The following is a 72,089-nucleotide window of genomic DNA, read 5'->3' as shown; positions in this document are numbered from 1 at the left end:
AAATTTTCTGAGGCAACTACGACCAAGAAATAGTCCAACCAGGATATTGATTCAACCAATATTTGGAAGCTCTCTCTCCTTTCTCTCAATCTCTCTCTTTCTCTCAATCTCTCTCTTTCTCTCTCTCTTTCTCTTCTCTCTCCTTTCTCACCACCTATCTCTCTTTCTATCCTCTCTCCTTTCTCTCATCTCTCTCTTTCTCTCCACCTCTCTCTTTCTCTCCGCTCCCTCTCCCCCTCTCTCTTTCTCTCCATCTCTCTCTTCTCTTCTATCTCTCTCCTTTCTCTCCATCTCTCTTTTCCCTCTCTCTCTTCTTCCATCTCTCTCTCTTGCATCCCTTTCTCTTTCTCTCCTCTCTCTCTCTTTCTGTTCTCTCTGTCACCTCTGTCACTCTTTCTCTACTCTCCCTCCATCTCTCTCTTCCATCCCTCTCTCTCTTTCTCTCCTCTCTCCTTTCTCTCTGTCACTCTTTCTCTCTCTCTCTGTTTTTTGTTGTCTTTTATGTGTAGCACTGTGGTCAGCTGAGGTTGTGTTAAATGTGCTAAAGAAATAAACTGATTTGAATTGAGCACAAACTTTCGACAGGAGGCGTCACTCTGAAGCAAAAAACAGCGATTTGACAAGAAGCCACAACTCGGGACTAAACCAGGACTAAACCAGGACTAAACCAAGACTAAACCAGGACTAAACCAGGACTAAACCAGGACTAAACCAGGACTAAACCAGGACTAAACCAAGACTAAACCAGGACTAAACCAGGACTAAACCAGGACTAAACCAGATCTAAAGCAGAACTCATTGTGGATCTAACCAAAACAGTGAACCTAGAGCACAGCGCTTCATACCAAGAGTTAAGTCTTGTTTGCTGTAGCTGATGGACCAAACTTGTGTATTCTCAAAATCAACTTTTTATTTTTTCAACCCTCTCAGTCCGAGTGTGTTTGTGGCTCTGCTCCAGCTCTGTTTTGATCGTAGCTCTACTGCTAATGTGTGAAAGAGCGTCTCAGAGGAGGACTAATGCCACAGCTTCACCGTCACTATCTCACACAAATGGAGACTCTGGCATCACCACGACGACAGGAGGGCTCACTCTGACAGAACAACAACAACAACAAGAGGCTCACTCTGCAACATATTTACTCTTCTTCATATGTTAAAGGGCCCATATTACGCTATTCTGTGTTATCATGTTGTTTCCTCATCACAAACAGACCTGGGGTTGTGTTTTGTTTCTTTCAAACACAAATCCTGCATATTTGGGCTGTTTTCTTCTCTCAAACAGAAAACACTCACCTGTTCCACCTTGTGATGTCATCTGGTGATACAGGAAGTGCTCCACTGTGTTTTTAAACTAAATACATCTTCACTAGAATCATTTGGATCATTTCAGCTTCCACTTCATGACATCACAAGGTGGAACAGAGCGTTTTGAGCTTTCGAGATGTACATTTTCCGTAATCATTCTACTCTTTGATAATTATAAATCACAATATTGATCCAGAACAGTTAAGTTATAGAAGCAGGTTCACTGACTTCCTCTTTAACATAAGCCCCCGTCCTTTCATATTGACATACTGAAACAGTAACAATGCCAGATTTTGATGTTTTTATTGTTGAAAATTGGCTATGAGACGAGTTTTAAACACAACATCTTTGATCAGGAAATGGAATTTAAAAAATACGAAGAACAGAGCTGTGGGTGGGGATAGGGGGCAGGTGAAAACAGACATTCTCTGAGCACTCAAGCCTCAGATGCAGGACAAAAGGAAGCAATTAAAATACAACTAAACTAATAGTGAGGGAAGAGGGTTTAATATAATGCCCCCTTTAAAATAGTCTAGTCTTGGTTCAGTCCTGGTTTAATCCTTGTTTGGTCTTGGTTTAATCTTGGTTTAAACTTGCTTTAGTCCTGCTTCAGACCTGCCCTAATCTTTGTTTAGTCCTGGTTTACCTACTTTAGGCCTGGTTTAGACTTAGTTTGGTATAAACCTGGTATAAACCTGGTTTAGTCCTGATATACTCCTGGTGTAGTCCTGGTATAATCCTAGTTCAGTCCTGGTTCAGTCCTTATATACTCCTGGTGTAGTCCTGGTTTAATCCTGGTTTAGTCCTGGTTCAGTCCTGATTTACTCCTGGTTTAGTCCTGATTTACTCCTGGTTTAGTCCTGGTTTGGTCCTGATTTTCTCCTGGTTTAGTCCTGGTTTGGTCCTGATTTACTCCTGGTTTAGTCCTGGTTTGGTCCTGGTTTAATCCTGGTTTAGTCATGGTTTAATCCTGGTTTAGTCCTGGTTTAGTCCTGATTCAGTCCTGGTTTAGTCCTTGTTCAGTCCCGATTTACTCCTGGTTGGGTCCTGATTCAGTTCTGGTTTAATCTCGTTTCAGTCCTGGTTCAGATCTGCTTTAGTCCTGGTTTAGTCCTTCAGCGCCTTAGTCTAAATTGAAATATGAATGCATGGCTGCTCTCCATATGTGCCGTCCTCTTGAGCAGCGCCGCAGCAGTGCATCGTGGGAGTTGTAGTCCCGTCCTGGTAATGTGTGTAGTCCCCGGCCTCCTAGCCAGCTTGAGTTTGATTAAAAAGGCTTTAATAACACGCTCTGCTCCGACAAATGGAGACGAATGGACCCTCAGTCGACCAATCAGAGCCCTGCCTGCCACGTGCGCGTCCCTCGTGCACGCTCCCCAAAGCAAATCAATTAAAACAATCACCGGCGTGCACTGTCAGGGGCGTGCACGAGAGGCAGCAGGGAAATAAAAGAGATGAATGAACCGCTATAAAAGGATTTAACTAGGAACAAAGAGAGTCCTCCTTTAGTCCTGGTTTAGTCCTGGTTTAGTCCTGAGTTTTGACTAGTCCTGGTTTAGTTTTAAGTTTAATTCTGAGTTTCATCTTAGTTCTAGTTTAGTCCTGGTTTAGTTCTACATTTCATCTCAGTACTGATTTAGTTCTGAGTTTTGACTTAGTCTTGGTTTAGTCGTGGTTTAGTTTTGAGTTTCATCTTAGCCGTAGTTTAGTCCTGGTTTAATTTTGAGTTCCGTTTTAGTCCTGGCGTAGTTCTAGGTTTCATCTCAGTCCTGGTTTAGTCCTGGTTTAGTTCAGGGTTTAGTCTTAGTTCTGGTTTGGTTTAGTTCTGAATTTCTTTTTAGCCCTATAGTTGAGTCCTGGTTCAGTCCTGGACTAGTTTGGGTTTCGGACTGACATAGAACTATAGACTTAACTTGATGAGGTTTAGATCTGTCACTCACTTGGTTTAAACCTGACTTGTTTGTAGTTTAGTCCTGGTTCAGTCCTGGTTTAGTCCTGGTTTGGTCCTGGTTTAGTCCTGGTTCAGTCCTGGTTTCTGACCCTTAAGTCCAAGTCCAGGATTTGGTCCACAGTTTTATGTTTGAGCCTAATGGACCTCAGTGTGGACATAAACTGAACCAAGTCACCTTCACACTCTCTCCTCTCCTTCTTATTCTCCCATCCCCTCATCCTCTCTCTCCTGTCTCCCCCTATACTTCTCCTCTCTATCTCTATTCCTCTCTTCTATCTCCCTCCTCACCTCTTCTCCTCTTCTTCCTCCTATTTTTCTCTTCCTGCTCTCTCTCCTCCTCTTCCCCACCTCTCTTCTCCTCTCCTACTCTTCCTCCTCTTTGTTTGCTTCTTCCCCTCTCTCCTCTTCTTCCCTCTCTCTCCTCTCCTCCTCTTCCCCCTCTCTCCTCTTCCTCGTCTCTCCTCCTCTCGTCCTAAACTCTCGTGTCCACCTGTGTTCTTTACATTAGCGTGTCTTTACTCAGAGAAGCTTATGAGGACTCTAATGGACTCTAATGGAGCGGATTTGGATTAATCCTGAGAGACCAGACCGGAACCAGTCCATGAAGAACAGGACCGGTTTAAGACCAGGACTAAATGTAAATGTGCGGCCTGTCAGGTGTTCATAAACATGTACAATACAGTACAGAGCTCATACCAGGACTCAAACCAGCTCTAAACCAGGACTAAACCAGGACTTAGTCAGGTCTAAACCAAAAACTAAACCAGGTCTAAATCAAGGACTAAACCAGGTCTAAACCAAGGACTAAACCAGGTCTAAACCAAGGACTAAACCAGGTCTAAACCAAGGACTAAACCAGGTCTAAACCAAGGACTAAAACCTAAACCAGGACTTAGCCAGGTCTAAACCAAGGACTAAACCAGGTCTAAACCAAGGACTTACCCAGGTCTAAACCAAGGACTAAACCAGGTCTAAACCAAGGACTTACCCAGGTCTAAACCAGGACTTAGCCAGGTCTAAACCAAGGACTAAACCAGTTCTAAACCAAGGACTAAACCAAATCTAAACTAAGGACTAAACCAGGTCTAAACTAAGTACTATTTCTATTAGTAGTAGTAATACTAGTAATAGTAGTAGCAGCATTAGTAGTGAGTACCCCCTCCTCCATGTTGTGTACTCCCGGTGCAGTAGTGCAGTATTTATGAGTACTTGTGTGGTATTCATTAGACAGCTGCAGTGACAGATGTGCAGGAGAACAGGGACCAAGAGGAGCGCTCCATCTGTGACTGAAGACTTGGAATATCACTGGGAATATCACACGCAATACACGAGAATGTACACACAAATATACATGGGGATGTACCCACAAATACACATCAGTACTGGGAAGAGTGACTGGAGCAGACAGGACAGGCAGCAGCTATAGCAGTAGTAGTTTGCGGTATTACGCCTAGTAGTAGTAGTAATAGCTGCAGTGTTAGCATGAAGCATTCAGTGTAGTGGTAGGTGGCATTTGTAGTAGTAGCAGGTCTAGTAGTAGAGGTAGTACTAGTTGTAGGCATAGTAGTAGCAGGCCTAATAGTAGTAGTAGTAGCAGTAGCTGCAGTATTAGTATTTAGTCTGAAATGTAGTATTAAAAGTTGTAATTGTAGTAGCGCTAGCAGCAGTAACAGCTGCAGTGGTAGCATCTATTAATAGTAGTAGTTGTAGGCATAGTAGTAGCAGGCCTAGTAGTACAAGTAGTTGAAGTATTAGTATTTAGTATGCAATGTAATGGTAGTAGTAACAATAGTAGTAGTGGTAGTAGATCTAGTACTGATAGTAGCTGCAGTATTAGCATGTAGCATTCATTATATTAGTTGTAGTAGTGGTGGTAGTTGTAGGCATAGAAGTAGTGCCAATAGCAGTTGTAGTTGTAGTAGTAATACTGTGTATTATATTGACCTGTTTTTTTTTCTTTGTTTTTTTTTTTCTTTTTCTTTTTTAGAAAAGTCAGTATTATCACACTTCTGTTTCAGGGTTTGTTTAAAGTAATAGGTGCTTAGAGTCCGGTGAAGGTGTGTAGACTTTAAAAACATGGAGGAGTTTTCAGGAGTCTTCAGCACATGACCTCAGTATATAAACTGAAACTACTGAATGATCCCGGTTTGGTCCAGGCCAAGTTTAGTACAAACCTTTCGCTGAAGTGGACAGAGTTCCTTGTCCACCATCACATTGTTCCCTGGCTGTTAGAGTTGAGATACCAGACTTTTATTTTCTTGTTAAAATGGGACCAAACACTTAAGCTCTGCCTACGACCACATTTCAAATAGAACTGATAAACTGGGCAGTACATGGAAGAGTAAAGGGGGGAGTGAGGGGAGGAGGAGGGGCGGGGTCTGGAGGTATAAGTGTGATTGGTCTAACAGGTATCCACACTTCAATCTCAGCCTCCTGGAACCAGGTGTTTGTAATCAGAAAGGCCTGGCTGTAATCAGGACTGTGCTGCGTGATGTCACATAGTACTTGAAATTGCTAGCGTGAAGCCAGGACACATGAGAAAGCTGCAAATGTCCCTAGTTTGCAATGAAATTGCCAAAAATGATGCTATTCAAACACAATGTACACTGCTTAGTTGGAAAATAAATAAATACAATAAAGTAAATACAAAATAATAATAAGAAAAAACAAGAAAAGTGGAGTAGCCGATATTAGATAGAATTTTCAACCTTCGACAATGTTAGAAACCCCCCACCACAACTCTTCTACAACAGCACTTTTACTCCAGATGTAGGGGGCGCTCCACTGAGTAACATGTGTCAAAAATATCGACAACAGGAAGTGAGTTGGAGCAGGATCATTGTTCATGTCTCCTTGTTTACATCCAAATCTGTCTGAACTGCTCCCGTCAACATCTCTGCGACTTCTCCACGGATTGTCCTTCTACTGGATCCTTCAACGCTTATCTGTGTCCTCCCCATGTCTGTCGTCTGTCTCCTCTCATCTCTCATCTCTCATCCCTACATCACTCCCTCCATCACACACACTTTAAAGTTTGATGTGATTGTGTTAGCCCGCAGTGTCCACTGGGAGGCGCCGTCTGCTGCTCCCTTGCTGCTGTGGATTATTCATGTTAGCGTAGCATTAGCTTCGCATGTGACAGGCTCCACTCACACGGGAGCACTGCTTTGAAGTACTTTGAGATTCTGAAAGTTAGGAGCAGGAAGTAAAGAGGTGGAGTAGTAAGAAGGTCTGCAATAATAGTAGTTGTAGTAGTTGTAGTAGTAGCCTAGAATTTGTGGTAGTAATGACTAAAGTACTCTTCATTCATTGAGCGGCGATGATAATTGTAGCTACAGATGTCCTGGGGCAGACTGACAGAAGTGAGGCTGCCGATCTGCGCCATAAACCTCTCCGACCACCACCAACACTCACACACACACACGTACAGCACATTCATATACAGAAGCTAGGGGAAGTGTACAAAAGTAGTGTACACAGCTCGACCAATATTTATAGTGTTGGTATAGTTGTAGTAGTAGAGGCAGTCAGTAATTATTAGGTTGTGTTTAGGTAGACCTAGTTCAGTCCTGCTTTTTTTTTTTTTTTTTTTTTTTTTTTGGGTTGGTTTGTGTAATTGTGAAGGAAGTGATTTCAGACCAGGTAGAGAGTTGAAAGAAGTTTATCTCATGAGATGAATGAGTGAGTGTGTGGTGTGTGAGTGTGTGTGTGTGTAAGAGAGTGAGGCGTGGGAAAGTGGGGTTGTGTCCCTGTTGAGTGTGTGTGTTTACAAAGGAGCCATCCAGTACTTATACTCCAAGAAAGGTACTATCAATAGAAGACTGGTGCTGTAAGGACTTAAACTAATTTTACATACTGTCCATACAAGTTCATAAATGGATATCTTGTTTACAAAGAGGTAGAATATGTCGCTAACAGACGCTTGCAGTCACTGAAAAGATGTATTACAAGGCCTCTAGTCAATAAAGAGAAAAAGATCAATACTTGTATCATGTAACCGAAGTAGCAGGTTCCAGTGTTAACATCTTAAAATAAGTATGTGTCTAATTCTTACAGAGAAACAAGTTCACCTCAATGTTGTAACACACAGTATTCAACACAAGGTATAAGAGTAAAACAAATAAAACAATAAAAATCATGCTTTCAGTTTGGGCCTTTTTTAGACTGCAGTTCGCATGTTCTCCCTGTGTCTGTGCAAAGTTTACATATTCTCCCTGTGTCTGTGTAGAGTTTGCACGTTCTCCCTGTTTCTGTGTAGAGTTTGCATGTATTTTCCCCCTGTGTCTAGGTGGAGTTTGCATGTTCTCCCTGTTTCTGTGTGGGGTTTGCATGTTCTCCCTGTGTCTGTGTAGAGTTTGCATGTTCTCCCTGTGTCTAGGTGGAGTTTGCATGTTCTCCCTGTTTCTGTGTAGAGTTTGCATGTTCTCCCTGTTTCTATGTGGAGTTTACATGTTCTCTTTTTGTCTGGGTGGAGTTTGCATGTTCTCTTTTTGTCTGGGTGGAATTTGCATGTTCTCTCTGTGTCTGGGTGGGTTCAGCCAGACATAGGGAGGGTTCCTCCATAACCCAAAACATGCACAACAGCTAAGGTCGTCCTGACCAAGACTAGCTCAAGATCTGGAGATGGTCCTGACACGTTTAACCCAGAGATACTTAAGGATGGGTCAAATGCAGAGGACTAAAGTGCACCTTAACTTGCATTTAATCCTCCTCAGATGTGGTTTTGAAGCTTTAGACCTGGTTTAATCCTGCTTTTGTCCTAATTGATGTTGTACTTCTTAACAGTGTCTGTTCCTAATGAAGAGTCTCCTTCAGACTCCACTGCTCTCTCTCCTCAGGTTTTATTTTCACTGTATTCATCATGTGAAGAATCCATTACTCTTTATCTGTGTGATCATTAAAACCAAGACAAGACTCTATGATCCAGATGAACATTACACACAGCACAGAGCGACACACACACACACGCCCACCCACACACACACACACACACACCCAGAGCTCATACAGCACACAAAGCACACACTGCACACACTCACTCACACAGAGCACACACACGCACCCACAGCTCATACAGCACACACACAGCTCCAATCTGCCATCCAACACACACATATATGACTTAAAAGTATGTTGACTGATTTAAGAGATATCATTACCTTGAACTGAACCCACACAAACAAAAACATTACTCAAAAAAAGAGTAAAACAAAGAGAAAATGCTGTAGTGCCAAGTCCACTGCTCCTGACAGTGGCCCCTGTCAGTACATAACAGGCCTCATGTGAAAGAACCTCCAAACTTCACTCACTGCAGAGGCTGCACTAGCACTGATTCCTGCAGGTGCTGGGGTTTAGGCAGTGACCATCGGATCAGAAAGTGGCATTTTAGGTTTAAACCAACTGGATTTCACGAGTGAAACTGGCAACACAAATGAGAGACTCATGTGAGGCTCATTCTGCTTTGTGATTGGACAATCATTACACATTAAAGCTTTACAATTTTAGCAAAAGTTATATTTGATTTAAACATCTTATCAGCAGGACACACTTTGGTCATGTTTATGGAATTTAAAATCTTAATGTTTCTGTAAGTGTCTGTTCATCTGATACACATTATTAGATCCTAAACTAAGTCTGAACCAGGTCTGAACCAGGTCTGAACCAGGTCTGAACCAGGTCTGAACCTAAATTTGTGTTTTATTATCTTCTAAGTTTAAACTATCTCTTTGTTCCTAAAGTTTTACATGTTCTGTGAAAAGTGACGTGTGAACAGACTTATGTGAAACCACATGTCATGTTCCTAATAGATTCAACACAGAAACACACCTCACCTCTGCTGATAATGAACAAGAGAGGAGGAGAGGAGGAGGAGAGGAGGAGAGGAGGAGGAGAGGAGAGGAGGAGGAGAGAAGGAGAGGAGGAGAGAAGGAGAGGAGGAGGGGGAGAGAGGAGGAGGAGGGGGAGAGAAGGAGAGGAGGAGGGGGAGAGAGGAGGAGGAGTGGAGAGGAGGAGGAGTGGAGAGGAAGAGAGGAGGAGGAGTGGAGAGGAAGAGGAGTGGAGAGGAAGAGGAGTGGAGAGGAGGAGGAGGAGAGCAGGAGAGGAGGAGAGGAGGAGAGGAGGAGGAGGAGAGAAGAGGAAAGGAGGAGGAGGAGAGAGGAGGAGGAGTGGAGGGAAAGGGAGGAGGAGGAGGAGAGAGGAGGAGGAGGAGAGAGGAGGAGGAGGAGAAGGGGGAGAGGAGGAGAGGAGGAGGAGAGAGGAGGAGAGAAGGAGTGGAGGGAAAGGGAGGAGGAGTGGAGGAGAGGGTGAGGAGATGACTAGAGGAGGAGAAGAGGGAGGAGAGGAGGACAGAGAGAAGGAGAGGAGGAAGAGAGAGGGGAGGAGAGGAGGAGATAGGAGAAGGAAGAGGAGAGGAGGAGGAGAGGAGAGAGAGATCAGGAGAGGAGGAGTGGAGGGGAGAGAGAGGGAGAAGGGGAGAGAGAAGTGTAAGAGGAGATGAGGAGGAGCGGGGGAGGAGCAGGAGAGGAGGAAAAGGGTCTGAGGACACGTCCCCCACAGGCCAATTACAGAAGACATTAAACTAACAAATCCATCATTATCTTTTACTTTTTATTCACTGTAAACCACAACATTGAGCTAAAATGTCTCCAGGACAGAAACAGGTCCAGTGACTTTTAGATCAAAACGCCACAACTGACAGACGTCTTCATGCTGCTGCTACATGAACATGACATTTTAAAACCCTGTGTGTGACTGTTATTGGTTCATTGTGAGTAAGTGGGCGGGGATAGGTGTCAGGTGAAAACAAAGTCTCCTATGGGGAGTGATATTGTTTAAATTTTTCTCCAAATCCAATTTTTTTTTACAGAAATGATCAAATTTGGTGCTAGAAAAGTTGAGTAAAACCAAATAGTTCAGTGTTGGCAAACTGGAATAGCTGTAATGTCCCTGATGTCCCATGTGTGGACAGAGACAGAGGACGTCCAAATGTCCCTGTGTCCTTCACTCTGCACTAATCACATTTAACACCAGGATTCCCATGGTCCTCTGCCACGGGGACGGTGGCCTAGAGGGACATTCTGTGTCCTCTGCACGTGTCTCCTTCACTCGTGTCCTTCTCTCCTCTGTCCTAAGTCCTCGCGTCCTCGCACAAATGTGTCTCTTTGGGGAAATCATACAGTCCCTTTGTCCAAATGTCCACAAACATCTGTGTCCTCCTCCTATTCCGTGTCCCCCTCCTCCTCCCCCTCCTCTGTGTCCTCCCCGTCCTCTCCCTCCTCTGAGTAATCTCCCTCTTCTGTGTCCTCCCCTTGCTCTGTGTCCTCCTCCCCCTTCTCCTCAACTGGCCCCTCCTTTCCGTGCCTCCCCATCTGTGCCCCCCCCTCCTCCGCGTCCTCCCCCTCCTCTGTATCCCCCCTCTCCCCCATCTCCTCCTAATCCATGTCCCCCTTCTCCTCCCCCTCCTCTGTGTCCTCTTCCTCCCCCTCCTCTGCATCCTCCCCCTCCTCTGTATCCCCCCTCTCCTCCTAATTCATGTCCCCCTTCTCCTCTCCCTCCTCTGTGTCCTCCTCCTCCTCCCCCTTCTCTGTATCTTCCTTCTCCTGTGTGTTCTCCCCTTCCTCCTCCGCCCCCTCCTCTTTGTCCTCCCTGTCCTCAGTGTTGTCCCCCACCTGAGTGTCCTCATCATCCTGTGTCCTCCCCCCCTACCCCTCTCCCTCCTATATTTTCTTAATCTATGAGACGTACAGGAGAGTCCTGTAGTAATTATTGTTCATATTTTTAAAGTTCCTTGTACTTGCTGGTTTGATGTGCTGCTCTCCATAGGGGGCGCCGACAGCACGCGACGCTTTGTTGTGATGACGTTTACGGCGTCGACAGCTCCCATTGGGCACCTCAATTTTCTAAATCAGTGGACTTGTTTCTTTTATTAAGTCATTTTAAATGAAAATTATAACAAAAATTATAACATAATGATCCACGGCTGTCACAGATTATAACCATATAACAAACACATGCACAATATGTCTGCTTTAAATAGCTCCATTGCTTTGCCTAGAAAGTTACACAATATGACATTATTCTCCACAAACAGGTTCTGCCATCAGGCCAAAACACATGGATCACTTTAGAGGTCCCATATTAACATATTTTCTGATCTCTGTTCTAATGTTGTTTTCTCATCACAAACCTGGAGTTGTGTTTTGTTTCATTCACACATGTTCAACACACAGATCCTGCAGGTTTAGGAGTTCTTCTCTCAAATTGAAAACTCTGTTCCACCTTGTGATGTCATGTGGTAATGGAGAAGGTGCAGACTAAAGCGTTTGTTTATCAGACCTGCCCTGTATACCTCATGTCAGGGTCATGTTGAAATCAGTTCATATTTCTTGAAATAAAAATAAAGCGCAAACAAAAAATTTACTTTATTTTTTTAAAGTGGAAGAGAGTGGTAGAATTTGAGTCAACAAAAAACATGACTGAGAAACTACAGTGTACCATTTATAATTATGACACTTTTTTTTTTTCTTCCCCCAAATAATAATTAGCTTGAGACTAAAATGAGTGGGCTACATTTGAACTGTGCGGCGTCACTACGCCCAGAAGAGGGCGCTCTAACATTAACACTCACTGAGCGCACACTTACACGTTTAATCTATTCGATCTGTGTAAGAATCATGAATATCAGCTCAGATTCACGTGGAGCAGATGTGATTTCAGCAGAGGTGGTAGAGGAGCCTAAAACAGAAGAACAAGTACAAGTACAAAGTAGTGGTCCAACGAATTACTCAAGTCAAAGTTAAAAAGTATTTGGGAAAAATACTGCTCAAGTAAGAGAGTATTTGTCGGGACCTAACATCTGATTTATATATTTATTTGTAATTTGAAAACATGAAATACTGCACAGAAGCTGTTATTTTAAAACAGACACAAAAATGAGCCAAACTAAATCACATGTGAAGGAGCTGCAAGAAACACAAATGTTCAAATCATTTAATTTTGTCAACATAAAGCTCAAGTCACTTTAGAGTTACTCACAGTGAGAAGAGGAAACACAACTTTTACTCAAATATGAGAACTGTTACACTGCACGATATATTACTCAAGTAAGAGTACTGTTACTTCAATAAAAATATTAAAACTTACTCTGAAAAGTACACTTTCTTTATTACTCAAGTAAATGTAAATGAGTAAATGTAACTGAAGTACTACCCACCTCTGTAATTTTGGTGTGATTTTAAATATGATTTTAAATATGATTTCAGATGTGATTTCAGGTGTGAAGGTGAAATCTGAACGATAAGAATAAGAGATAGACCGATATGTCATTTTGCCCTTTTTAGTGTATCGACTTAAATCTCCAGCACAGGCTGACCTGTTGTTTTGGCCGACCTGCTGCCTAAAGAATACACATAAAGCTTTATTTGAACTCTTAAGTGTGAAGAGATAACTGCAAAACTCTCTTATAGGCTCATGGTAAAACAAGGCTGTGGGGGAGTTTGTAGTGAATTTAAATTACAGAATTGGGGGAAAATAATTAAAGTCGGCCCAACACATTGTCCCAAAAATATTGGCAGAACTTAACGGCCATTGGTTTCTTTGGATGCAAAAAAAATCGGTATTGGCATTGGTCATGAAAGAAATAAAAAATAAACAAAATCTGTCGATGTCGACTGAGAATGGAGCATAAACCAGAGGAGCAGCTGTGTCAAATATCAAATGTCTCAGAAACATTTGTCAAATCTATAGAAATATGAGCGAGATGGAGATCGAGGTGTGGTTCTCAGTTTGGACATAAAACAAAAAAACAACAAAACAAAACATTTTTAGCAGTTATTTCAAATTAAAGAGGGAGTATATATCAGTGGTCCCCAACCTTTTTATCACCGCGGACCGGCCAACGCTTGAACATTTTACCGTGGACGGGGGGGGGGGTTTACTAATTTTGCTAATTTGTGGGTTAAAAACCCCTTAGCATTGCGGGTCATTTTGGTGAAATTGTCTTTGTTCTGACCTCTCCAAATTAAAACAATCACCACTATTGAACCCTCAGTAGTAAATGCACAGGTTTGGGGTCTTTGTAAAGGGAACACCCTATAGTTTTACCCACAGGTGTCAGAATCACTGTAAGTTTGTCTGCTGAGCATTTATACACTTTGGGGCGCAGATTGGCATTAGCTAATGATTACACATGATACACATTTGACCCACAATAGCAGAATAAACCACGCTTACCGATCAGGAACAGCATCCAGTCCATCAAAACATAAGGTCCCTCTGCTCCTGAGTCCACCGTGAGATCTTCACTCGGTTCCACGAACCGCTCCGGGTCCGAGATGCCTCTAGTTTAACTTGTACAAACATCCACAGTGTCCTCGGTCGCGTACTTCCTTTGTTTTGGCCGTTTCGTCATGTTTAAAACGCAAAAGTGCTGCAAAACAGTGCGTAAAATTACGCAATTACGCGCGCGGGCCGTCGGAACGCTAAGTGGTTAAGTTGTCGGCGCTCAAGTGACGGAAATGTAACCGAGAGAATCCGGTCATTTTTCAAAATAATTTTTTTTCTTCAAAATAAACGTTCAGACTCAGATAATAAATACACCGGAAATAATTAATTATTTCTTGGACGGCCAGTGGCCCGGTACCAATTGATCCACGGACCGGTACCGGTCCACGGCCCGGTGGTTGGGGACCACTGGTATATAGTACTGCTAAGACATAACACGTTTACATCACCATGTTATCTTTTATTGTTTTGAAAATTTTATATTTGCCAAAATAACGTATTAACATTAACATCAATTTTGCTCTGTGTCTCCCCTCCCTTTGCTCTCTGTGCTAAGTCACTCCCCCTTCAGAGCACTATCACAACACAATCAGCTGCATCCCAGAAATGAAACTACTGCACATCACATCAGGTTTGTGAAGTTGCTGCGTACAGTTTTGTATCATGTTTTTGCATTTATGGAGAATTGTCGTGTGGAACATGGGTGATGTAGGGCTGTGGACAGATCGTTGGACAGAATATTACAGGTAACCATAAGGAGAGTTTGAATAGGACCTGGGAGATCACTAGATTACTCAAACATGCATGAATGACATCTAAAACCTCATGTTTTTGATGAAGGAACAATGTTATAGAAAGCAATAAATAAATAAATAAATATATAATACCTTCTATTTAAAGAGTTTTACAATTTATTATTATTTTATTTGAGTGATTTGGCAAAAAATAACTAAAAGCACAGAATATAGAACACTGGATTTTTCAGGGAATCTCCAGAGTACAGCTTATATATGATATACTTAGAAATGCATCATCATCATCATCCTCCTCACCATTATCATCATCATCCTCCTCACCATTATCATCATCATCATCATCATCATCATCATCATCACCATCATCATCATCATCATCATCATCATCATCATAATCAACATCATTGTCATCATCTTCCTCCTCCTCCTCCTCCTCATCATCATCATTGTAGTTTTATTTTATTCTCAAAAATTCCACATTTCACACAATCTGGACAGATTTGATTTACACTTCCTGGTTCATTTGGTAAATTTTCTTTCAAGGTGTCACAAAAAACACACACACAAAAAAAGATCTGTACAAATTTGAACATGTACAAATGTCACAAGTTTAGTCAACGACAGGGTATCTCTTTCTTACTATCGCTCTCTTTTCTTCTCTCTCTCTCCTCTTCTCTCTTTATCTTTCTCTTATCTCTTTTCTCTCTTCTCTCCTCTCTTCTCTCACTGCTTTCTCTCTCTCTTCTCTCTCTCTTCTCCCTTTTCTCTCTTTCCTCTCTTCTCTCTTCACTCTCTTCTTTCTTCCTTCAGAAAATCCCCTGTAAAATGAATGGGTGATATTTGACAGTGTTTAGCTTCTTTAGAGTTTTTATCTTGACAAGAATACTTTCAATCAGATACAGCCCCTGTTTTGCAGAAAATAAAAAGATCACAATACTAAAAAAAAATAAAACAGTACAGAATAAAACCCTTTCAGTCACATGCACAGATAAACAGAACCGTCTGAGCCTGGATTTAAACATTGTCAAAGTAGAGGCCTGTCTCACATCTTCAGGAAGACTGTTCCAGGTTTTAGCTGCATAAAACTGAAATGCTGATTCTCCATGTTTAGTCCTGACTCTGGGACCAGCAGGAGGTCTGGACTAAAGCAGGACTAAATCAGAACTGAACCAGGACTGAAGCAGCAGGCTGGTCCCTCTATAGTCCTGACTCAAATACAATACAATACAGTACATGCAATGCAATACAATACAGTTACTTGGTTTAGTCAATTTAACTGACCTTGGCCAACAGTCTTGAGTTAAAGATACCATCTGTAAAGATACCATCTGTAAAGGCCAGTACACACCAATCCACCCTCCACCACCTTTTAAGGACACAAGCCCTGTGTCTCGTCTCAGTGGAACCACAAGCCAAAGTCTGATCCACTACACTCCAAACACACCCGAGTGTGAACAATCACAATCCAAACACACCTGAGTGTGATGGACACTCCAAACACGCCTGAGTGTGTTTGGAGTGTGGTGGAGAGTGGTGGCTCACACTCAAGTGTGTTTGGAGTGTGGTGGATCACACTCCAAACACACTTAAGTGTGATCCGCTACACTCCAAACACGTCTGAATGAGATCCACCACACTCCAAACATGCCCAAGTGTGAGCCACCACACGCCTTTAAAAAGTGTCCATATCTTACACTGGCTTCATACGGGCGACGAGCAACTTCGTTGTACACTTCCTTGCCCTCCCTTGCCTCCCCCATCTGCTCACCTGACCCCTCCCCTCACCTTCTCTCTGGTTTTCTTCTGTCAGACCAAAGCTGCTACATGATCAGACAGTAGTAATATGGATAGCATCTAGAGGTGATATATGAGAATACAACAGGAGTGAGAGGGCCAGTCTAATTACAGAGGTTCTTCTGACATAGAATTGGACTTGTTTCTGAGTTAATGAAACAATATAGTGTAACACGTTGAATCTTTGTTGTTTTGCTGTGGGGACATTAGTCTGGTCTGATCCCACAGGAGGAGGAGCCAGAGACACAGAGTGGGCGTGTCCTCAGAGACGCAGGAACAAAGCTGCTCTTCACCGCATCAGGAGAACGTTCTGTTTGAGATGAAATGATAACCCCCCCCCCCTCCCCCCCTCCCTTCCTCTCCTCCCTCTCTTCTGTTCTTCCCACCACACTCCCATCACAGCACTCCCAACAGAAATCCAGTATTCCCGGCAGGAAGTGGAGGCTACGGACAGGAAGTGATGTGGTCTGGGGGAGGATGGGCCCGCCCACTCTTTCTCCATGGTGAGGACCACAGGAGAACTTTGATGTGTTTGATTCTTACATCCTTACACAGAATTGGCTCACTTCTCCACAAACCTGACTCATAACCATGGAGGTGTTGCTTTGGTTAGTCATGGCCTGTATGTTCAGCCTATTTTTTAACAGTTTTTTTTTGCTCTTATCGGCGTACATAATGTGGAATGTTCTGCAGTGTGTCTTTAAAGGTCCTGTACCTCGTCCCAGTACAAATATATTATATAAGCAGCTCTTGAGGTCAAAATAAGTCCACTGTGTACTGCGTTTTACTGCGTTTTATTGATCTGTTCTAGTTGTTCTAGTTCTGTTTTTAATGTTTTTATGACAGTAAAAATGAAGTGCAGCACCTTTAAAGTCTGAAAATGTTAATTAGAGGGAAATAATTTAATATGGGACTCAGATAAGTTTCAGAGGGAGAGGGGCTCAGGGCTCGACTGGAGGTTCAGGCTGAGACTATAGAACTGCAATATTTGGAGTTAAAACTTGAATAAATCAGGCTTAGAATTATACATCAACAAATCCTCCTACAATCCGTCAATCCGTCTTGATAAGTACAAGATTGTGAAGTTTGGTGTTTGTAGGTGCTACGTTAAAGAGGAGGTACTTTACTTCTATGGGGTATTAAGAGCTAACACGTATTTAGACCACTATGTTACTTTTCAAAATGCTATATTCACCCAAAACATAACAATGTATTAACATATTTGATAAGTTTCACTTTTGCTTTTCATGCTTTGAGTCTCCCCTCCCTTTGCTCTCTGTGTTAAGTCACTCCCCCTTCAGAACACTATCACAACACAATCAGAATACATCCCACTAATGAAAGTACTGCACATCGCATCAAGTTTGTCAACCTGTAGTGTACAGTTTTGTTTAATGTTTTTGTACATTTATGGAGAATTGTCGTGTGGAGCATGGGTGATGTGGGCTTGTGGGTGGAGCATCGGGCAGAATCTTACAGCTAACCGTAAGGAGGGTTCGACGAGGGCCCGAGAGAGATTGCTAAATTTCTCAAACATGCATGAAAGGCACTTAAAACCTCCTCAGGCATGTTTTTGATGAGGGAACAACGTTATAACATGGTATAAAGTTTCTGTAAGTCTAATGCCTAATGCCCCCTCTTTAATGGGTGGTCCTTATGTGTATGTAAAATAGAAAATGCAAATCTCTGCCTGCAAAAGATTGACTGAAATCATAAAACATCTGGTGTAGATTGGACAGTGTTGTTGTTTCCAGCGTATATGTTTCGAGAACAAACTGACCAAGGAACAAACATTGAAATAATGAGTTTTGCCTTAAGTGCCCAAATTATACAGTGTAAATGAACGTTTTAAGCATCTCTCCAGTCTCCTCCTGTCTCCTCCTAAATGAGCTCTCCTCTCTCCACATCTGGACTCTTCATCTCAGCTCCTCACAAGTCTCCTCACAGCTCCGCGGCTCCACGGCCCGCTCATTATTCACGTGTGTGTGCCTGTGTGTGTAGGCGGGTAATTATGACAGTGTGGAGACTGAAATCTGTACACAAAAATCAGGTCCCCATGACGTAAATCCTTTATTATTAGTCCAGCAACATAGTGTAAAGCTCAGGTCTGGGTTATAAAAGGTTAAAGTTAGGCGAGCAGCAGCCACAGTTCAAACAGAGCTGATAACCTTGGCAGTACCTAGAGGACTAAAGGGGGGAGGGGTGGGTGGGAGGTCTGGAGGGCTAAAGGGGAGAGAGGGGATGGGAGGGTGTGTTTGGTCTAACAGGTATCCACAGTTCAAATTCCACCCCCACAGCCAAGTGGTACTAATCAGAAACACCTGTCTGTAATCAGGACAGTCTTGTGTGATGTCACGTAGTACTTGAAATCACAACAGCAGCACACACTTTTAAATATTTTTTACCTGAAAGCTGCAAATGTACCTAGTTTGCAAACAAATTGCCACAGTGACTACGAACAATAGATGATATTATTGAAACAACATCTACACAGTTTAGCTGCAAAATAAAGTTTACTGTTTTAATCAGACATATTCTGCAAAATTGACTTTTCAGAGCTTTAAACCATCTTATAACTATTTACTCACCCAGAGTTGTATTTGGAGTGATTCATGCATGTTTGAGTCATTTTCAAGAAGCCCTTTTGCCGATCAATTCCTGTCACGGCTGAATGGAAGTCAATGGGATGTCCCCAAAAAGTACGTAAACCCAGAAGGAGCCAGAGACAGAGATGGAGAGATAGACACGGAAAGAGGAGGCATGGAGAGCGATAGAGATGGATAGATGCATATTTAGGCTGAGACTTTCTCTCAAACAGAAAACACTCTGTTCCACTTTGTGATGTCATGTGGTAATACAGGAAGTGCTCCACTGTGTTTTTAAACTCCTCACACCTTCACTAGAATCATTTGGATAATTTAATTCCTAGAATTTTGAATCTCTACTGAACTAAAGGTAAAAGGAGCTGTAAATAACCATGAAAACATAATAAAATCAAAATAAGATCTAGTCCTGGTTTAGATCTTTAGTTTTAAGATGTGTTTAAAGCTGCAATATGTAACCTTTCTGGTGGAGGGTCTGCCATCTGCTTGTCTCATAGGGATTTTATTAATTTACCTGGAATATTCCACAGTATGGCATTAAATCATTCTCATTCTATGATAAACATGGATTCTTAATGTAAGTGGGCTCGCCTCTGCACCTGTCACTTGGCCTGCTGGCATTGTCGGCTTGTCTCCATGGAGATAGATAACTTTAATGCCACACTGTGAAACCTAAACCTGCTGATATGGATAAACTCCTGGTTAAGACCTAATTTCTGTATGTTGGCTCCTGTTGTAGTTGTTGACTAGTGCAGTTTAATGGTTTAGACAGACTTCATACTTTTTTGAGTCCGGGATTGCTTTCTACCATGTTCTATATCTACCAGAGTGTAGAAAACAAAAGTGAAACTTATAAAACATGTGTATACCTTGTTTTGGGTGAATATCGCATTATCAAAACAATAAAAGATAACATTGTAATTTAGATATGCTATATTTTAGCAGTTAATACCCCATAGATGTAAAGGACCTCCTCTTTAAGTTCTGGTTTTGCCCCTGTCCTGTTCTGAACTTTGCTGTGTACCTGGTTTAGTCCTCGTTCAGTCCTGATCTAGTCCATCTACTGATGTGGCTCTTGCTGCAGTCCTGGTTTAGTCCTGAGTTTGTGTTGGTTAAGACCTGGTTTAGTCCTTGTCTCCTGATTTGGACCTTGCTGTAATCCTGCTTTAGTCTTTTCTTTGTCCTGGTTTAGTCCTTCTGTGATTTTTGGTCCTTGTCTTCTGATATGGACTTTGCTTTAGTCTTGGTTTAGTCCTTGTTCAGACCTGGTTTAGTCCTGCTTCAGTCCTGCTTCAGTTCTAGTTTAGTTTTTGTTCAGTCCTTGTCTCCTGATTTTTAGTCTTGCTTTAGTCCTGGTATAGTCCTTGATTCCTTATTTGGATCTTGCTGTAGTCCTGGTTTAGACCTTGTTTAGTTCTATTTTAGACTTTGTTCAGTCCTGGTTTAGTTCTTGTTCGGCTCTCCTTTAGTTCTTGTTCAGTCCTACTTTAGTCCTTGTCTCTTAATTTGGACCCTGTTGTAGTCCTGCTGTAGTCCTGCTTTAGTCCTTGCCCAAGTCCCGGTTGAGTCCCAGAGCAGTGAAATAAAGATGAGAAGTTTGCAGGGCTGTCGTCGATCATGATCAATAATGGAATAAAGAGGCGCGAGTGTGACCCCTGTGGACTACAACAGCTCTGACCTCTGCTCCTGAGGGATCATGGGAAACGCAGTCCACTGTCCATCAGCCAGACAGTAAATCAATCGCAACCAAACACTTTGACTTCAACACTAGCTACACAGCACTGAGAGAGGACCTGGACTTAAACCAGACTAAGCCAGGACTAAACTAGGACTAAACCAGGACAAAACCAGGACTAAACCAGGACTAAACCAGGACTAAACCAGGACTAAGAGAGGACTGGACCACGACCCAAACCAGCCTAAACCAGGACGAAACCAGGACTGAGAGAAGACTGGACCAGGACCCAAACCAGACTAAACCAGGACTAAACTAGGACTAAACAAGGACTAAACCAGGACTAAACCAGGACTGAGAGAAGACTGGACTAGGACCCAAACCAGACTAAACCAGGACTAAACAAGGACTAAACCAGGACTATCCCAGGACTATCCCAGGACTAAACCAGGACTAAACCAGGACTAAACCAGGACTAAGAGAGGACTGGACCATGACCCAAACCAGCCTAAACCAGGACTAAACTAGGACTAAACCAGGACTAAACCAAGACTAAACCAGGACTAAGAGAGAACTGGACCATGACCCAAACCAGACTAAACCAGAACTTAACAAAGACTAAAGCAGGACTGAGAGAGGACCAGGACCCAAACTAAACTTAACCAGGACCCAAACCTTACTAAACCAGGAATAAAGAAGGACTAAAGCAGGACTAAACCAGGGCTAAACCGGGACTGAAACAGGGCTAAACAGGCGCTAAAAAAGAACTAAACCAAGAGTAAAGCAGGACTGCAGAAGAACTAACCCAGGACTAAACCAGGACTGAAGCAAGACTAGACAGGAATTTTTTTTAAAGTCCACACATTGCCAATCTCTACTGAACTAAAGGTAAAAGGAACTTGAAACCTGAAAACTACCACTTCATGACATCATAAGATGGGACAGAGCATTTTGAGGTTTGGAGATGTAGACAGACTAATAATAAAGGGTTACTCAAACATGTGCTAAGTTCGTGTAATATAAGACTTTTAAGTTATTTATTTCATTTGTGTGTTTCAGTGATCGGGCACAGACTGGGTCAGATTTATTGGTTTTGGTTCTCCTTTGCGTCTTGTTTGCGTGTTTCTATAATGTGCAAAATCTGAGTTGGAGAAATACAGATGACATTCCGTAGGGGGCGCTGTGTGGTAGGAGGGCAAAGACAACTATTAACCCTGTGAGGTATGTGAGTCTTTTGTGAATGGAGTGGCTATACCCATTTGCACTGTAAAGTTTGGATGAATCCAATGTTTAGATTGTTCTGTTGAGCCCAGTGTCTCCTGTGTGACTTCTGAAAGAACTTTACAGATTAGAGCTGGAGGTAAACAGCCCAGTACAGACAGAACAGCTCTAAACTTTAGCTCCTGTGTGACTTCTCTAAGGACTTTACAGGTGAAGCTGAAGTTTGTGGATTGTTGTGTTTTGTTGAGACTATATATGTGCACTTCAGGTAAGACTCCCACATAAAATTTTATAAATGAGAGCTGTGATCTGGACTCCGTGTGTGCAGCTGATGGAGCTGATGGAGCTCCAGTCTACATCAATCAAAATCAATCAAAAGCATTGAGTCTGGAACTATAGTGTCCACTGCAAAGTATCATCAAACCTCTGGACAGATGCTGGAGACACTGCGGGAATGAAGCTAACCCTGTGAAATGAATACCATGTTAATTTTCTCCTTTTTTTCCTACTTTTTCTACTTTCCACTTGGCCCCCATACAAGGGTCACTAAAGCCACAGTGTGCTACATGTGCTGCCTTTCACAATGGAGAGATTTATAAATAATAAAGATCTATTTATTTACACTGAAGCAGGAGATGAGTCTAAACCAAATGAGCCTAAAGCAGTCTAACATCCACACATAGGAATGGAGAGGGAGAGGTTTTTGAACAGTGCTCAGGTCTGAAGCAGCTTTATGGCTGTGTTAAAATTGGTTTGACTGTTCTGGTTTAGTTCCAGATTTATCACTTTAAGCGTATAGATTAGTAAAATACAATAATAATAGAACAGCTCAAACAAAAGTCCCAGTGTAGCTTAACAGGCAGGGTTATCAGATCCAGTGTCAGGGCAGTTTGAGGAGAGAAACAGCCCTCAGGACAGAAGTGTCGCTCCTCTGTGTCCTGCAGCATCATAGAGCCTCCAGGGGGAGCCAGGTGAACTCAGGACACAGGAAAGCCTCTCCTAAGTTCCCCCCTCTCTCTGTTGTTTCGGTCAGTGATGATATGGGACAATCTCTGTGGAACATCTTGTGCCAGATTTTGTGTATTAAGCCTGTTGCATTGTTGTAAAAAGTCTGTCAAAGCTAACTGGTTAGCATAAATAACTCTATGCAGGGGAACACAAGATGCATGTCTTAGCTGGTCAAAATCCCAAAATATGATGTACAATGTAAAGTAAAAATACTGTGGATGTAGACGTGGTTTAGTTCTTGATTAGTCTTTGTTTAACCCTGATTTACTTTGGTAGATCATCATCTCCTGTTCTTAGTCCTCTTTTAGCCATTTTAGTGCAATCTACATACATCTGCAGCTTTGTGTTCAAAACAGTCAAAAACTAATTCCACCGCTCTTTCAAGTACTACATGACATCACACAGCACTGCCCTGATTACAGCGTGTCTGATTCCAAACAGCTCACCTGGACCTGGACCACACATGCTGGTGTACACACATGGACTGATCCTGACCTCCCGAGGTCTGAATCTGCGAAGTGCAAATCATCCTGATCCAAAATTCAAATTAGTGTTTTTAATGGAATACTGTTGACAGGAAGCAGCAGAGCATTGTGGGAGTTGGAGTCCATTCCTCACTACAATAGTACTTTATAATCCACATCTTGAACAGTTTAAACGGTTCATTAATCCAGGAATTAGACCAAGCCCACACTAGTTCAGGGTCAGAGAAGGCTTGCATTTCAAAACACTCAAACAAAGAGGATTGTGGGAGTTGTGGTCCTCAGAGAGACCAGGGAGTGGTCTAACGAGTGGGAGCTGTCCATAAAAATGTAAAAGTTTGACTTTTTTCCTCCTTTAAAGCTGTTATTTTTGGCAAAGGAGTCTATGATTTCAGTTTCTAACAAGAACTGACAGAACTTCAGTCTTTGTTTAGCACATGTTTAGTCCTTGTAAAGCCAAGTTTACTCCTGCCTTAGGTCATGTACTGTCCTCATTTAGAGCTGGTTTAGTCCATGTTAATCAATGTTTAGTCCCGGTTTAGTCCCGGTTTAGTCCTGGCTTAGTCCTAGTTTAGTCCAGTTTTTTTCTTCCTTATAGACTGTGTTGCACTAGGGCCTTGGAAGTGTCACCTCCAAGTGGTAAAACTGGGAGTGACTTTATAAAATATTTGTTGTAACACTGGACTGGGACACAGAGAGACCTGGTGTTTACAAAAGCCCTGGGGCAGACTGACACAAGTGAGGCTGCCAATCTGCACCATAGACCCCTCCCAACACACCCCCCCACACACACACACACGCACGCCCCCCCCCCCCCACCCCCACACACTCACACACACACACCCCCACACACACACGCGGGTTAGTTCTAATTTAGTCCAAGTTTAGTCCTGGTTTACTCTTATTTTATACCTGGTCTAGTCCAAGTTTAGACCAAGATTAGTCCTGGTTTTAATCCTGGTTTAGTCCTTAAATAATGGTGTAATTTAGTTGATTTAATGGGCCCATAATACGCTGTTTTCTGATCTTTGTTCTAATGTTGTTTTCTCATCACAAACACACCTGGAGTTGTGTTTTGTTTCATTCATGCACGTTTAACACATTAACCCTGCATATTTAGGCTGAGTTCTTCTCTCAAACTGAAAACATTCTGTTCCACCTTGTGAAGTGCTCCACTGTGTTTTTAAACTCCATACACCTGCACTAGAATCATTTGGATCATTTCACATCTAGAATTTCCAGTCTCTACAGTGCAAAAGTTAAATGGAGCTGTTAACTTGAAAAGTACCACTTCATGATATCACAAGGTGGAACAGAGTATTTTGAGTTTTGGAGACGTAGACAGACTAATAATAAAGTGTTACTCAAACATGTATGAATGAAACAACACAACTCGAGGTATGGTTTTGAGGAGATAACAACATTATAACCTGGCTTAAAGCTCACAGGAGTCCATTTTGCAAAATATAGGACCTGGTTTAGTTCTAGTTTAGTGCTATTATCTGAAGGGCAGATAAGCTAACCGTTTCACAGACTTGACTTTGATTGGATCTCATATTTAGTTTGATCAATGACATGAGGCTTATTAAAAGAGCCTGAGGTCAAAGGTCAACGAGGAGTCTTTCTGCATAAGGCCGAGCCCTTCTGATAAATTCATAAAGTTTGAGATCTGCAGAAATTACCAGTGCTCGTTATAGAGACATTTGCATAGAACTGAATATGTGAATATGTAAATGAGCTCAATGAGCAGGGCAAGAGAACTCAACCAGGACTAGACAGGACTAGACCAGAATGAAACTAAGACTAAACCAAGGCTAAATGACAGTACCTTTACTCAACCAGGACCAGCTTGGCATCAAACAATGACTAACCCAGGATTAGACCATTATTAAAAGACCTGTATGTAAGATTTTCATTTTAAGGTCCATAAACATAACCCAACTGTGTCCCCAGATACAAGGTAAACATGTTCAAATAAATACAGCTTTTACTGATGACAACTGTAAGTCTGATTTATTCTCTCTCTCTGAGAGAGAATAGGTCACTACCTAAACCCCAGCACCCGCAGCTAATCATGAATCAGTGCTAGTGCAGCCTCTGCAGCTCAGTGAGTGAATGCTGGTGGTTCTTTCACCTGTCCATATACTGAAAATGAGACACGCTTGTATGTGTCTCTATCTGCAGGTTAAGGCTCTGCAGGTCTTATCAATATAACTATTATCTTAACCACAACTAAGTAATTACTGAAATGATCAATAACTAATGAAGGTGGGGAATAATAATTTCCGCCCTCCCCCTAAAGTAGAATCGAGTGTTGTCAGGATAGAACCCAAAAATCCTCCACCCCCAGTAAACTTCCAGGAGTGGGACAGTTTGGTCAGAATAGCTTTTGTGAGGAAAAACAAAACACTCAGTGCAGCACTCAAGTCTTCAGCAGTAGAGCAGCTGCTTTAGAAAAACTACAGTCCATAACTGTAATCTGGACTTGAGAAAGACAAAACCATGCTGTGTGCTGGACATCAAAATGACACATAAAACATGTATTAGGTTTTTTTTTTTTTTTTTTATTGTTTTAGCAAAATAAAGGGAATTCATAAAAAGAAAAATCATATTGCCATATTCAGAAAAATTAAGTTGTTATAGTGAGATATGACACGCACGTTTTATTCATTGGGTGACTACAGATATTTTTATTGCTCAAAAAACATGAATTCTGACTGTGTGAGTGGTGTTGCCTCTCCACAGATCTGACCTGTAACTTAGCCTTGTGTCATCACCTGCCTAATGGGGTATTAAAGTGAGGGTATTTTACTTCTATGGAGTATTAAAGAGGAGCCCTACCCCCGCATCCCCCTAAAACCTCTTCAGCCATGTTTTTGATGAGAAAACAACATTATAACATGGTAGAAAGCTCAAAAAAGTCAATTTTCTTTAACAATTCCATATCTTTTTTTCCACTTTGCTGGGACAGGATGTGATCAATCTTACATAACATCTCTCCATTCTCCACTTTTTACACAGCATCGTAGGAAAACTCACATCAGACTGGCCTGGTCTGGACCAGAGCCAGCAGAGCCTGTCGGGGTGAAAAACACTCCCTCTCCTCTTCATAAATCTATGAACTGCTCCAGGACTTTGGGGCCTGTCACTGTAGGACTCAAACCCAGGACTCAAACCTGGTCCTGGTTTAGACCTGAGTCCCAGGAGAGCCAGGAAATCCAGTAGTACACCGGCACATATTAGATGACCTATAATAAAAGTCTGAATCTTACTTATGGTATGACAACTAACAAAATATACTGTTGTCTTCTATACAGAGAGAAGGTGCACAGGCTTCTATATTACACAAAATGTACTCTGTGAGCTTTAGGCCATGTTATAATGTTATTACCTCCTCAAAAATACAGCTGGACCTGTGTTTTGTTTCATTCACACATGTTTGAGTAACTCTTTATTATTAGTCTGTCTACATCTCCAAAGCTCAAAATGTTCTTTTCCACCTTGTGATGTCATGAAGTGATAGTTTTCAAGTTAACAGCTCCTTTTACATTTAGTTTAGTAGAGATTGGCAATTCTAGGGCTGAAATGATCCAAATGATTCTAGGTGTATGGAGTTTAAAAACACAGCAGAGCTCTTCCTGTATCACCACATGACATCACAAGGTAGAACACAGTGTTTTCGGTTTGAGAGAAGAACTCAGCCTAAATATGCAGGATTTGTGTGTTAAACGTGTGTGAATGAAACAAAACACAACTCCAGGTCTGTTTGCGATGAGGAAATAACATTATAGCATAGATCAGAAAGTAGTGTAATATAGGCCCTTTAAGTATTCCAACTTTTATTGTGTTTCATTTGAACATATTAGTGTATCATTACTGTTGTCTGATGGAGGCTCTACCACCTGCTTGTCTTCGTGGCTATGTTAAAGCTTTGCCTGGAATGTTCCAAAGTATGGCATAAAACTTCTCCATGGAGACAAGCCACATTAAGCCGGATATTTGGGCAAAATGAGTCTTGCCCCAGTACAGATATATTGTATAATCGGCTCCTGGGGTCAAAATAAATCTCCTGTGTACTGTCTGCATCTAATTATAAGCATTTTTGTCTGATAATCAGGAAGTGTGCAATAGCATGCTAGTTGTTGTTAACTTTATTGTGTCGCAAAACTCCGCTCTGGTCTCTGAAAGTTGTGAAAAGCACTTATAAACTCATTGTGGTGAATAATTAGGATGTTCAGAATCCATAAGGTAAGTGAGGAATAACTTTGGACCACTTCAAACTGTTTAAAGTGAAGTAGTTCGGTTTTTCGCGTTTTTATGACAGTAAAAATAAGGTACAGTGCCTTTAAGTTTAATGCCATACTGTAACAAAAACAAAAAAACAAGACAATAACATCTCCATGGAGACAGTTGCTGGGGCAGACTAACACATGTGGCTGTTGTTCTGTGCATTGGGCCTCTGACCACTCCAGTGTGAAAGAATAAACGAGATGAATGGCTTTTGTGTAGTGGAGGACAAGGAGAGGAGGAGAGGAGGATGGAGAAAGACAGGAGGAAAGAGAGAGACAGCTGGGCAGAGAGGGAGATGAGAAGGAGAAGGAGAGGAGATGGAGAGGAGGAGAGGGAAAGGCTGAAGAGAGGGGGAGAAAGAGGAGGAGAAGAGGAGAGGGAGTGGAGGAGAGAAGAGGAGAAAGAGGAGGAGAGCAAGAGAGGGGGAGGAGGAGAGTGAATATGAGCTAAGAGAAGGAGAGGGAGGAAGAAGAGAACAAGAGAAAGAGAAAAAGAAAGGAGGAGAGATGGACATGAGGAGAAGGAGAGAAGGGAGGAGAAGGAAAAGAAAAGGAGGAGAAGAGGAGTCAAAGACAGACAGGAGGAAAGAGGGGGAGGAGGAGAGGGAGAGCAGGAGGAGAGAGATGAGGAGGAGCACGCCGCAGGACAGACACCTGTACACAGACCCGCATTCTAAATCAGACTCATGTTTCTGTCTGCGCTGTACGCCGGGCTCTCCCTGGGGTCCCTGGGGTCCTGGGGGCTTAAACCAGGGGCCCATATAAAACATGTGCACACAAGCTTCACTGTACACTCTATAAACATGTCTACAGACCGACCTCTCCTCATCTCCTCCGCCTCGTCTCTTTCTTCCTTGTGTCCTAGCTCTTTGTAAGTGTGATTTCTTTGCACCCTGCTTCTCTTTTAGTTTGTGTTAAAGGTGTGTAAGATTTAAATTTTCACATCTTTCACATTAGGCCTGTCCATACACTGAGAATGAGAAGAACCAGTGAACTGTGTTGTCTATCTGCAGGTTAAAGAGATAGTATTATGCAAAGTTGAATTTTTGGAGCTTTCAAACATGTTATATAATGATACTCCCTCATCAAAAACATGCCTGAAGAAGTTTTAGGTGTCATCCATGCATGTTTGAGTAACTTAGTGATCTCTACAGGGCTCTATTCAAACCCTCCTTATAGTTAGCAGTATGAGCCTGTACAAGGATTCTCCCACAGACCTACGTCACCCAAGCTCACACAATACACTACAACTTGACAAACCTGGTGCGATGTGCAGCGGTTTCATTAGCACGCTGATTGTGTTGTTATAGCGCTCTGAAGGGGGAGTGGCTTAGTGCTGAGAGCAAAGGGAGGGGAGGCTCAGAGCATCATGAGCATAACTGAAACATATAAAACATGTGAATACGTTGTTTTCTGCAAATATAGCATTTTCTAAATATGTTTTGTGTTAGCAGTTAACACCACAAAAAAGTGCAATTCATTCTGAAACCTATGGATAGTTTAGTCCTGCATTAGCCCCATGTTTTAGTTCTGTTTTAGTTCTGTTTTAGTACCGGTTTAGCACAGTTTTAATCCTATTTCAGTCCTGTTTCAGTCCTGCTTTAGCCCTGGTTTAGCCCTGCCATATTGTCTCTTTCCTATCTCCTAGATGTAATCAATTTCCAGCAGATTTCTCTCACTATTGTTCTTTTATCCTCTCTCCTCCCTCCTGCTTCCTATCCCCCTCCCCCCCAGGTGTAGCGTAGCCTCTCCTGGGCCCGTCCCATTAGCATTAGCGCCGGATCCGTAGCGCGCCGCTGTCTGTCAGTCAAAGCCTCTCCTCTTCTCCTCCTCTGGCTTTTTTTTCGCAGAGATTAGCGTAGCGGTTGTAATTAGCGGCGCTCCCCTAACGCTAACGGCTAACGGTTGCTGCCAATAACGGGCCCGCGGGACTTAATTACGGAAGGTCGGAGCGGCGGGAAGAGAGCCGGGGAGTAGCCCAAGATCATGGACTAAATGAGAAAACTAATCCTGCGCAGACAGAAGCGCTAGTCCCACAGGAGCCGGAGCAAGGCAGCGCGGCTAATTAGAGCTACGCAAAGGCCAGAGATACACACAGAGAGGGGCAGGGAGGGACCGGGGGAAGACCGGGGCTGGACCAGAACTAGGACCAGGGTTTGACCAGAGTGAGACCCGGTTTAGACCTGGTTTTAACTTGGACAGATAGAAAGGCAGAGCTAGAGCTGTACAAAAAGACCAGAGGCAGGGAGGAAGGATAGGACTAAAACCAGAGTTAGACCTAGTTTGGTCCTGTTTAGCCCTGATTTAAACTTGAAGAAATAGACAGTCAGTGTGGTTAAAGATGAACTGGGGATCCGTGTCAGCTTTACTTCTCCTTCATCAGAATACTTGCTTGTTATTGTTTTGCCTGAAATGTTCCAAAGTATGGCATTAAACTTGTAAATCACACATTTTCACAATTACGGGTAAGTCTTATTGCAATAACTATCTAACTAAATAAATAAAAAGTACTAAAAAGAACACATGCTTAGTATGAGTGTCCTTGCCTCTCCATTGATCTGATCTGTAACTATCTATCTCTTGGAAAATTCAATTGTAATTGGATAATGCTCAGAGCTGGAGTACAGTGTGTAAGTCATATGTATTGGTGCGACAGGTGCGTTCACTCTGACCTTTAACTGATCATGAATTATAGTTTAGAGAAAGTTTTTATCCTGTTTAGACCTGGTTTAGTCCTGGTATAGTTCAGCTTTACTCCCTTTTCCCTGTACATAATTCCCTGGTTGTTCCCTGGTAATCCTCGTATAGTCCTAGTTTACTTCTGGTGTAGCCCTGGGTTAGTTCTGATGTAGTCCTGGTTTAGTTCTGGTGTAATACTGTTGCAATCCTGGTTCAGTCCCTTTACCCCTGCATATAGTTCCCTGGTTCTTCCCTGTCAGGCTGAGTGAGGGCCTCTTGGGGACTAAACCCTGCCTATGGACTGTAAGGTTGTGGATTTGTGGCATAGTCCTGATGTAGGCCTGGTTTAGTTCTGGTGTAGTGTTGGTTTAGTCCTAGAGTAGTTGAAGTTCAGTCCCTCTCTCCTCATACATCGTTCCCTGGTTCTTCCCTGTCAGGCTGAGTGAGGGCCTCTTGGGGACTAAACCCTGCTTGTGGACTGTAAGGCTGTGGATCGATGGAGGCGTTAGCATAAACCAGGACCACCCCGAGACCTGGACTAAGGACAGGGACAGGAAATCATTACGGAGCAGGCCTGAGGAGCAGGGCCACACAAATCTGAGCAGTGTTTAAAATGTCAATATCTCAAATTCTATTAAACAACACAGTCTCACGCAGAGTCCTGGCCAAAGGGCACAACGTCAAGACATGAACGACAACAGAAATCACACCAGCAACCTTCTGTATTTCTTTTTTCTTTTAAGTTCTACTGTAGAGAACCAAAAAAAGAAGCAAAATAACATTGAAATCTACTTGACAAAAGTCTTTAAAAGGCCTGTATCCAATTTTACCCCGACCTGACCTGTTGTTCAGTAAAATGCTATGTACTATCTACATCTAATTAAGGCTTTATTGTCCGAGAATCAGCAAGTGCACGTTAGCATGATAGGCGTTAGCTTTATCGTCAAAGCAAACCTACACTCTGTTCACTGAGAGTTGTGAAAATCGCTTATAAAATCATCCCGGTGAATCATTAGGATGTTCTAAATGTATAAGGTAAGTGAGGAATAACTTTGGACCACTACAAACTGTTTAAAATGAACTAGTTCTGTTTTTCATTTTTTAAGCCAATAAACATCAGATACAGCACCTTAATATATCAGTACTCTTAAAAACCTCTGTCCAGCTTCAGAGTGACGTTTCACTGTGGTAGAGTTTCATTTACATGTTTATATTGTTGAAAAAATGACTATGCAACACCTTTTTAAAGAGGGGGTATCTAACTTCTATTAACTGCGAACACATAACATATTTAGATCACCATGTTACATTTTATTGTTTTGAAAATGCTATATTTGCCTCTAAACAATGTATTAACATGCTTTATAAATTTCTGTTTTGTTTTTGACCCTCTGAGTCTCCCCTTCCTTTGCTCACTATGCTAAGTCACCCCCCTTCAGAGCACTATCACAACACAATCAGAGTGCATCCCACTAATGAGGTGCTAATCAGGTTCAAGTTGTTGTGTACAGTTTTATATCATGTTTTTGTATATTTATGGAGAATTATCGTATCGGAGCATGGGTGATGTAGACTTGTGGGTGGAGCCTTGTACAGGATTTTACAGTTAATCGTAAGCAGGGTTCAAATAGGGTCCGAGAGAGATTGCTAAATTACTCAAACATGCTTGGATGACTTCTAAAACATTTTCAGACATGTTTTTGATGCGGGGATGTCCCTGCAAGATCAAAAAACACAATTTTGCATTATATCCCCTCTTTAGAATAATCACAAGTAAGCACGGGTATTTGTGGGCAGGGATAGGGGGTAGGAGAAAACAGGAATTTTCAGAGCACTCAAGCTTCAAATGAAGAGTAATATAGGATTACTCAAACATGCATGAACCAATCGAAAAAGAGCATAACGATTGCTGTGATGTTGCAGGGGGAGGACTTTTGTCCTGAGGGATGTTTCTCTCCTCAACTGCACTGACACTGGATCTGATGACCCTGCCTGTTGATTGCACTGAGACTTTCGTTTGAGCTGTTCTATTATTATTGTATTTTACTGCTCAATGTGCTTAAACTGCCCCTCAGAGGCAAATACAGTCATATTTATTGATTGACTGAAGAGTGAAGCTTTTTTTTTTTTCAGTGATTGAGATGATAGTTGGATGTTGTCTCCTCCACAAACAACATCATCTCCTGCCTTATTCTGCACAAAAAAACTGTAACACCGCAGTTTAGACCTGTATTCTGAATGTGATTCTTGACTTAATTTGTCAGTTCATATTTCAGTCAGTTCTGCTGGACGTGTTTCAAATGTGAACTTTTAACAAAATTCTATTAATAAAACATTAAAGGGCCCATATTATTTTCTGATCTCTGTTCTAATGTTGTTTCCTCATCACAAACAGACCTGGAGTTGTGTTTTGTTTCATTCACACATGTTTAACTCCGCATATTTAGGCTTTCTTTTAGGAGTTCTTTTCTCAAACAGAAAACACTCTTGTGATGTCATGTGGTAATACAGGAAGTGCTCTTCTGTGTTTTTAAAATCCACACACCACTATTATCCAAATTATTCACTAGAATAATTTGGATAATTTCAGCCCTGGAATTTACAGTCTCTACTGAACTAAAGGTAAAAGGAAACTACCACTTCATGACATCACAAGGTGGAACAGAGCATTTTGAGCTTTGGAGATGTAGACAGACTAATGATAAAGGGTTACTGAAACATGTGTGAATGAAACAAACCACAACTCCAGGTATGCTTGAGGAGGTAACAACATTATAACAATTTTGTGTAATATAAGACCTTTAACATGTCCTCATAATAGTGTAATACCTGTTTTTAAGTTTTAAGTGTAACTATTTAAAAAAAATCTATTTAACATTCAAATGAGATGTGTCCAGTTATTTTGTGACCTCCTAAAAATGTTCCAGTGTGAGCTTTTCATAGACAGCCCTGCTCCTGCTTAGGTCTGGTCCTCTGCTCCACAGCGCCCCCTGGGTCCCCACACAGCTGCAGCTCATTACACCCCCTGTCTGTGATTAATGAGCTGTGGTCACATGACACACATAAGCATACAGGATCATGTGACACATTCATCATCCACACTGCACAGGTTTAGACCTTCTTTAGTCCGGATTTAGTCCTGGTTTAGATCTACTTTCATTCTGGATTCGTCTTAGTTTGGACTGGCATTAGTCCTGGTTTAGTCCTGATTCAGGACTATGGTTTAGATCTGTTTTTATCCTGGTGAAGTTCTAGTTTAGTCATGGTTTGGATTGGCTTGGTCCTACTTTAGCCCTGCTTTACTTCTGCTTTGGTCCTGGTTTAGTCCTGGTTTATTTCTGCTTTAGTCCTGGTTTTGCCCTGGCTTAGTTCTGTGTCGGTCCTTGTTTAATCCTGGTTAATATCTGATTTGGTTTTGTTTTAGCGCTAGTTTGGACTTCAACTTCAGTCCTGGTCCAGCTCGGTTTTAGTCCTGATTTAGACCTGGCTTAGTCCAGTATTAATCCTGATTTAACCCCGCCTCCTCACTGTTATGATTGACAGCTATAGTAACCAATCCTAACAGCCCATTTACTCCCCATTAAACCTCTAAACCATGTGCACTTGTCTTCTTTCATGTCTCCTTAAGGCTTGTCTGATGTCTCCTCTCCTTCCCAGCATGCCTCGGTGCGACGGCGGGCTCTTGATTGGTCACGTGTCTCGGCATTAGCGCGTTTGATCGGCGTTTACCTCGGGCCGCTGCATGGAGAGAGAGGGGATCAAACGCAGGAGGAGGAGCAGACAAGATGGCGGATCGTCTCTGACCTTTGCCGAGTATTAAAGCCGACAATTCTGAATGTGAGAGGAGCAGAGGAGAGCTCCGCGAGGATCTGACTCAGTAAATCAAACACAAAGGCCAAGTACAAATACAAGTACTCTCACAGCCATGTACATCTCATTATGACTAATTATACTACTGTTCTACTAGTTAGATACTGCAGCTGCTACTTCTAGTACTGCTACTTACTTAATACTGTTCTCAACTTTTAAATCAAACCTATTCAGCAAAATGAACTTTTCCTAGCTTTTAATCATGCTATAGCTGTTTCTCCATTTACTCACTCAAAGTTGTAATTGGAGTTCCTGGTATTCGCCACTGCTCCTGCAATTCTTTTCCTTAATTGGTGATATATATAGGATTCGGCAGCATCGCGTAGTCATTTTGGTACAAATGGGAAAAAAAAAATCTGCTGCTCGCTAGTGTGATGTGCAGCTTTCTATCAGAGCTTTACGTGTACGGTGACGTTGGCTCCCATTGGTAGGGTGACAAGATTTTCAAAATTTAAAACTGGGACCCACCCAGGTTGGGATGGTTGGTATAAATATAATAGTTAAAAAAGCATGTAGCATTGTCCATTCTTGACTCACTTGCCATAATCTGAGGAACTTCTGTGGGTGCATTTTTTGCCTTATGCTCATTTTCAAGATTGGTTTTCTGCATTTTAGCTGAACAAATGACAATATATTCCACTCTTTACCACTGGCAGGGATCAGATTGGTCAAAAATAGGGACACCTGAAACATTTCTTGTATAAATCTGCTGGGACAGGGGACACAGGGCTCAAAACTGGGCCTGTCCCTGACGTCTGGTCACCCTACCCATTGGGCACCGCAGTTTTCTTACAAAGCGAAGTCAAAACGAAGTCTTTTTTTATGTAGTCGTTTTAGAATATTGTGATTCAAAATGTACAAATTCTAACATAATGATCCACAGGTGTCAGAGATTATAACTATAGAGCACACACAAGCACAATAGGTCTGCTTTAAGCACACTCCACATTCATATTAGCAAATGTGGGTGAAATGTCTTGCCTAAGGACACAATGCCAAATATGGTTCAAATAGGAGTACTAGAAGGGATTATATCTTTTTTGTACAAATCTTTTTCCATTCAAATGTTCTATTAAGCTTAGACTGCTGCCCCCGCGACCCTGCCCCGGATAAACGGAAGAAAATGGATGGATGGCTGTTCTATTGAGGTAAATTCATCTTCTCTATTTGACCCATTTCCAGGGTCAACCCAGTCACAGGGAGAACATACAAACTCCACACAGAAAGGCCGAATTGGGAGTCAAGCCTAAAAAATTATTGCAGTTAGACGAGACACCGTGTTCTGTTTAAAGTGCATAAGTTTTGCTAGACGTCTTTTCTTAGTTACTTCCTGGTTGGACACGTGCAGCAGATGTAGAGGTAATTCCATAAACCTAATAACAATCATCTTAAAATAGACCTATTCTGTAAAATTAACTTTTCAGAGTTTTTAACCATGTTCTACTTGTTTCTTCCCAATGACCCCCTGAAGTTGTATTTGGAGTGACTCATGCATGTTTCAGTGATCTTTATTCTCCTGTTTTCAAGACGTCATTGCTCCAAACAACTCTTGTTTTCACCTCTGCTAGTTCACGCCCAGTGATGTATGCACTTCCTTCTCCAGTTTTATTTTCTTAATTGGTGATACTCGTAGGATTCGGCAGCATCTCGTACTCATTTTGGTACAAATGAAAAAATGGGCTGTTTGCCAGTGTGATGTGATGACGTTTACGCTGACGTCAGCTCCCACTGGGAAACACAGTTTTCTAATGTAGACGTCAGCGAATTTCTTTCTTTCATTAAGCTGTTTTAGATGAATATTGAGACTTAAAATGTCCAAATTATAACAATAACAATCCACGGGTGTCAGAGATTAGAACTATAGTGCACACAAACACAGTATGTCTGATGTAACAAGGGTCTAAATTACACAGTAGATATGATATGATGGAGCACGTTCTGGATATAGGGCATGTTACCATGGAGATCTACCATAATAAAAAGTGAAGTAACTTTCGTAATATCGCTAAACCCTAAAGTTAACCCTAAAGTTACCTGGCTAACCCTCTAACCCGGCTTCAGAGTACAGGGTTGGGTTTATCCTCCAAAAGACTGTTTTTGTGGTGGAGTCCATTATTCTGCCCCATCGATCGCCCCTGGCTCTGGGTCAAACTGAGCGTGTGCATAAAACATGAGCGTGGTGCATGCTGGGAATTGGAGTCCGGTCTTCATGACTGGATTCATGAGTTCAGTGGAGGTCAAGGGTCAACGGGCGCTTCCATCAAGATGACCCAATGGGATTATACAAGAGCTGGCCAATGTACAGGTGAGCAGGAAGACCAGCACTAAACTAGGACTAAAGTGGGACTAAAGCAGGACTAAAGCAGGACTAAAGCAGGACTAAACCAGGACTAAAGCAGGATTAAAGCAGGACTAAACCAGGACTAAACCAGGGCTGAAGCAGGACTAAACCAGGACTAAACCAAGATTAAACCAGGACTAAACCTTGACTGATCCAGGACTAAAGCAGAACAAAAAATTTAACCAGGACTAAGCCAGGTCTAAACCAGCACTAAGAAGTAAACCAGGACTAAACCAGGACTAAAAATCTAACCAGGACTAAGCCAGGTCTAAACCAGCACTAAGAAGTAAGCCAGGACTAAACCAGGACTAAAAACTAAATCTCAACTAAACTGGGACTAAACCAGGACTAAGAACTAAATCTTGACTAAACCAGGATTAAAACGGGACTAAACCTTGACTGATCCAGGACTAAGAACTAAACAAGGACTAAACCAGAACTAAATATTAAACCAGGACTAAGCCAGGTCTAAACCAGCACTAAGAAGTAAACCAGGACTAAACCAGGACTAAAACCTGACTAAACCAGGACTAAAAACTAAATCTCAACTAAACCAGGACTAAACCAGGACTAAGAACTAAATCTTGACTAAACAAGGATCAAACAAGTACTAAACCCTAACTAAACCAGCTCTAAGAACTAAGCCAGGACTAAACCAGGATAAAATCTGGACTAAAAACTAAATCTAAACTAAACAAGGATTACACCAGTACTAAACCCCGACTAAACCAGCTCTAAGAACTAAACCAGGACTAAACCTGGACTAAAAACTAAATCTAAACTAAACAAGGATTAAACCAGTACTAAACCCCGACTAAACCAGCTCTAAGAACTAAACCAGGATTACACCAGGATTAAACCTGGACTAAACCCTGACTAAAACAGAACTAAGTACTAAACCAGGACTAAACCTGGACTAAAAATTAAATCTAGACTAAACAAGGATTAAATCAGGACTAAACCCTGTCTAAACCAGGACCAAACCCTGATTAAACCAGGAGTAAACCTGGACTAAGAACTAATCCAGGGCTAATCAAGGACTAAGAACTAAACTAGGGCTGTACCAGGACTAAAAACTAAACCAGGACTAAGAACAAAACCAAGGCTAAACCAGAACTAAACCTGAACCAGAAACCAGGACTAAACCAAGACTAGACCAACCAAGACTAAACTAAGACTAAAGGTCCTAGGCATGAACACTCCACTCAGACACATCAGGACTCTAACCCGCAACCTCCTGGTGAGAGGGAAGAGACGGGATAACCACTCTGCTGCAGTAGCACATTTGATGGTATAATATTCATGCAGTTTGTCTCCACAGACATGTCAGGGCGTAGAAGAGTTTTAGCCTCAGAGCAAAATTTCGACCCAACACATTTTTGCGTATTTCTTCCCGTGATGAATTGAAATGTAAAATTCATGTGTCCACAGACATTTGAAGCGATCACGGCGTAAACACTCACCTGGCGGACATTTTGTTTATTTATCGTATTTGTGTAGCCCATTCTCACGTGGCTCCAGTCGAAACTCTGCTGCAGTTGTTCATGTCAGAAGTCCCGTGTTTTAAAGTGCCTGAGTTTTTCATGTATTTAAATCAGATCTATTCTGCAAAATTGACTTTTCAGAGATTTTAACCTGTTATACTTGTTTCCCCTTGTTGAGCCTCTGAAGTTGTGTTTAGAGTGATTCATGTTTGAGTAATCTTTAATCACTTATTTTCAAGACGCCATTTTGCCCATCAATCCCCACTGACATTTTTGAGTAGCTTTTTAAAGAAATTGTACTTTTCAGAGTACTTTTCTCGTAGTATACTTCTACTTAAGTAATAATTTGTTTGTAGTAACAGTACCTGAGTAACATATAGTACAGCGTAACACTGCTCTTACTTGAGTAAAAGTTGTGTTTCCTCTTCCCACTGTGAGTCAGTCTAAAGTGACTTGAGCTTTATGTCGACAATATGAAATGATCTGAACATTTGTGTTTCTTGCAGCTCCTTCAGATATGATTTAGTTTGGCTCATTTTTGTGTCTATCCTTTGAAAATACCAGATTCTGTGCAGTATTTCATGTTTTTCTCCTTCAGATTACATTAACTTCAAATTATAAATGAGATGTTACATCCTGACAGTTCCTCTTTAAAGGTCCCCTATTACCCAAAAGGACTCTTGTGAGTTGTAAGCCGTGTTATGATGTTGTGACCTCCCCAAATACAGACCTGGAGTTATGTTTTGGTTCATTCACACATGTTCGAGTAACACTTCAAGTTAACAGCTACCTTTACATTTAGTTCAGTAGAGACTGGAAATTCCAGGGCTGAAATCATCCAAAGGTGTATGGAGTTTAAAAACACCGTGGAGCACTGTTGGGGAGCAGTGCAGTGACCTCAGGTTGTTGGGATCAAGCAAACGTAAGGTCAAAGTTATAGGGAAAATGTTCCATCTGACCTGCAGAAAACAGCCACTCGACAGACATAAAGCTGCACTATGTCACTTTTCTGCTTATGTCCATGGAGATTTTGGTGCTTTGTCTGGAAAGTTCCACAGGGTGTTCTTAAAGTCTCTTCACAATTTTAAAATGCAATTACAAAGGCAGTTGATAAGATACATTCATTGTATTTGTTCTGTTGTACTCAGTGATCATAAACGATTTTAATTAATCATGTTGCATTTTGTATGTCAGGCATCCTGTTGATTAAAGAGACCTGGTTTCGAATGAAGCCTGAAAAAATGTCTCCTTCTCAAGAGAAAGCACAATGTGTATCATGGTTTATTGAGAATAAATGGGAGACGCAGACTCAACAAAACTACAGAACAAAATCTGGAAGATCCACCATCACGGCCGGGAAGATGTGCATGGAACAAGAAATGTATGGAGACAGGAACAGTGTGAGAGAGAAAGAGAAATGAGCCAAGAACATCTCAGGAAAACAATGATCATGTAAGAGAGGTGTAGTAAAAGAGGTAAAACACTTTGGAAACCAAGTTCAATATCTGATTAAGATATTTTATCAACTGCCTTTGTAATAAATATTTAAAATTGTAAAGAGAATGCATTTAACTCATCCATCTGGGAATTATCTGGTCCTATTCATTGATTTTATGGACAGATTTTCTACGTGCAGACTAGGCCGGAGAGGGACCGGCTTGAGGACCACAGGATCTCATCTTTTCTGTCTCCAGATGATGCTGTCCATGGACTGGGAACAGGTCTGAACCAGGATTAAATCAGGACAAAACCAGGGCCTGCAACATGCACCGGGGCTTGAGCCGAGTGTGAAGCGGCTGGAATGAAATTCATCTCCGCCAAAACCAAGACCATGGTTCTCGAGGTGCCCTCTCCATGTGGTTGTGAATCCCTGCCTCAATTGCAGGAGTTCAAGTATCTCGACATCTTGTTCAGGAGTGGGGATTTTGGTCTGGTCCTGGTTTTGTCCTGGGTTAGATCTCTGGTCCTATTCCGACCTACAGTCATGAGCTTTGGGTAATAACCAAAAGGTCAAAATGCGTTTCCTCTACAGGATGGCTGAGCGCTCCTTTAGAGACAGGGTGAGAAGCTCAGTCACCCAGGAGGAGCTTGGAGTAGAGTCGCTGCTCCTTCATATTGGAATAAGCCAGCTGAAGTGGCTCGGGCATCGGTTATGGGAGAAAAAAAAAGTTTTGTTATCGCCCACTCAGGTCTCTGCCTTATCACAGTGTTGTTTTTGTTTAGACCCATATTGAAACTGTGTGTAAAATTTAAAACTCTACAGACTTGACTCAATCACACATTCTCTGTAGCCGTTAGCATAACTTTAGCATTCTGACTTTAGCCAAACAAACTCCCCTTTTCCCATTAGCTTTAGCCCTGGTTGAATTCTTGTCCAATATTTACCCACCCTTAGACACTTTAGTCCATAACACCGCTAACCATTCATGTATTATTCTCCTGCCTGAAAGTGTGCTTAGAAACAGTCCGGCGCTAGCTGCTGGTGCAATGCTGCATTTACCTTTGGTCCAATTGATTTGCAATATTTATCTGTGTCCGTAGACATTTCACTCAGCGTCTAACCTTCCACTGCTCATTTCAGAGTCTGGCTTTATCTTGGTTGAGTTTTTCTTGGGCTGCAGGTGACACGGGGGACTACAAACTCTCCACTCCGAGCTGCGAGTTCAAAATTCCACCTTTAGCGACCGTTAGCGCACAATACTAGTCTCTTCCTTCACCCGGGCTTGTTTACATTATTTATGAGGCTGTTGTCCTCTTTGGTGTGTGGACGTTCTGAGCTCTGCGTCTGAAGTGAGTTTTCAAAGTTGAGAGAAAGAAAAAGCATAAAACATGATTTTTATGGGGAAGTTTGGCCTTGGACGTGGACTACAGAGATGTGACGGCAGAAGGAGCAGATAAAACTCTACCACAGAACAACAACTGGTTTAGACTGGGTTTAGACAAAGTTTAGTCCTGGCTCAGCTCAATCAAAGACCTGATTTAGTCCTTGTGTGTAGTTCTGGTTTAGATTAGTTTTAAAAGGACGATTTTACTTCTATGGAGTATTAGCTGCTAACACATAACATATTACCTTTTATCAACATGTTTAATAAGTTTCAGTTTTGCTTTGGACGCTCTGAGACTCCCCTCTCTTTGCTCTCACTCCCAGATAGTAGTTCAGAACCTTAGTCCAGTTTTAGACCACGTATAGGTTTTGAATAGAGCTGCTTTACTCCTGCTTTAGATCACATTTAGTCCTGTCTTAGACCTTGCTTGATCCTTGTTTAGGTGCAGTCCCATTTTTTTTTTTTTAAAGGTGTATTATGTAACTTTTCTAGTGTAGGGACTTAAATGTTCCATTAAATGTATCTACCTCCATGGAGACAAACAGGTGACCAAGTTACATGTCAGATATGTGGAGAGGCGAGTCCCAGGGAGAAGGGACGTTTTCAAGGCATGATTTAAAGCATACCTATAGAGCTTGTGCCTGCTCTATAGTTATAATCTATATAATCTGTATGTTATAATTTGCACATTTTAAATCACATAATCTAAAATGACTTAAAAAAGAAACAAGAAATTCCCATTTGTACCAAAAAAGGGCTATACAACCTTAGACTGTATACAGAAGTGGACTAAGTGAGTGTTACGTCACCCACAGTGTTCAGCTCCAGTTAAATGAAGCTCGTCGAGGCTAGCGGTTATAGCGGCTAATTTGGAACCAGGCTCCATATTTGGAATTCTGACCATGAGTACCATAGCAACCCAAGAGCCAATCTGGAGAGAGGCTGTTGAAGGTAACGCCCCTTCCCACCTACACCGCTAGATTGGCAGAGAGCGGGCGCTTATCAATGCTGTCAATCAAACCTGTTGCTAATGCTAGTGGGAGCAACCTCGAGGAAAGAAGCTTATTTGTCTGTTATTAATGTTCATATCTTAATTTATGGACACAATAGATTAAGATTAATAATGGTTAATACAAACATTTTAAGACCCAAATGAAAAGTCTGACAGCAGCAGTTACAGAGAGAGGGGCCACAGTTTTTCAATACATTGAGAATTGGAGTCAATGAAGCCGAAAGCGCGACCATGATCACTTCCTATTTGGAACATGGCAGCTAGCAGGTTAGCTATGTCCATTTATATATACAGTCTATGTACACAACGCGGCTGAATCCTTCACGTATCACTGATTAAGAAAATTGGAGAACGGAGTGTGTACATCTCAGTGGGTGTGTACCGGTGGTGGTGAAAATGGTTGATGGGCAAAATGCCGTCTTGAAAATAAGAAATTAAAGATTACTCAAAGATGAATCACTCCAAATACAAGTTCAGGTGAGTAAATTATGAAGGGAAACAACTGTAACATTCTGCAAAATGTACTTTTCAGAACTTGAAAGCATAATACTGATTTAAGCACCTGTAACCGAACAAATGCAATTAATAAGCAATAACATCCTCATTGAGACGAGCAGGTAGCGGACACTGCAACGGTAAAGTTAGACATTCCTGCTTTAGACTTTCCCAGACTGAGCACGGGTTTGGGGAATGCCTTGGGGTCCCACTGGAGGAGCTGGAGGAAGTGTCTGGGGTGTAGGAAGTCTGAGAGGCCCAGCTTAGACTGCTGTCCCCTGAATTGGCCCCTGGATGGATGACAGGTTTGTCAATTGTCTCATTTCTACTTCAAGGTCCTATATTACACAAAATTGACTCTTCTGAGCTTTTAGCCATGTTATAATGTTGTTTCCTCCTCAAAAAATACCTGGAGTTGGGTTTTGTTTCAGTCACATATTTTGAGTAACCCTTTATTATTAGTCTGTCTACTTCTTCAAAGCCCAAATGCTCTGTTCCACCTTGTAATGCCATGAAATAGTAGTTTTCAACTTAACAACTATCTTTTACCTTTAGTTCAGCAGAGATTGCCAAATCCTGGACTTATCCAAATGATTCTAGTGAAGGTGTATGGAGTTTAAAAATGCAATGGGGTACTTCCTGTATTACTTCATGACATCACAAGGTGGAACAGAGTGTTTTCAGTCAGAAAGAAGAACTCACCCTAAATATGCATGGTTAGCATGTTAAACATGTGTGAATGAAACAACACACAACTCCAGGTATGTTTGTGATGAGGAAACTACATAGATGGTGTAATATGGCCCCTTTAAGGTGATAGGTAAACCTGTTGTGAACATAAATTATAGTTTTACACCAATCAAAAAGCAATTTACAAAGAAAAGTAAAAAAAATATGCTGAATTACAGGAAATTACATCACACTGGGAGAATTCAGTCCAAAAGTTTGGTACAATTTACACAGGACAAACACATCTCTGTGACATTAAAGGAGTTTTGACCCAGTGTACTACATGGTTACTAGGTAACAGTTATGGAATTCCCTAGTGTGATGTCATGATTTCCAACCAGGAAGTAAATTTGAAACCTAAAAAACAGTAAAAATCGTTTGTAAAATCTTAAATATAATGATGTTGATTGTATTTTAGTAAAATGGGTCTAACCTGTCATAAGCATTTTAATAAAATAGAATTATACTTGAATTATTATGAAACAGCTGATTTCAGTGATTCACAAAAAGACATTTAGTGATTCCAAGGTAGTGGTGACGTGAGACATGGCTAAAGCTAAAGCTAAAGCTAATGTAAACACAAAACTACTTCCAGTTTATTGTCAGCTTTTTTTGCCTTTATTTCACTTCTCTATGGCACGTTTTAGACTCTCTTTATGCAGTGGGTTTGGATGTTTATTTGAAAAGGGACAGATATGACAAACATAGATTAACAATTCAGTAATCTGATGCGGGTATCACAGTGTTTGTAGCCTAGGCAAATTCACGACACCAGTCCCCAGAAGGGCTTTTGAAACAAATTTCACTAAAAACAATGGGATTAGTTGTATAAAAAGCAATAAATAAGAGAATTTGTCAAGAGAATCAAATATCAAAATATGTTAGAAGTGTTTTATTGTGGAAATATAATCCTTTTGATCTTGGAGTGACACACGCTGTTTCTAACGTGCTAGCTCTGTGAAGCTTATCGGCTCAACATATCATCACATCACTAGCGGTTTATCTCAAGCTCAAGCCAGAGTTTGGTAAGAGATTAGTCATTTAGTTTATGTCTTCTTTTTGTCTTCTTGTCCAGTCAGTGTCGTGTAGCTCCTCCTTAGCTAAAGCAAACCTGTAGCCAGCAGTTGCTAAACCCCGCTGGGAGCTAGTGCTGTGGGCCACATGAGAGCTCTGAAACAGGGGCGGAGCAGGTCACTTTGGACAGAACCGACGTTGACATAATAGTTTTGGACTGGTTTTTAAATTTTGATATTGATTCTGGTTCTGAAAAACATACTAAAACTGTGAACACCTGCGTTGTTGATACTTTGCAGTGACATCACTCTGGAGTTGTTCTGCATGAATGTGTGTGGTGGAATGTTCAGCAGTTAGCATGGTGACACAAAGCACACATTAGCAAACATAGTCAAAAAAGTTCTAAGATGAAAAATGAAGGAAAAACTGCTCATTTTCAGGAGCATGTGATCAATCCGAACGTTCACAGTCGCACTTAGACGTTTGATTTTCAACATAGAGGTGAGAGTGACTAACTAAAAAAGCTGTTGGCTAATGCTAGCTATCTTGTGACTGTAATGTTATTTGAGAGGGACTTGTTTTGCAGCACAAATCAGTTCACCTGTTGTAGCTGAGCTAAGTCAGTTCTTTCTGATGAGATTGTATTGAAATAAAGCTCAGATTAAAGTCTAACTTGAGCAACAGACCTTTAGACAGAGCAGTGTCAACAGCTAGCATCACAGTCCCAGAAAATATTGATGACATAAATGTAATGTATCAATGGAAGCTCAGTGTTGAAAAGAATACTTTAAAAATGTATTTAGTTACAGAATACTGAATATCTACATTAAAATGTATTTTGTGACATTCTCTTTTACATGGACCAATCAGAGTTAGGAATGGGACCATATTACAATTTATACTCGCAATTACTGTAACCAAAATAATCATGATCAACGATATTATCACTATAATTATTAAACCAAGGCTGTATAGAGAAAAAAAATTGTATTGTGGCCTAGACAACCTAAAATGTGTTGTCCACATGTGTGGACACCTCGTCCTAGGAGGTTATAGGCATATAGATTAATTCATGGTTGTAAAACAATGCAGCACTGCTAGCAATCTGTGCAATCAGCTGTGCAAAATGCTGTTCAGCTAGCCCTAACCTAGCGATAGCAAAGTCGACACAAACATGGATTCATACAAATCCAAATTAACACAACCTACATTCAATAGTTTATTTCACATGGTATGTTACTTACGATGGATGTTCAAGTTTGTCAATCAATGCAGGATGGCCGAGGAAGCTGGACAAACCTGGCAGACCCAAGCGTACTGTGAGGGTCTTTTGGGAACGTCTGGTGGAGCCCTCGGTCAGAGGGGTCTTCAACTCACACCTCGGCAGGGGGAAGCAGTGCTTCACAAACAGTTTACAGTGCGGGGGGAATCCGACCGATAGTCGAACCTCAGATTCAGGAGGTTCGACTATCGGTCAGTGTGGTTTTCGTCCCGGTCGTGGAACACTGGACCAGCTCTCCATCGGGTCCTCGAGGGTTCATGAGAGTTTGCCCAACCAGTCCACATGTGTTTTGTGGATCTGGAGAAGGCATTTGACCGTGTCCCTTGTCGTGTCCTTTGGGGGGTGCTCTGGGAGTATGGGGTCCGGGGCTCTTTGCTAAGGGCTGTCCGGTCCCTGTATGACCGGAGCAGGAGCTGTGTTCGCATTGCCGGCAGTAAGTCAGACCTGCTCCCGGTGCATGTTGGATTCCGCCAGGGCTGCCCTTTGTCACCGGTTCTGTTAATTGTTTTTACGGACAGAATATCTAGGTGCAGCCAGGGGCCGGAGGGGGTCTGGTTTGGGAACCACAGGATTTCATCTCTGCTGTTTGCAGATGATGTTGTCCTGATGGCTTCATTGAACCAGGACCTGCAGCAGGCACTGGGGCGGTTTGCAGCTGAGTGTGAAGCAGCTAGGATGAGAATCAGCTCCTCCAAATCTGAGGAGTTTAAGTATCTCGGGGTCTTGTTCACGAGTGAGGGAAGGATGGAGCGTGGAGATTGACAGGCCGTGCATCAACGGTGCAACAACAGTCCGATACAAACTTGTGGCAAAGAAGGAGCTGGGTCGAAAGGCAAGGCTGTTGATTTGCCGATCAATCTACGTTCCTACCCTCATCTATGGTGATGAGCTCTGGGTAATGACCAAAAGGACAAGATCGCAAATATAAGCGGCTTAAATGAGCTTCCTCTGCAGGGTGGCTGGGCACTCCCTTAGAGATAGGGTAAGGAGCTTGGTCACACAGGAGGAGCTTGGAGTAGAGCCGCTGCTCCTCCACATCGAGAGGAGTCAACTGAGGTGGCTCGGGCATCTGCTCAGGATATCCCCTGGACACATCCCTAGTGAGGTGTTCCAGGCATGTCCCACTTGGAGAAGGCCCCGAGGAAGACCCAGGACACGCTGGAGGGTCTATGTCTCTCGGCTGGCCTGGGAATGCCTTGAGGTCGCACCGGAAGAGCGGGAGAATGTGTTTGGGGTGAGGGAAGACTTCCGCGACCCGGCCCCGGATAAACAGAAGAAAATGGATGGAAACAGAGCAGCTTGAAGCCAAAAGTGCGTGATCAGGTTCCACAGTGTACTCCTTCTGTTACTGTATTCTGAATAACTTTAAATGAAAACGTAACTGTACCTCAGAACAGAATTTTTATATTAATATTCTGAATATGTATTTTGGATACATTTACTCAGCTACTTCCCAACACTGTAGGAACTTTATAGAACTAGAATATACCACTGTTTGTAACTACCATAAATGGATATAAATGGATATAGCTAACCTGCTAGCTGTCACATTCCAAATAAGAAGTGAACATGACAATGTTGCCTCGCTCCAGATTGGCTCTTGGTTTACTGTGATAACTGCTAACCTTGGTGAGCTTCATTTGAGTGGAGCCCTCCCTTAGTCCACTTGTTTATACCCTCTATGGTGACTACTGTAGAAAATAATTGCAGATATTGTTTGACTGGCACAAAGGAGTTTAGTTCTAGTACTTTTCTGAATATACTTTACATCCATTAGAGATACTTGTGAAGTCACATTATGCATTTGCCTTTGATAGACATGATTAGCAGAGTCAGGGTTAGCAGATTCAGGGTTAACAGACTCAGGGTTAACAGACTCAGGGTTAGCAGAGTCCGGTGGCTTGCCCTGGTCCTTGGTTAGATCCGGTTTAAGGACGGACTTTTCCCTGGATTATAATTAGAGCTGTATGATGGACAGGATAGAGCCACGAGCCAAATGTGCTCCCAGCGCCTGCGGAGTCTACAATGCATAAACCTCAGGACCGCAAGCAGGCTCTTCAGATCTGGTTTAGACCTGGTGTAGACCTACTTTAGTTCTGGTTTAGTCCTTGTCCTGTCCTAAATGTAAATCATTTTAAATCTCCTACATCATCATTATAATTTCCTGGTCCTGTTTTTCCTGAGGTTAGATTGTGCCACAGTCTCTTGCCACAGCAGACACTTGTGTTGGCTCTGGATCTCCTCACAGTCCCAAATGATTCCCATCGCAAAAAATGGGAATATTGCCATCCACAGACATAACAGTTATTATACTAGCTAAATGAAAATTCTATTTCAGGAAAAAACAAACAAACAAACAAACAAAAAAACAATATACTAGTAAGATTTCTTTAATGTTTATTCAAGTAAGAGTACTGTCACAGTTTACAATATAGTACTCAAGTAAGAGTACTGTTACTTGATTAAAAATATTACCTAAGTAGATATAAAAGTATGCTGCTCGAAAAGCATTCATAAGTTCCTCAAGTAATAAATGAGTACTAAATGAGTATAAGTATGTAAATGAATATTACCTGACTCTGTGAACTAGCATACCGTGCACTTCCTGATTATCAAACAATAAAACACTTTATAATTATATGCAGACAGGACACAGCACACTTGTTTTGACCTCAAGAGCTGCTTGTACCATACATCTGTACTGGGGCTCAAAACCCTGGAATAAACCAGGTACAGCGCCTTTAATGTTAAGAGTCTAAACCAATCCAGAAACAAACATATTTTGAAATGTCAATGAAACATGAAGTGTGTATCTTGATTATCTCTGTTTTGTCACTTTGCCATGGTGAGAAGCTGTTTTTGCGACCGGAGAGTGTAGTTTTGGCGGTACATTCCCCCAGGATTCCCATGGGAACACCGGGAACGCCGCCCAGCTCAGCCAAAAAACATTCTGCAGTATTCATGTGTGAGCCGAGCCGGGCCAAGCTGAGCCAAGCCAGCAGGATCCGATCCAAAAGCCAAGTCTAACCCCCTCTCTAGAGTCTATAGCCATCATGTCTCTGTAGGGAGACGCAAATATTACAGATTTTTACAGGAAAAATGCACTAAAACAGTCCTAAACCAGGACTAAACCAGTCCACATCTACAGTGTGAGTAAACTAAACTAGGGAAAAAAATATACTACACCAAGCCCAAATCAGGACTAAACCAAAGTTAAACTAGGACTAAACCTAACTTAAACCAAGCCTGAACCCAGTCTTAACCAGGATTAAACCAGGACTAAACCAGGACTAAACAAGAACCAAAGACTAACACCAAACAAGAACCAAAGGCCCAGACAAAAAAAACAGGACTAAACAAGAAGGGTAAACCTGGATAAAACTATTAACAATCCACATCTACAGTGAGACTAAACTAAAATGAAATTTGAACTAAAGCAAGGCTGAACCAGGACTTAACCAAGCCCAAATCAGGACTAAACCAAACTTAAACCAGGAATAAAACAGGACTAAACCAGTACTAAACAAAAAGCACAGGTCTAAAGGTGGACAGTATGGTAATGTTTTTTGTTTTGTGCAATACTGGGCTAAAACAGGTTTAAAACAGGTCTGATCATTTTTGTTACACTTTGACAGGTTAGACTATTCTATACATTTATATTTGTACTTAAGTAAGTCCAGGTAATTGCATAACTTTTGAATCTTTTAAACTCTCCTAGCTTAGTCCTGGTTTAGTCCTGGTTTAGTCCTGGTTTAGTCCCAATAGTCACATAGTGTTGGTCCATTGAACTTCAGTCCTGATTTTGTCCTGGTTCAGTCCAACTTCAGTCATGTTTAGCCAAGGTTCAGTCCTACTTTAGTCCTGGTTCAGTCCTGGTTTAGTCCTGGTTCAGTCCTGGTTTAGTCCTGGTTCAGTCCTGGTTTAGTCCTTCATATTGAGGACTATCTGCTTGGCTGGTTCAATTTATGTGAGCGAAGTGTGACCTTTGAAGGCGAGCAGTGACAGGAAGTGGCCTCTGCTCAGACAGGAAGTTGATTGGAGCCTGGTGGAGCAGTGCATTGTGGGACGCACGGCTGCGCCTCACATTTAACAGTTCCTCCAGGGATCAAGTCCGATCGCCATTATTGTGGAGGGTTAAAAGAACATCTAGGACTCATTTTAGCTCAGACTAAAGCAGGACTAAATCAGGGCCAAACCACTACAACAGCAGGACTAAATCAAATCAATACTAAAGCTGTACTTTAGTACTTAAAGAGTCTAAATCAGGACTAAGATTGAAATTAAACAAGGACTAAATCAGGTAAAAAGGTGGACTAAACCAGGTCTAAAGGTGGACTAAACCATGTCTAAAGGTGGACTAAATCAGGTCTAAAGGTGGACTAAATCAGGTGTAAAGGTGGCCTAAATCAGGTCTAAAGATGGACTAAACCAGCTCTAACTAAACTAGGTCTTGAGGTGGACTAAACCAGATCTACATTTCTACAGTAAAAGCGAGCTCTATAGTGAGATGTCCAGGAGCAAAAACACATTGAAAATCATGTTTGTTTTTCTGTCTTTTTACGTCTTTCTTTCTGTTTTCCTCCAAATCCCAGGCCTCATTTCCATGCCCCTCTCTCCCTCCTTCTCTCGCCCTCCTTCTCTCTCTTTCCCTCTGTTTTCTCCTCCTTCCCTCCTTCTCCTTCTCTCCTTTTCTTCCTCTCTCTCTATTCTCCTCCCCTCCTTTTCTCTCTCTCTCCTCCCTTTCTTTCTCTCCCTTTCCCTCTCTTTCTCTCTCTGACGGTAAATCGATGCCCCGGGCTCGTCTCCGGGCCGTGGGGGGGTGGGGAGGGGAGGGCAAAGGTATCGGATTCCAGGTAAAAGAGAAAAGCGTTAGCCGCTAATGGGCTCCTGGGCGGCCATCTTGGGAAGGTCACACACAAACAGCAGCGGGCGGAGCAACACAAAACAGCCCCAGCGTCAATAAATGATCAGGCAGAAGAGCAGAGGGAGGGAGCGAGGGAGAGAGGGAGGGGGCGAAGAGAGGGGGAGGGGGAAGAGAAGGAAGGGAGAAGAGAGGATGAAAGAGAGGGTGGATAGTAGGGGGCAAGGGGGAAGAAGAGAGGAGAGAGAAGGGAAAGAAGAGAGGAGAGAGAAGGGGAAGAAGAGAGGGTGAAGGAGAGGGTGGAGAGGAGAGGGGTGAGGGGGAAGAAGAGAGAGAGGGAGGGGGAGGTGAAAGAGAGGATGAAGAGAAGTGGGGTGAGGGGGATGAAGAGAGAGGGGGGAGAAAAGAAGGGGAGATCAGAGGGGGAGGGGGAAGAAGAGAGGGCAAAGGAGAGGATGAAGAGAAGAGGGGAGAGAGAGGGTGAAAGAGAGGGGGTAGAGGAGAGTGGGAGGTGAGGGAAGGGGAAGGGTGAGAGGAGTGAGAGGAAGGGTGAGAGGGAGAGGAGAGGGAAGGATTGGGGAGGAAGGGGATTGAGAGGGGAAAGACGGAGAGGGAGAGGGGGAAAGGAGGAGGAAGGGAGGAAGAGGGGGAAGAAGAGAGGGAGAGGGGGAAGAAGAGAGGCAGAGGGTAAAAGGGAGGAGACAGGAAAAAAGGGGGGCAACAGGGGAGAGAGAAGAGGGGGAAAAACAGGTGGAAATTAATAAAAGAGGAGAGTAGAGGAGGGGCTCAGGAGAGAGTGAGAGGAGGAGGGAGGAGAGAGGTTATACCAAAGTACACAGAATACATGATAAACTGTGTGCAAATGTGCAAAGATACAAGTGAAAAACACCTAAACACACTCTGTCCTCCGGCTAACGCCTGCTAACCAACATCCTGGCTCAAGTCTGGAGAAGAACAGCAGCTCTCACCACAGCTAGAGGATGGGTCAAATGTAAATACTCTTCTCACAATAGAGTCTCCTAGTGCTTCTCAAACTGAGGTGTGCCAGCTCCTTCAGGTGGGACTGGGACAGCTCTGGGGTTTGTGGGTTTGACTCATTTAGACTTCACTTGACCCCTTTTATCTTCCTTTGTGTCACCTCTTGTTACAAGTACAGTGGAATGATGTAGTACACTTTTAGACCAGATTTACACCTAGATTAAACCTGGAATAGTCCTGTTATAGACCTGGTTTAGATCTGATTTAGCCCTAGATTAGAACTGGAATAGTCCTGGTTTAGCCCTAGATTAGACCTGGTTTAGCCCTAGATTAGACCTGGTTTAGCCCTAGATTAGACTTGAAATAGTCCTAAAATAGACCTGATTTAGCCCTAAATAAAACCAGGAATAATCCTGTTATAGACCTGGTTTAACCTTAGATTTGACCTGGAATAGTCCTGTTATAGACCTAGAACATTTTAAGTTGCTAACTACAAAAAGCAAGACCATTTATACTCACTTCATTAATAGTTCAAAAATATCAGGAGTACAGACCGTCTCCCCTCCTGCTCTTGTGTTCTTAAACATGTGTCCTCCTGCAGCTGTAGTTTCATCATCTCCTTGTCTCAGCTGGGACCTCCTCCTCTGATCTCTCCTCACTGTCACAGAAAATCAGCGTTCTTCTTGTAAACGCACACAAGAACATCACATCCTCGTCGTAAACACACAGATTCCTCCTCCATGTCTGAGCGTGCGCTGCAGGACACGCAGGAAGAGACACCAAACACGAGACAGTAATGAACTCACCTACAAAAAAATGTCTCCAAATACAGAATGGGTTTGTGAGGTTGCTCCAGGCTTTGGGAACGCGCTCATCAAAAAAGACAGTAATGTAATGTAGAGTATGGTTAATAAAACAGGTACAACAGGCCTGCAGATATAATATTCAGACTTACAAAACAACACAATAGAACAAATATAAAAACGCTGAATTCAACTGTAGCCATATACGACAAGTTATTGTTTAGAGAGGAGATGATATACGGCCTGATGTCTCGCAGGGTTGTCAAAAGTATCAAAAATTACTTATTAATCCATACTAAAACTGATATCGAAACTAGCTACTCGTTTGAGCAGGTATCGATACTAAAAATCACACTGACAGGACAAAATTTGAGCTTTCCCGAAGAGCTTTAGAATGATCTTAAGCTGTGTCAGAACCATAAACTGTATAAAAAGTGGACAGCTCCAGTTATAGCAGCTAATCTGGAACCAAGGACCAGATATGGAAATCCAAGAGCGGAAAAAGCCAATCAGGAGCAATGTTGTTAAAGGTAAAGTCTGCAGAGGTGCGTGCCCTTAGCAACGCTGTCAATCAAACCTGTTGCCATCGGTAGCAGGAGTGACCTCGGGGAAAACAGGCACCTGATTGGTCTATTAATGTTCATATCTTGATTTACGGACTAAATACTGAAATAAAAACACCAGGGTCATGTAGAGCGGGTTAATACGAACATTTTAAGACCAAAATGACGAGCCTGACAGCAGCTGCTACAGAGAGAGGGGCCACAGTTTTTCACTATAAAATGAAATAGAGGAGTGTCATCTATGGTAAAGAACATGGGGCTGGCATGAGCAGAGTTTTTAATCAGTATTATGATTTAAAATGTTCAAAATGGGTGTCATAAATTATAACTACATAGCACACGCAAGCGCAATAGGGCGGATTTAAATGGTAGTTTGTGAAAATGTTTTAGACCCAGTTCATCTTAACCTGTTTAACCTGTTTGAGTTCTGGTTTAGTTCTGGCTTATTTTATCACAACTGGACTATTTCCGGTTATTATGAGCAAATGCCAAGAAAGATGTAATGAATCTGTTACCACGTTTACTGCGTCACTGTCCCTGTCCGTAGGAGTGTGGACACCGGGCTGAAGGTGGAACATGGAGCATGAACATCTCTATTTTCTACAACATGGAAAGTCTCTCCTCTCTCTGTCTCGTACTCGTCTTGTTTAAGTTCATTATGAATATGAAAGGCCAGATACTTGAACAGTGAGATGAGATGATGCAATATATGTTTTCTGTAGTAACACTGAAGCATGAAGGGCCCGCTGCATGTTTAAGATTTTAAATTTTAATAATTTTAATGAACTCAAACAGTTTTTGTCCTATTTATATGAGAGTTTATGTCTTTATGAAATTGAAATTGTAAAGAGTTTTTAAATAGGACCCGAGGAAGACGAGCGGGCCTTCAGGTACGGCTGATGAGGAATAAATGCAAAATAAACAGTCAAGTTGTATTTACAGTGAGGAGTCTTGGCTTATGGTTTAGTCCTGCTTTAGTCCTAGTTTAGTCCTTTTTTAGTCCTGGTTCAGTCCTGTTTCAGTCCTGATTTAATCCTAGTTTAGTCCTGGTTTAGTCTTGGTTGAGTCCTGGTTCAGTCCTGGCTCAGTCCTGTTTCAGTCCTGGTTTAGTCCTGGTTTAGTCTTAGTTTAGTCCGTACTGGGTGCAGAATTTGGTGAAACCAGAGCGGTGCTGTTACATCAGCTCAGCCCCAGAGCAAAATACATCACAATAATCACTTCAGTATAGGAGCTAATGAGGACTAAAGCAGAACTAAACCAGGACTAAAGCAGGACTAAACCAGGACTAAAGCAGGACTAAACCAGGACTAAAGCAGGACTAAAGTAGGACTACACCAGGACTGAACCAGGACTAAAGTAGGACTACACCAGGACTGAACCAGGACTAAAGTAGGACTACACCAGGACTGAACCAAGACTAAAACAGAACTAAAGCAGGACTAAAGCTGGACTAAAGCACTGAACACCCCTGTAATCCTGGATCTGCTTGTGGTCCAACATGAGATGTGTCATGGATAAAGCAGGGACCCAAGAGCTCCTTGTTTAGTTCTGGTTTAGTCCTGCTTTCCTGGTTTAGTCCTGATTCATTCCTGATTTGGTCCTGGTTTAGTCCTGGTCTGTCCTTGTTTTGTCCTGCTTTAGTCTTTAGTCCTGGTTTAGTCTTTAGTCCTTGTTAAGTCCTGGTTTAGTGCTGGTTTAGTCCTGGACTAGTCCTGGTTTAGTCTTTAGTCCTTGTTTAGTCCTGGACTAGTCCTGGTTTAGTCCTGGATTAGTCCTGGATTAGTCCTGCTCTTGTTGTGCTCATGAAGCCATCAGACTTGGCATTTGAACTCTTGATAAACCTGGGTCACTGAAGTCTGGATTTAGTGAGCGTGGTTAGCTCTCATCTCTCAAATCCAGTTTGAGCTTTTGACGTCTCTCAATAATTCATTTGTTGAGGGCGCATTTTTAATGTATTAATCAGTTTGAATTTGAAACAGTTTTGGTTTTGCCTAAATGCAGTAATGAAACAAAGGACTAAAAAGTAAAGAAATGGACCGGATTATGACTCAGTATCAGTGGTTTGGTTCTGGCCAAAACTTGGTCTAGACCTGGTTCAGTCTACTTCCAGAATGTGTCTTGTCCCAGTACAGATATAAGAAGGTCTGGTGTGTACTGCCTGCGTCAAAAGCCTTTTATTGTCTGACAATCTGTCGTAACGGTAGGTACAGGTGCGGACCAAAAGATGCAGACCCAGGGCAAGTTTACGGTGTTTATTTACAATAGTGCAGAATTTATAGTCAATAGTTCATAGATCACAAATGGGGACAGGGAGCGGGAGGCAGGCCAGACAGGCATAGTCCAGAGCGGGCAGGAGACAGCCAGGGCCGAAGCACGACAGGACAAGACGCGGAACCAGGATGGACCGAGCAGGAGTAATCCAGTAAGCGGGATCCAGGGCAGGTGACGGGAAACAAGCCGGAGACCAAGACAGGACAGGAGGCGAAGACAAAGGGTGGGCTGTACCGGAGCTGGAGCGCAGAGTCAGGAGCGGGAACGAGCGAGAGAGCAGGAACCTGAGGAGTAGCAAAAATCCGGTAAGAGGCGAGCAGGCAGGTAACAAGAATACAAAAACAGAGCTGGAGCATTCATTCGGTCTGGCGCCGAGTGTCTTCTGCCGAGCCCTCATATACTCGGCAGCAGGTGGCGGTGATTACGCTGATGCACTCCAGGTGTGCACGGGAGGCGTAGGAACTCCGCCCAGCTCCGGAATCAGGCAGGTAGGGGAGGGGGAGAGCACACAGGGATACGGAACATACAGGCTTCATGACACAATCAGAATGTGTGCGTTAGCATGCTAGTTGTAGAAAGTTGTGAAAAACGCTCATAAACTCATCACAGTGTATAATGACTAGTTGTGTTGTGTTTGTTCTATTACACTAAAGTGACTCTTGTGAGCTTTAAGGCATTTTGTAATGCTTTACCTCCTCAAAAACCTACCTGGACTTGTGTTTTGTTTCATTCAAATGTGTTTGACTAACCCTTTATTATTAGTCTGTCTTCATCTCCAAAGTTCAAAATGCTCTGGTCCACCTTGTGTCTTAATGCTAACTGTAGGCATGGCACAGTCTGAGGCTGTTAGACTTTAATGAGCTTTAATTTAACACCATTTAACCATAAAGAACTAATTTACCTGGAACTACAACAGGCGAGCTGATTTGTGCTGTTAAACAAGTCTCTCTCAAATAGTATTACAGACACAAGCTAGCTAGCATTAGCCAACAGTTTTTCAGTGAGTCACTGTCACCTTTTTATTGAAAATCAAATTCCTAAACATGAGCATGAATGCTCGGATTGATCACAGGCTCCAGGAAATGAGCTGTTTAAAAGTCATTTTGTATTTTTTTGTGAGTTTTTGTATCGGTTAAAAACTTATTTGGCAGTGTCTCTTAATGTGTGCATTGTGTCACCATGTTAACTGTTGAACATTCCGCCATAAACATATATGTAGCACACCTCCAGCATGAGGTGACTGATCCTAAATAACTAAGTTAGCGTAGCTTATCCAGCTGCTGGATGTGTGCTGGTCGTCTCTTGACATATACCATAATGGAGCCTGTATATGCAAAAGGAGTAGGTGGCATCCCATTACAGTCTAAATTGCTTGTAGCCTATTATGCTAAATTAAAGCTACAATTACAAGTCATAACCCAACTAATTCCTGGCTTGAACTGAACACTCGCAGTGTGTAATGAAGTGAAAGTGTCTAATTCCTGAAGTGAATGGGTTTAATCCAGTGTTAACTCAGGCCTTGACCCGCTCCCTTTACGTTGTGTGTTCATAATTATATTTCTGTGGTGCGAGTGTACACAGCCGTATGCTAATGTAGCCGCCGTATGCTAATGCTTAATTGTCTCCTATATTAGATGCTAATTGGGAGCATTAGCATAATTCATTAGCATCTGCGCTAACATGTTTGGAATGGTAAACAGGAAAAAAAGAGAACCAACAACGCAGAGGGAACATGTGTTTGGTGAGAAGAACACGGCAGTGTTAATACACAGCCGCAAGGAGACGAGGAGACGAGGGAGGAGGGAGGAGACAAGACAACGAGAGACAAGGGAGGAGGAGGCAAGAAGATGAGGGAGACAAGGGAGGAGGGGTGGATATGAGGGAAAAGGATGGAGGAGATAAGGGAGGGGGGAGGAGAAGAAGAGATGAGAAGATGAGTGTGGAGAAGACAAGGGAGGAGAGAAGGGAGGAGGGAAGGAGGTGAAGGAGATGAGGAGACGAGTGAGGATGAGACAAGGGAGGAGACAAGGGAAGAGGAGACTTGGGAGGAGGGAAGGAGGTGAGTGAGGATGAGACAAGAGAGGAGGGAGTAGGAGACAAGGGAGGAGGGAAGGAGATGAAGGAAGGAGACAAGGGAGACAAGAGAGGAAGGAGGAGACAATGAGATGCGGGGGTGGAGACAAGGGAGAAGACAAGGGAGGAAGGAAGGAGGCGAGAGAGGAGGGAAGGAGATAAAGGAAGGGAGGCAAGAGAGGAGGGAAGGAGACAAAAGGAAGGGAGACAAGAGAGGAAGGAGGAGACGAGGAGACAAGGAGATGCGGGGGTGGAGACAAGGGAGAAGACAAGGGAGGAAGGAAGGAGGCGAGAGAGGAGGGAAGGAGATAAAGGAAGGGAGGCAAGAGAGGAGGGAAGGAGACAAGGAGACAGGAGAAGAAAACGGAGGAGGGATGGAGGCAAAGGACGAAGGAAGGAGACGAAGGAAGGAGGCAAGGGAAACAAGAGCTGAGGGAGGAGACAAGGAGTCGAGAGAGGACGAGACATGGGAAGAGAGGAGGGAGGAGAGGAGGGAGGAGAGGAGGGAGGAGAGGAGGGAGGAGAGGAGGGAGAAGAGGAGCAAGGAGATGAGGGAGGAGGAGAGAAGATTACTGAAGGAGACAAGGGAGACAAGGGAGGAAATTAGGGAAGGAAATGAGGAGAGGAAGAGAGGAGGAATGAGAGAAGTAGACAAGGGAGAGGAGATGAGGGAGGAGGAGACAAGGGGGGGACACAAGAGGCAGGAGGAGATAAGGAGGCAAGGGGAGGAGGGAAGGAGGCGAGAGAGGACTAGAGAAGCCAAGGAAACAAGGATATAAGAAGATTAGGGAAGGAGATGAAGGAAGGAGACAAGGGAGAAAAGAGAGGTGGGAGAAGCTAAGGAGACAAGGGGACGAGGGAGGAGGGAAGGAGGCGAGGGAGGAGGAGAGAAGCCAAGGAAGCAAGGATACAAGGAGAAGAGGGAAGAAGACGAAGGGAAAAGACAAGGGAGATGAGAGAGGAGGGAGGAGACAAGGGGAGGAAGAGAGGAAGGAGGAGACGAGAAGACAAAGGAAGGAGGGATGGATGTGAGGGAAGAAGAGGAGGAAGGAGGAAAGGATACCAGGAGGAAACAAAAATAAAATGAGAAAAGGGGGAGGGAAACAGAGACGGAATGGAAAGGAAAATATGGAGGAATGTCACAAAAATAAATACATAAATAAATAAATCTGAGCACAAAATGGAGTCTCCTGCAGACACCTGGAGCGGGTCAAACGCTCTCAGACCCACCTCATTATGAAAGTGACACAGGGCACAGGACACAAACATACTGCCTTTACATTCTGCCTCTGTGACTGTGTTACAGAGTGAGCACAGAGCAGTGGGCGTGTCTGGGGGAAAGGGGAACATGGGGATTTTCCTCTTGAATACAGGGGAATAAAGATTACTCAAACATGCGTGAACCTAAATATAACAACTTCAATGAGAGGCAGACAACCACAACACACAAACAAGTCTGGTACATTATGCAAAATACGTCTCCTTTAATGTTTGGCTGCTAAAGTAAAGATAACTAAAATAAATAAACAGTCACTTTTGTCTGATTTAAGTCTGAAATGTTTTTGAGCCTAAATGTAAAAATGTGCAGATGTTTTCTAATAATGATGAAATCTTCACAGCGCCTTGGTGAAAAGTTCAAACAGAATCATTAGCTTTCGACAACGCTAACATTCGCTACAAAGCTAGCACTTGCTACGACGCTAACACTCGCTATGATGCTAACACTCGCTATGACGCTAACACATGCTACAAAGCTAACATTCACTGCAATGCTAACACTCGCAATGACACTAACACTTGCTACAGCGTTAACACTCGCCACAATGCTAACACTCACTACAACGCTAACACTCACTACAATGCTAAAACTCACTACGATGCTAAGACGTGCTACAAAGCTAACATTCACTGCAATGCTAACACTCGCAATGACACTAACACTTGCTACAGCGTTAACACTCGCCACAATGCTAACACTCACTACAACGCTAACACTCGCTACAATGCTAACACTCGCTACAACGCTAAAACTCACTACAACGCTAACACTGGTTACAATGCTAACACTCGCTACAACGCTAAAACTCACTACAACGCTAACACTGGCTACAATGCTAACACTCGCTACAACGCTAAAACTCACTACAATGCTAACACTGGCTACAATGCTAACACTCGCTACAACGCTAAAACTCACTACAATGCTAACACTGGCTACAATGCTAACACTCTGTCCTCATTTTGTGTTTTCAGTCCTGTCTGTCACATGTGGAGCTGATCAAACCAAAGACATAAATAGGGTGATGACAACTCAAAGGATCGACCGGTCTACTGTTAAAATAATCACTGTCAATCACCTGTCGATGGGTTTTATGTAATAAAAACACTAAAGCCACTCTCTCAACCTGCATCGTTCACTAAGAGACTGAGAAAACAAAACATCCAAAGGCACTTGCAGACTACAATACAACGGACGCCCTGGACAACGGACGCCCTATTGTCCTCAATCGTGCATCCAGGGCGTCCATGCGTCAGAGGTGTCTGCCCTCAAATGCAAAAGTGTCCAACTAGAGGCGTCCAACATGTTTTTGATGACCCAGTCTGAACGCGCTGCAAACCCCCACTGGGGAAAGGTGGGTTAAATGTCTTGCCCAAAGACACAATAACAACATTCATCTGTGGGAGCTGGAATCACACCGATAACCTGTGGGTCAGTGGATCTGACCACAATACCAATGATGTTTATGCCAGGACAACCTTGTGATCAGAAGACGCTTTGCCAACTGAACTACAGTGGCCCATGTTCTCCATGTGAAAGTCTTCAGTTAACATATTTCAAACATGTATTCATTTAAATGTAAAATCAATCTACAATAGAAATAATTATCTGGCTCAATCAAACAGATCATCACTAACGATTTTGTGCTGCTTTGGACCTGGTGAAACCTTGGTTTAGACCTGGTTTAGTTCTGGTCAAGAACTGGTTCAGTTCTGGTTCAATTCTGGCTTAGTCCTGGTTCAGTCCTGATTCAGGCCCAGTTCAGTCCTGGTTCAGACTTGGTTCAGTCCTGGTTCAGTCCTGGTTTAGACCTGGTTCAGACCTGGTTCAGACCTGGTTCAGTCCCGGCCTGTGTGGGTGACATTGGTCCTGGCTTGGGTCCAGCCCTGGGCTGGGGCAGATGGAGGCTCAGCGGGACTCTGAGGTGAGGCTAAGTGACTTTTAAAGGGTCATTCTGGTCTAACATGTCTCTATATCTGGACTTTATCTGACCACAGTTTAAAAGTCGAGTCTGGCCCCTCCTCCCAAATATACGTGTCCTATCAGAGGAGAGACTGACAAATCAGCAAGAGAGCACAGGGGCGGGGCTTCAGTGCATATGACAGGTACTCAGTTTGTCTAATTATTACTCTGTTTTGTGAGATAGTACATGTGGTAAATATTTAAACTTTTATTTCTGATGAAGCTGATTTGGTCTAGTTCTGATTTAGTCCAGGTTAATTTCCATGTTCATTCTCAGCCACGTCTTAAACCAGGTCTGAACCAGGTCTAAGCCAGATCGAAACAAGTTCTAAATGGGTCTAAAGATTTAAATCTGGTCTAAACCAGGTCTAGACCAGGTCTAATACAAGCTTAAACCAGGTCTTAACCAGGACTAAATCAGATGTAAAATAGGTCTAAACCAGGCCTAAACCAAGTCTAAACCAGATCTAAAACAAGTCTAAGTCACTTGTAAAAGTGGTGTAAACCAGGTCTAAAAGTGGTCTAAACTAGATATAAACCAAGTCTAAAAGTGGTTTAAACCAGGTCCAAAAGTTCTTTAAACCAGGTCTAAACCAAGTCTAAACCAGATCTAAAACAGGTCTAAAACTGATCTAAACCAGGTCTAAACCAGGTCTAAATCAGAGCTAAACCAGGTCTAAAAGTGTTCTAAACCAGGTCTAAATCAGATCTAAACCAGGCCTAAAAGTGATCTAAACCAGGTCTAAACCTTGTCTTAACCAGGACTTTTTAATCACACATTTCTGTCTCTAGCCAGCCCCCTTCATTTTTCACGCTTTTGATTCCATTAGAATTTTCCGATCATTTCCTAAAATTCCCAGTCTGTGCGAGGCTCTGGAGGAGTGTGCCTTTAATGGAAACATTCCGGAGTGTGCGGGATTCTCGGCCCTGCTCCTCATCACAGAACCAGGATTTCATATCCCACATTAATATTCCATGAAGAGCGTCATTAAAATCCATTTGGAGCCGGACTCAGTGAAGCCTGAAAACTAAAGCTCAATTCATTTAAACCAGACACAATTACCAGCCTGTAATAATCCTAATGTAATATCATCATCATCACAGGAGCTGATTAACATGCAGGGGCTGTGCAGGTGAGGGCGGGAAGGGCCGAATTATACACCAAAACTAAAAGCTGCTCAAGTCCTGCTTTAGTCCTTGTTTAGTCCTTGTTTAGCCCTGGTTTAGTTCTGGTTTAGTCCTTGTTTTGTCCTTGTTTAGTTCTGGTTTAGTCCTTGTTTAGTTGTGCTTTAGTTCTGGTATAGTTCTGGTTTAGTTTTGGTTTAATCCTTGTTTAGTCCTTGTTTAGTCTTTGTTTATTCCGGTTTAGTCCTGGTTTTAAATTGTTTTGAATGGTGGAACAGACATGTTGATATGTAGTGTACTGGTATTATTTGTGCTTACATGGGGTGGCTCAACTTTAGTCCTGTTTAATCCTGGTTTAGACTAGTTTGGCTCTTGATTAGTCGACCTGGTTTACAGATTACAGATCTGGTTTGCTATTTGGATGCACCTCATTTTGTGATATAACATCTCATAGTGCACCTTTGAATTTCAAGTAAAGGTCATTATTTTCTTTTATATTTTTTCTTTTTTCTTATTTTTTTGATCCCATGTTTAATGACAGATGCCACACCCCATATTTCCTTCATCCCCCAACCCCCACTCCCTCCTGGTTTAATCAATCTTTATTTTTTTCCCTTAAAAACAACAAGGTCTCATGTACATGTAGTCTGGTGTGCTGGATCTGTTTCCTGTCAGATAAACGTAACCCTGGCTCACTCTAATCTTATCTCTAAGCCTGACTTGATAAACTTCAGAGCGTGTCTCATCTGAAGAGAATCGAGAGGAGGTAAGGCCGCCATTTTGTTTGGGAGCTACAGGAAATGACCATATGTGAACACAAGGGAACGCAAATCTGTGTAAAGACAGCATTTTCATCTGGGCTTTAAACCAGATGCCCTTCCAAATCCAATTCTATCCTACACTGAAGCACACAATATCTCTGGATCTTTCTTCAGATCTGAGTCAGGATCCTGGTCAGCAGTATCAAGCCGGACCCAGAGCCATTAGCAGTCCTGGTTTAGTCCTGGGTTAGTCCTGGGTTAGTCCTGGGTTAGTCCTGGTTTATTCCTGGATTAGTCCTGGGTTAGTCCTGGGTTAGTCCTGGTTTATTCCTGGTTTAGTCCTCGGTTAGTCCTGGGTTAGTCCTGGTTTATTCCTGGTTTAGTCCTCGGTTAGTCCTGGGTTAGTCCTGGTTTATTTCTGGTTTAGTCCTCGGTTAGTCCTGGTTTAGTCCTGGCCCAAACCCTTCTTATTCCTGTATACTTGGAGCACCATGCTTTATTTGTAGTATTTCAAATATTTCTGTCACTGTTTCTGTGTGTGCATGCATGTTCGAGCAGGTGTAATTCCCTGATGTCTGCTCGCGGTGCTCCTGTCAGCACCTGCCTGCTCCTGTCGGCTCCTCACATCCATCTTCCTCTGGAGCTCAGATGTTCTCCTGAGGGACACCTGCACCTGGAAGAAGAACCAGCCCCTGCCCGTACAATCACTATGGAGTAGACCACTGTCCTGCACTCAACAGACACGGGTCAATACAGGAAGGATTCTCAGGAGACATCCTCACTGAACTTATGCATTCTGAACATCCTAATTACTCACCAAGATGAGTTTATAAGCACTTTGCACAACTCTCAGAACCCAGAGCAGAGTTTTACCATCATGATAAAGCTAACAATGAGCATTCTAATAAGCACTTCCTGATTCTCACACAATACAAATGCTTCATACTTAGATACCATAAGAGCTATTCACATTTTTCCTGGTTTAGTCCTAGTTTTGTCTTGGTTTAATCCTGGCTTAATCCTGGTTTAGTCTTGGTTTAGTCCTTGGTTAGTCCTGGGTTAGTCTTGGTTTAGTTCTGGGTTAGCCCTGGTTTAATCATAGTTTAGTCCTGGTTTAGTCCTGTGTTAATCCTGGGTTAGTCTTGGTTTAATCCTGGTTTAGTCTTGCTTTAGTTCTTGGTTAGTCCTGATTTAGTCCTGGGTAAGTCTTGCTTTAGATCCGGGTTAGCACCGGTTTAGTCTTAGTTAAATTCTGGTTTAGTCCTAGGTTAATCCTGGGTTAGTCGTAGTTTAGTTCTGGTTTAGTCCTTGGTTAGTCTTAGTTTAATCCTGGGTTGGTCCTGGTTTAGTCCTGGTTTACTCCTGGTTTAGTCCTTGGTTAGTCTTAGTTTAATCCTGGGTTGGTCGTGGTTTAGTCCTGGTTTAGTCCTGGTTTAGTCTGATTTCGACCTGGTTCAAATCCCAGGGCTATAATTAGATGCAGACTGTATGTGAGCTGATTTACTCACGGTTTAATATTTTAGTCCATTTTGTCCTGATTTACTCCAAGTTTACATAGAGCTGGTTTAAACCTGTTTTATCATAAATTTTAATCTGATTTAATCCTGATGTAGTCCTGGTTTAGTCCTGGTAGTTAAATCCTGGTCTAATCCACCTTCAGTCCTGATTTAGTCCTAGTTCAAATGTGTGTTTTGATTGACAGCTGGTTCTCCTATTGTTTAGTATGTCTGTCATCGGCTCTCACTGTTATTGGCAAAACAGGTCCAATTAAATCCCGTCTTTAGACCTGGACTAAGCCCCAAGTCCCTGTGAGACCGCTCTGATCCACGTGCACACCCTCCACGTGCACGACCCCGCTCACGGGCACGCTCCTGTCCACGTGCACGGCCTAATACCTGGATAAAGCGGCCTTCACTCAGGTCTACAGAGGAAACAAAGGAAAACAGCCAGACCAAGGCAACGTGCACAAACTCAACAAGAGACAACACGGATCCACTGAGAACAGGGGTTAGACCTGGGTTAGTCCTGATTCAGCCCTAGTTTAATCTTAGCTCCTTGTTTAGGCCTGGGTTAGACCTGGATTAGATCTGGATTAGTCCTGATTTAGCCCTAGTTAAATTGTTTAGACCTGGGTTAGTCTTGGTTTGTTTAGACCCGGATTGGTCCTGATTTAGCCTTAGTTTAATCATAGGTCCTTGTTTAGACCTGGGTTAGTCCTGGTTTAGACCTGGATTAGTTCTAGTTTAGATCTGGGTTAGTTTGGGTTTAGTCTTGAGTTGGTCCTAGTTAAGATCTTAACCTGCAGATAGAGGACACATACAAGTTACAAAACCCGAATGAGAGACTCATGTGAGGCTCATTCTGCTTTTTGATTGGACAAACATCTTGAACCAAAACAAGTTATAATGTAAATAAATGGGATGTTTTTGTTTTTGTAATTAAGACTAAATCAGCATTAAAATTTTTTAAAAGTTATATTTGATTAAAAATGTTACCTTGTTTCTGGGGACACAGTTAGGTCTGGTTTATATAAAGTATAATCAAAATCTTACACAGTTACTTTAAATACAGGTCAAGCTATGTAACTCTTTTTTCCTGGCTGATCATTTGCTTCCTGTCTCCATGGGGATATTATTGCTTTGACTAGAATGTTCCATACTATGGCTGAATGGCTGCGTTATCTATCTCCAGTGAAAAAAGCAAATGGTGCCGCCAAGTTCCAGGTTAGGTTTGTGGAGCAGTGAGCCAGCATGTATGTCAACCTATTTTTAATCCCTGTAACTGAACAAATGCAACATGGATATATTTAAAGCCATACTGTGGAATATTCCTTGCAAACCAACAGGACGGAGAGCCCCCTGCTGCACCAAGATACAAATGCTCTTTTCAACTCATCATGATCTTACTCAGAGTTGCATTTACTATTCAAACATGTTTGACTAATCCTGTAGTCTTTAGTGCACTGAAAATGTCTGTTTTCACCTTCCCCCTATCCCCACCCACTGCTCTCTCCTTGGACCCGTTTCTAAAAGAAGTTGTTTTAGATCAACGTTGCAGGTCATGGCCAACACAATATTCTATGTAAAATGAACGATCAGGAGGTGTGTGGTTAGCATGCTAGTTGTTGTTAGCATTACCTGTTGACATAACTCTGCTCTGGTCTCTGAGATCTGTGAACAGTACTTTTGAGTTAAGTTAAAGTAAAGATACACCTGGTGAAATATTACTCCAATACAAGTAAAAGTAACACTGTCAAATTTGTTGAAGTAATAAAGTATTTGCTGTAGAAATTACCGTTGAAAGTATTGAAATCCAATCCTGACAGTCCAAAGCTTGACAATAAACATAAAAATGATGTGATCCTAAAATCCTCTTATTTAATGTTCAGTCCAAATGATCTGATGATTATAAATCTGATGTTATGTCCAGACTGTTTCTCTTATCCAACTCTTAACTTTGATCAGTACTTTGTACTTCTTGACTGATATGAAGTAAGTGTACTCTTGCTTAAGTACATCGTTTGGCTACTCTATCCAATTCTGCATTTTATGACATTAAGAATTGAGAAAAACTTTAGTCAACTGGAACACATTAAAATGCACCAGAATTTAAACATTTCTCTGGCAGACCCCCCTTCGTTGCACGTTTTTATACTGTTATACTTGTGGCTATTGCTGTTGTGAGCATCTAGACTTTTCAGTCTTTTAACAACTGTTGTGTTGATGTCTTAATGTTGTCAAATATGAATATGTGGCACTGAAGTGGAGAGGGCCCCCGAGGGCAAATTCATCTTAGGGCCCGCTAAAGGCTAGGACCGGTGCTCAGCTAACACACAACATATTTAGATCTCCATGTCCTCCCTCCCTTTGCTCCCCATACTAAGTCACTCCCCATTCAGAGCACTATCACAACACAATCTGTTCAACTTCTTCAGGCAGGTGTTAGATGAGGGAACGTTATAACATGGTAGAAAGTGCAAAAAAATCTATTTTGTGTAATACCGCCTCTTTAAATAAGTGCACTTAGTTGCTGACCACCTTTGATGCCCTGGATGCATCAGATAAGTGAGGAATAACTTTGGACCGCTGCAAAAATCAGGTATAGCTCCTTTAAATCCCAGAAAAAGCCTCACGTCTCCTTTAACAATCATCTCATGCACTCTGGTCTTATACTATCTTTTTCCCACGCGCCTGTCCCCGGACTTCCTGTGGTCCCACTCACTCGGCCTCTGAAGTGACTCATTCATTTGGATCCGACCTGAAGTCCTGGTCCAGATCCAAGTCCTGGTCCAAATCCAAGTCCAGTCCCCTGTCGCTGGGCGGAAACACAGCTGTGAAAACAAAGCCTCCACAATACTCCTTAACACTGTAAGAAACCACTGGACTCAAGTGGGATCTGAACCAGGACTTAACCAGGACTTCACGGACCAACAGGGGTTTTCCTCCGAATCCCAAAGACCAAGTCCAGATCCAAGAGGAAGCTCAAGGAATGCAAAAATATGATCCTTGGAAAAAAAAAAAGAGGATTAAGTAGCTATGACTCTCACCTCACAACAAGGTTCTAGGCGTTTCTGTGAGGAGTTTGCATGTTCTCTCTGTGTCTGTGTGGAGTTTGCATGTTCTCTCTGTGTCTGTGTGGAGTTTGCATGTTCTCTCTGTGTCTATGTGGAGTTTGCATGTTCTTCCTGTGTCTGTGTGGAGTTTGCATGTTCTTCCTGTGTCTGTGTGGAGTTTGCATGTTCTCTCTGTGTCTGTGTGGAGTTTGCATGTTCTCTCTGTGTCTGTGTGGAGTTTGCATGTTCTCTCTGTGTCTGTGTGGAGTTTGCATGTTCTCTCTGTGTCTGTGTGACGTTTAGATGTTGTGGGTCAAATTGCGACCATGACAGGACCTGGGTCAGACCAGCGTGGAGTGTTCCTCTTGTGTCTGTCATGTCATAGTGAGTCTGTGTCTAGTCGTTTATTCAAAGTATGCATCTGTTGCATCACTTGTTTTCAGATGTTCTTGTTTTTCTCTAAATCGTCTCACGCAACCCTCTCCTCCTCCTCCTCTGCCTTTTCTCTCCTCCCCCTCTCTTCTACTTCTCCTCCCCCTCTCCTCCTTTCTCCTATGCTTTTCCCTCTCTCCTCCTCCCCCTCTCCTCCCTCTCTCCTCCTCCTCCTCTCTTCCTTCTCTGCTCTCCCACTCTCCTCTCCTCCCCTGCTCCTCTCCCTCTCCTCCGCCCCCTCACACTGTCAGAACCAATCAGATCAGATCTTAACACTGGCAAAATGCACAAAAACATAATGTGATGGTAAATGTGTAAACATCAGATAAAAGCCTGATGTTCTTTAAACACATCAGTGTTAGCTCTGAACCCGAGCGCTGCATTCTACAACCTGCCCCACACGACTCAATCATCACAACTATGAGCAGTGGTGGGAGAACACCGTGGAAATGTATTTAGTTACAGAAAACTGAATACCTGCATCAAATGTATTTTATTCCAACACATGGGCCAATCAGAGTACTGTATTCTGAATACAAGTTACATTTTAATTATAGTGTAAAAATGCAGCATATGATTAAAAACAGCTTTGTTATGGATTTCCTACATGGATCTATAATAAGAGCGGGATAAGACACTCCCCCTCTGTCCTGGGGTAAAATCAACTCCCAGGAAATTGGGCCCATAGACATAGAGCTTAATACAAGTAATACAAGTACAAATAAGTCAAACTGTCCGTGTTCTGACAGGGCATCCAGCTTTCACACAGATCGGGTTTTGTACAGATTCTTCTCTATTTTCACAGCATGAACATTTAAAAAAATCAAATCCTCAAAGTAAAGTGTCTAAAAGTTAGCTTTGTAGGATTTAGCCTAGCCCTGCTCTAGCAGCTATCACTCTGCATACTCAGAACTGGTTACACGGTGCATCTGACGTCACATGGTAGGAGGAGCTAGCCCATAATGAGTAAGTATTGCAGAAGAGAAAATGATTTTTGGGCCCATGTGTCAATGAGCACGGGCCACTTAAAACAACCCGACGCCATCTTGGGGTCACAGATTTGATCACTAATAGGAGAAGCCAAAGTCTTACCTGCCTCACCACAAGAGCAGCGTTTTTTTATTTTGATTCTGTGCAGTTTGAAGCCTAAAGTTTGTGATCAAATACTGCAATGTATTCTTTTGATTTTTAGAAAAGTAACTGTTTTCTGAATACCACCAAATGAAAGAGTAACTGTACCTGAATACAGGTACTCAGTATCAGTATTCAGAATACGTAACACTGACTCACATTGGAGTTTATTGATGTAGTAATTTCCACCCAAATATCCATAAAAGCTAACGAGCCTGTAGTAAACACTTAAAGCAGACTTATATGCTTTGCTTTCTTCAGGTGTTTATTTTGTATCTATAACGCTGTTCATCGTAAACCACATTATCTGATATAACAGAAACAGGTCCAGTTCCTGCAGGAGTTTTAGTCTCAGCCTCTTCATTGAAGCCAAACTGTAACGAGCCATAGATTTACATGTTATTGTGGTGATAATGTGACATTTTTAACCCTGATGTGACATGTTTAACCCTGCATGTGTGTATGTGTGTTTACACTGTGCTTCAGGACTCACACGGGTCCTGCAGGTCATTACTGATACAAGGGGCGACAGTGACTGTGTTTGTCCTCTGATCCAAAGGTTGGCAGGTCAAGTCCCTCCCTCGACATAAACATCAGCGGCATGTTGGCAGTGCAATTTCAGCTCCCACAGACAAATTCTGTTGTTGTGTCCTTGGGCAAGACACGAAACCCACCTCGCCCCAGTGTCTGTGTACTTAAAGAGTAAAAAGTAAATATATTTTGTGCAGTATATGAGATCCAATCACGCTTCAGATGTATTGATTCAGATTTGTGATGAATTTCAACAGAAACAACTGAATCAACCATTTTTCCTATCAGTTTTAATTTGTATATTGTTGTTAAAAATAAACCCTCGGTCTTTTGAGCAGGTCTCAAACAATAATAAATAAATAAATAAATAATAATGTATAAGATGTAGTGGAGTAGAAAGTACAGATACCTGCTCTCAAATTTGGTGAAATAAAAGTAAAAAGTATCCACTTAAAAATGTACTCAAGTGAAGTACAGATACCTAAAATTTTTACTTACCTACAGCATTTTACTACTTTTACTTTGTTACCTTCCACCACGGCTAGAATACCTCTGATACCACTGTATTTTGCCATGAAATATCCAAAAGGTGAATTCACAAATGTTGAACCTGATAGGCTGACAAGCATAGACTGTATACAGTGGTCCCTCGTTTATCGCGGGGGTTACGTTCTAAAAATAACCCACAATAGGTGAAATCCACAAAGTACTCAGCTTTATTTTTTCAGTTACTATCTGTTTTAAGGCTGTAAAACACCTCACTTACACTTTATACACTTTTCTCACACAGGCATTAACATTTTCTCACATTTCTCTCTTGTTTAAACACTCTCAAAGTTCAAACCTTTGTAGATAAAAAATAATAATAATAAGTGCCTTTGTCGGTGCAGAACATTTCACCGACATTGTGTTTTTTGTCGAGGAGAAAACTTGCAAACATACAGCACTTCAGAGTCACACCGATTGAACACTGCAATGCAAATTTGGCTGAACACATTCTGTACTGTACAGGAGACACAGCACGGAGGAGACTGATGGACAATGGTCTACAGTCCCTTAGCCAATCAGGACACAGAACACAATGCACGTTCAAACGCTGTAAAAAAAAAAAAAAAAGCATGCAAAATTCCACAAAAAAAATCTGAGAAATAGCGAGGCCGCGAAATGTGATCCGCGTTATAGTGAGGGACAGTATATAGATGGACATAGCTGACGCACTAGTTGCTACATTAGCAAACCTTTCAAGGTCTGGTTCCAATTGATTTTTATTGAAAATTCTTTACCCCTCTCTGTAAGTGCTGCTGTCAGGCTTCCTCAGTCCACTTCTGTACAAAGTCTATGGTGACAAGACCCAAACATCACTATAATACAATTACATTTAGTTATATATAGTTATTATAGTCTAACCGCCAAATAGGAAGTGAACAGGGGCGCGCTTCTATCAACTCTGGCTCCAATTCACTTTATATTGAAAAAAACTTCACTCCTTCCTTTGTAGCTGCTGCTGTGATCCATACCAAGATATTAACATTAACAACAGACAAATCAGGCGCCTTCTTTCCTCGAGGTCGCACCCGTTAGCTTTAGCAACAGTTTGATTGACAGTGTAGCTCCATGCTGAACCAGCGGTGCAGCGGGAAGGGGCATCGACTTCATCAGCCTCGCTCCAGATTAGCACTTTGGTTGCTATGATACGAGTGGTCAGAATTCCAAATATGGAAACCTGCTCCAAATTGGCCCCATAACTGCTCTAGCCTCGATGAGCTTCATTTGATTGGAGCCAAACGGTACGGGTGATGTCACACTCCCTTAGTTCACTTCTTTATACAGCCTGTGGTACCAGCCTGATGCGCATCTTTTCTAAACACATCACTTTTGGACCATAGCTTGGCCTACTCCTAGCATACTCATCTCCTTCCGGCCTCACCTCTGATATCTGATCTTATACAAACTAACCTCCTCTTACTACTATGTCTACCACTACTACTGCTACTATTACTATTACTACCAATACTGCTTCTGGTGCCTGTCCTTCCTATGTACTTGCAGTATAAATATTCCGGTGGACAGGCGGGCCGTGGGGAGCAGAACACTCTTATTAAAACAATGAGAGGATAATTATGTGTATGAGTATGTGCTTCTAATGAGGCCACACAGGAGCACGACGGATGGGCCTCGTAAATAAGACATTAGAAACGCCGTGAAAAAATCATCGTAAAGTCTGCCCGTAAAACACACAGCACTCGGACACGCGAGTAATGAGAGAGGAGCAAGGAGGTAAACAAGAGGGAACTCATAAGAACGAGTGCAGGGTTTAGCCCAGATTACATTATGTCCTGGTTTAGTCCTGGTTTAGTCCTGGTTTAGTCCTGGTTTAATCCTGGTTTAGTCCTGATTTAGTTCTGGTTAAGTCCTGGTTCAGTCCTCGTTTTGTCCTGATTAGTCCTGGTTTAAATGTGGTTTAGTCCTGGTTAGTACTGGTCTAGTACTGGTTCAGTTCTGGTTTAGTCCTGGTTCAGTCCTCGTTTTGTCCTGGTTAGTCCTGGTCTAGTCACGGTTCAGTCCTGATTTAGTCCTGGTTAGTCCTGGTTTAAACCTGGTTAGTCCTGATTAGTCCTGGTTCAGTCCTGGTTTAGTCTTGGTGTAGAACTAGTTGGGTTGATCTGGCTTTGTTCTGCTGGTTTAGTCCTTGTTTAGTTCTGGTTTAGCCCTGGTTTAGTCTAGTTTTAGTCCGAGCTCAGACTCGGTTTAGTCCTAGTTTAGTCCTGTTTTTTTTCTACTGAATGAGCTTAGTCTTTGTTTAATCTTAGTTTAGTACTGGTTTGTGAGATTAATGTTTCATGTAACATGATATTATTATACTTGATATATTATACTTTGACCTGTATGTTTTTGTGGGTGCCAGTGTGGCACGATGATGTCATAATGTACTTGGAACATACATGGACGTGGAAGTGCTATGTGCATTTTTGTACCAAAACGTGCAAGACGTGTGTTTCTTAAGAAAGACCAGATCAGCATGCTGACTTTGTCTTCATTGAACCCAGATAACATGTACATGTCTGTATATTCTAAGCTAATCATTAAGAGAATGTGACGTGTGCTACTAGTATATAGAGCCCACTCTGGAGATGTAAAATTAGGAGATGAAGAGATCATGATGTTGAATCAGTTTGAATGATGCCTGTGCCGAAATAAAGAACCTGGTTTATGGATCTACTTGAGCTTACTAGACTTTTGTTTGCGGTGTGCCTCCGGGAAAAGCTGACAGGTTCTTCGCAAACATTTGGTCCCGGGAACCTGCAACTGTAAATCCCAACCATTCTCACTGTTCATTAATTTTCCCAAGCCTGCTACCTGTCAGACCAGGTAGGACACATGCACACTGAAGGAGGGGACCCCACAGAGGATCTAATCAAAATGTAAATTTAAATCAAAATAAGACAAAGCAGCAGGGGCGGCGTGCCCTGTGCTGCTGCTGACCACCTGCACCTAAAAAAATGAATGTGGAGTTATAACCAATCCCAGAGTGCAATGGAGTTGGTGATGTCCTAATGAGGATGTCCTGACGTGGAATAGCCTGCATCGTCCCTGGCAAAATGACACCTTTGCAACCAGATGAATTGGATGTTTGAGTTTAACATGTGTTTAGCTTTTTCTATTGATTTGATC

The sequence above is a fragment of the Periophthalmus magnuspinnatus genome, chromosome 5 (assembly GCF_009829125.3).
Source record: "Periophthalmus magnuspinnatus isolate fPerMag1 chromosome 5, fPerMag1.2.pri, whole genome shotgun sequence".
Taxonomy (NCBI): Eukaryota; Metazoa; Chordata; class Actinopteri; order Gobiiformes; family Gobiidae; genus Periophthalmus; species Periophthalmus magnuspinnatus.
Note: the sequence above shows the minus strand (reverse complement) of the source record.